General features: G+C 37.3%; 2 protein-coding genes across 2 annotated transcripts; both read left to right on the top strand.

Annotated features, from left to right (window-relative positions):
- Window positions 1–38,338: 38,338 nt before the first annotated feature.
- Window positions 38,339–38,914, top strand: LOC131147710 (agamous-like MADS-box protein AGL29). The gene has a single exon (XM_058097272.1). It carries the CDS (start codon window positions 38,339–38,341, stop codon window positions 38,912–38,914), a length of 576 nt encoding a protein of 191 aa, XP_057953255.1.
- A 9,280-nt stretch (window positions 38,915–48,194) lies between these two features.
- On the top strand, window positions 48,195–70,893 carry LOC131162401 (cytochrome c oxidase subunit 6a, mitochondrial). Its single transcript, XM_058118850.1, has 4 exons — window positions 48,195–48,442; window positions 48,937–49,043; window positions 49,293–49,335; window positions 70,667–70,893. Exons 1-4 carry the CDS (start codon window positions 48,334–48,336, stop codon window positions 70,699–70,701), a joined length of 294 nt encoding a protein of 97 aa, XP_057974833.1. The 5' UTR covers window positions 48,195–48,333; the 3' UTR covers window positions 70,702–70,893.
- Window positions 70,894–72,089: the final 1,196 nt, after the last annotated feature.

Below are 72,089 nucleotides of genomic sequence, written 5' to 3'. Positions count from 1 at the left end.
AATTCTGATATCATATAACATATGCTGAAACTGTGATACATGGAAATTTCATATCATTAATTATCAAATCAATCATATCATTTTGCATATATACGTATATCATGAAAATCATCGGCCCATACGCCAGTATTTCACATTTTACCATAACTCGGCCCATACGCCGGCAAATCATATCTATAGCTCGCCCCGTACGCCGGCAAATCATATACATAACTCAGCCCGTACGTTGGCAAATCACATCTATAGCTCGGCCCATACACCGACAAATCATATACATAGCTCAGCCCGTACGTTGACAAATCAGATACATAGCTCGGTCCGTACCCTGAAAAAACATATAAGAATCTCGGCTCGTACGTCGGTGTTCCATTATAAAAATCCATATCATTAACACATTCCCAGAAAAACAGTTTTTCATTATAATTTCTACTCATGCCACACGAACAAGTTTTTCTTATATTTAACATACCATCATTTTCAGCAGTATTTCCCAAATATAAATCATATATAAATACATTTATTTTCCTAAAATCAAATGTTATAACAATATACATATTTTCATAAAATATTAGTTTAGTTTATCCCCTTACCTGATTCCTAAAAAGACCCTAAAAAAATCTGTCTCGCACCCACAAGGTTCCCAACTCAACACCCTGGAAACAGCATTCCTCGTAACTAAAGTTCAGTATTTCTACGCGTATAACAATTCCTACAACTGCCAAATAACCAAATACTGAGCAGAAAGTCTTACCCTAGATTTGGGATGGTTTCCAACTTAACCCCACCAATGATCCACTCTGGCAGACTTGTAGAGAACTTTCCCAGGAGCGTCGTGGTGGCTTCAGATCGTCGAATCGACAAAAATCCGACCCAAAATCTTAGTGAGAAGGAGGAGAATCGTATGAGGAGAGAGAGAGAGAGAGAGATTATGTGCAGGAAAAATGACTGAAAAATCACGTTTAACCCTATTTATACTGCGGGATTCGTCAACGAGCCACGTCACCTCGTCGACGAGTCCTGTAGAAAGTTTGTCGACGGACTCCAACCCTTGTCGACCAATTTCAAGCTTCCAAAAATCCTCTCTCGATATCTTCTCGTCAACGAATCCTATCCTTGTCGACGAGCTCCTATTATACCCTCGTTGACGAGTCCCCTGTATTCGTCGACGACGAGCTGAAAAATTCCTCGAAATTATCCTTTCCAAAATGCAACGTCGTTGACAAAGTCGACCGCCTCCTTCTATTTCCAGTTTCCATTTCCTTTACTTTTATTATTTAAATACCATTATTCTTCGGGTCGTTACAGTTCTAGTATCTCCAAACAATTCACAATTCAGCATATATATATTGAAATCCCTTGGTGGCCATTCTCACCCATAAGCAAGATAGCTATAGAAATTAACCACAATTTCTGTTTTACGATACTCTTACATGTACTGATCCAGAGAATAACTTTTAGCAATACATCACATGAAGGAAAACACAAATATTTTATGATGCAAACTAAATTCCAATATCAAGAAAGTAGCAATGTCATGCCCCGAACCCGTGAGTGGGTCCCAGGTGTGAATTTAGTAACCTAACCTGTCTCTGTATCAATTAAAACATACATGATACCACATACAAAGAGGGTCCGACCCCGTGGGGTGAACGGATTCCCTATATACATACATACATATGTCCATACTCATCAAAATACGCAACGAAATATGGTCTTTTATACATAACCAGTACCATACCAAAGTATATACAAGTTAGGATATACCTTCCTATATACAAAACATACCCCAAGTGTCTACAAAAACCATCCCGACAACCTAGATACCAAAACTCGTACCTAACAGGTACTAGTAGTAGCTAAACAACACCCTTTGCTTCCGAACGCTAGGATGCTAGTTTCGGCTACCCGAAGGACCTGAAAAATATTTATATATATTCGGGGTGAGACAACTCTCAGTAAGGGAGAAAACAAGTTATATCAGTGTGTGGCATACCAGAGTTATTTTACATACTTCATAACACTATACATACGATACAGTTTGAAACAATTCGTACAGTTTCATACATTTCCATACAGTTTTAGTATTTTCACAAAAATCATTCCAGTTCATACGATACCCAAAACATACATACATACTTACATACGGTCAGTGTCGTCACACCAGTTTCGCAACTACACAAGGTCACCTCGTCTCACAGCGATTACATTGCTACTTACGCAACTACGCTACGACGATCAAGGCCCAATAGTGATTACATTACTCCATACACAACTACACAAGGTCACCTAGTCTCACAGCGATTACATTACTACACATGCAACTACGAAGATCTACGACTCAGGCCCAATAGTGATTACATTGCTGCATACACAACTACACAAGGTCACCTAGTCTCACCACGATTACATTGCCACGTGCACAACTACGCTACAATGACCTAGGCCCACAGTGATTCCATTGCTACATACGATGTAGAACACACCCTTCGGTGACCAGCCGAAACATACTAGTAATATTTCATACCCCGGATATAGAGCCGACCACTCTCGCCTATGGTAGTTAACCGATACATGGCTGTTTTACAAACTCCTAGAATCATTTTGGAACTCACGTTCCTATACATTTTAGAGTACGATAATTAGCCGCCACATAACTGTTTCACAAATATCTGGAACAAAATACATACATACAAAACATACCACACTTATTTGGTTTACGGCAAACTATATCGTTTACAAATTCAAGTATACAGTTTATGCAAATATGGATTACAGTCACCTCAATAATACACTTTTAATACAGCCAATAGTTTTCCAAACAAAGTAGAGATGATACCTGAAATCCCCAATTTTCCCTAAAACTGTAACCCGAAAACCCCGTGTTTTTACCCAATAGATTTCCCCAAATAAGTAGCCAAAAAGTACATACGATCGTAGCCTACAGGCTTACCGATCTTGATTTCGAAAATGAACTGATATAAACAGAATCCCCTTACCTTAACCCGAAATACAACTACGAACTCTACGGTCCCCAAAACTACGAATCGAGACTCCAAAACCTACAAACCATAGTACAGTACATGCTTACAATCTGTACTACTACACATATACTGAACCAAAAAGGAAAACTGAGCCTTACCTCGATTTTAACCCGAAACCCGAAATCTTTCGAAACGAGATTTCGATTCGCTAGAAACGTAAAGAATCCTTCACTAATCCTCGCAGTAACTTTGGATTTGCGATTCAGGTGACAAACGATGAAGCAATCGAAGAGAGAGAAAGAGAGAGAGAGAGAGAGAGAGAGAGAGAGAGAGAGAGAGAGAGAGAGAGAGAGAGAGAGAGGAGAGAGAGAAAGAGGAAAACCATAACTTAGACAAGAAGCAACCAAAAATATCCTTATAAAGACCTTTGACTCGAGAAGCTTCATAGATGAATTGGTGTCTTCGTCGACCAAGTCTTCAGGGATTTTGTTGACGAGACAACGATTTCGTCAACGAACTCTAATATTTAAAATTTTCCAAACCTCTCGGCTTTTCTTCGTCAACGAACCTCTGAATTTCGCCGATGAAAAGCCTTCTACCTTCGTCAACGAATTATGGCCTCGTCGACGAAGTCTGCTGAATTTCCATTTTTACCCCTCTTTTACGTAATATACCCACATCTCACAGTTCGGGTTCTTACAATCCCCCCTTCTTACCAAAATTTCGTCCTCGAAATTTGCAATCTCTTATTACAACATATTCATAGTACTACATACTTACTCATTCTAAAACGAAGTCAAACTGTCACAATACATACTCTACAAATACGGCGGCCATTTATATGTAGCTCCATCACGATACATATATACTCACTCTAGAGAATACGACGGCCATTTATACGCAGTCCCGTCACGACACATACATACATACTTTAGAGAATACGGCGGCCATTTATATGCAGCCCCGTTACAATACATACATACAATCCCTCACTTATGGTGGAGGAATATCGTGGTTACATACATACACGGTCTCAGAAGTTCACAATACTACACAATACTCCCAGAGACTAACCACCAAATACAATATGATAACAAAACATTACATACATACATACATACTCATACCACCTTGTTATCCAAATACTACTCAAAATAACTGCGGATACTTCCAGCGTATTTCTGTTTCCAGTTCCCAAGAAACTTCTTCAACCTTGTGGTTACACCATAATACCTTCACCAATGGTATTTCTTTAGTACGAAACTTCTGAACTTTATGGTCCAGAACCTAAATAGGTATCTTCTCATACGCTAAAGTATCCCCGACTTCCAACTCATCATAACTAATACTATGAGATGGATCCAACACGTACCAGCTCAACATGGATACGTGAAACACATCATAGACCCTCAAAAGTGTTGGAGGTAATGCAACTCTGTAGGCTACTGGACCCACTCGCTCAAGTACCTCGAATGGTCCAATATACCTCAGACTCAGCTTACCCTTCCTTCCGAATCTCATCACTCCCTTCATCGGAGCGATTCTAAGGAATACCTTACCCCCCCCCACCTCGAACTCCAACTCACGGCAGCGAACATCCACGTAACTCTTCTGCCGGCTCTGAGCCGATTGAATCCTCTCTCGGATCAAACCTACCTTCTCAGACGCCTGCTGCATAAGTTCAGATCCTAAAACCTAACGTTCACCGACCTCATCCCAATACAAAGGAGATTGACACTTCCGACCATACAAAGCCTCAAACGGTGCCATGCCTATACTAGCTTGGAATCCGTTGTTATAGGCAAACTCCACTAGTGGCAGAAACTGAATCCAACTACCACCGAAGACCAATACACAAGCCCACAACATATCCTTCAAGATCTGTATCATTCTCTCCGATTGTCCATCAGTCTAGGGGTGGAACGAGGTACTGAAAGTAAGCTTCGTCCCCAATGCTTCCTACAAGCTCTTCCAAAATTGAGAAGTAAACCTTGGATCCCGATCTAAAACAATGGACACCGGTACCCCGTGCATTCTCACAATCTCATGCACGTACATATTAGCTAGCCTACTTAACAGGTAGCTGACCTTCATCAGTACAAAGTGAGCAGATTTCGTCAACTTGTCCACAATCACCCAAATAGCGTTATGCCTGTGAAGCGCTGTCGGTAATCTAATAACAAAGTCCATAAAGATATGCTTCCATTTCCATACCAGAATAGGCAAAGGCTGCAACAGTCCTGCCGCCCTCTGATGTTCAGCTTTCACCCGTTGGCACGTCAGACACTACTCCAAAAATTGGGCAATATCCCTCTTCATACCACTCCACCAGAAGGACTCGCGCAAATCCCGATACATCTTCATACTACCCAGATGTATCGTATACAAAGAACGATGCACTTCCTCCAAAATCGTCCTTCTGATCTCATCGTCTTTTGGAACACACAGCCTAGTCCCAAATCTCAACACATCTCTGTCAGAGATGTTAAACTCCGCAGCCAAACTCTGCTGCACTTTCTCCACAATCTCAGCTAACTCTACATCATTAGCCTGCGCGGCTTTAATACGCTCAAACAAAGTCGGCTGGATTACCAAACTAGCAACAAAAGCCTGATGATCACCAGACACCAACTCCACGTCAAGGCTTTCCAAATCTCGTCTGTCATGATGTTGAGCTACTACTGCAGTTACTGTTGCATGCTTTGACTTCTGACTCAGCGCATCTACTACCACATTAGCCTTTCTTGGGTGATAATTGATCGTGTAATCGTAGTCCTTAATCAACTCTAGCCACCGCCTCTGCCTCATATTCAGCTCCTTTTGCATGAAAAGATACTTGAGACTTTTGTGGTCAGTGAAAATCTCACACTGAACACCGTACAGGTAGTGTCGCCAGATCTTTAAGGTATAAACTACAGCAACCAATTTCAAATCATACGTAGGGTAATTCTTCTCATACTCCTTAAGTTACTGAGAAGCATAAGCTACCACCTTACCCTGTTGCATAAGCACACAGCCCAAACCCTTCAGGGATGCGTCGCTATAGATCACAAAACTCCCATCCCCCGAAGGAATGGTCAAAACTGGAGTGGTAACTAGCCGATACTTCAACTTGAGAAAATACAACTCGCAATCACTAGTCCAGTCAAACTTCACCTCCTTCTTAGTCAATCATGTTAGGGGTCCAGACAATTTGGAGAAACCCTCCACGAACTGACGATAGTAACCCGCTAGTCCCAGAAAACTCTGAACCTCATGCACACTCTTCGGTCTAGCCCAGCCGACTACAGCTTTAATCTTGCTAGGATCAACGGAGATACCACCCCTAGACACCACATGGCCTAAGAACGCAACTTGATTCAACCAAAACTCACACTTTTTCAACTTAGCATACAATTTTTTCTCTCGTAGGATCTATAGTACCAACCTCAGATGGTACTCATGCTCTTCCGAACTCTTCGAATGTACCAGAATATCGTCAATGAACACCACTACGAACTGATCTAGGTACTCATGAAATTCCCTATTCATCAGATCCATGAACGTTGTCGACGCATTGGTTAACCCAAACGGCATAACCAAGAATTTATAATGGTCGTATCTAGTTCGGAAAGCAATCTTCGCTATATCCTCAGACCTAACCCTCACCTGATGATACCCTGACCGTAGGTCAATCTTCGAAAAGACATGCGTTCCCTACAGCTGGTCAAAGAGATCATCTATACGAGGCAAAGGGTAACGGTTCTTCACCGTCACTTTGTTGATCTCACGGTAGTTAATACACATATGCATCGACCCATCCTTCTTCTTCACAAATAATACTAGAGCTCCCTAGGGTGAAACACTTGGTCGAATAAAACCCCGATCCAGTAGTTCTTTCAACTGCTCCTTCAACTCTCGAAATTCTGCTGGAGCAATCCGGTACGGAGCTTTAGAAATCGGTGCCTTACCAGGCAGCAACTCAATCGCAAACTCCACCTCACGATCTGGAGGTAAACCGGGTAAATCATCTGAAAACACATCCAGGAACTCGCTGACTACTCGAATGTCCCCGAGTCTCAACTCATCCCGCGGCGGTTCCTGCACACAAGCTAAGTACCCTTGACATCCGTCCAAGAGTAACATCCTCACCTGCAAAGCAGATAGAATCTGTGGCGTCGAACGCATATACGATCCCACAAACTCATACTCCTGCTTCCTAGGAGGTCTAAACACTACTACATTCTTCTGACAGTCAATTACCGCATAACTGGAGAACAACCAATCCATTCCCAGTATAACGTCGAAACCCGACATGTCGTATACTACAAGATTTGCTGGTAGCAGTCTTTCCTAAATCACAACCAGGCAATTTCCTAACACCTTACTACAAATCGTTATACTCCCAGTCGGCGTAGCCACAGCCAAACATTCATCCAAAAATTGGGTTTCAACCTCACATAATTTCACAAATCTAGCAGATATGAACGAACGGGTTGCCCCCTAATCAAATAAAACAACAGCTATATTTGAAAGCAATAACATGATACCTGTCACCACATTTCCAGTGTGTTTCGCATCTGCTGGAGTAAGTGAATATACTCTCGCCGGAGCCTTGGTCGCTTGGTAATTCCCTCGAGGCACCTGATTACTCCCACGGTTCTGGTTCTGTGCAAGCATATTCCTACTATATTCTTGACAGCTCTTTGCCATGTGGCCCGACTTGCCACAGTTGTAACATACACCCCAAAATGGTCGACACTCGCCATCGTGCCATTTATGGCACTTAGCGCATGGTGCGGAGGATGGATCCCCCTAAGCATTTGGCTGCTCGGTGTTCTGCCAATAACCAAAGCTGTAGTTCTTCTTCTTCTTCCACTGACCCTGTCAAGGGCCACTTTGAGGACCAGAAGACATTGGCCTCTTTCCATGAACCTACACTACCTCATCCCCCCAAAGGTCGGTCTCAACTATGGTGGTTTTATCCACCAGAACAAAGAACTCACAGATCGACAGCATCCCCACAAGACGACGGATGTCTTTCCTCAGACCCCTCTCGAACCTCTGAGACTTCTTGTGCTCATTCAGAACCAAGTACGGCACAAATCGAGATAACTCGATATATCTGGCAGCATACCTCTGCACCGTCAAAGTTCCCTGCGTCAGGCCCGAAAACTCATCAGCCTTTGCAACCTGAGTGGAGACCGGAAAATATCTCTAGAAAAATACATCCTTGAAACGGCCCCACGTCATACTAGATGGACCAGCTCTCTGCCTCTCCAGTAGGCTCACTGCCGTCCACCATCACCCTGCCTCCCCAGTCAACGGGAAGGTAGCATACAAGACCTTCTGCTTCTTAGTGCAGTGGAGGACTTCCAAAATCCTTTCGGTCTTCTCAACCCAATTCTCTGCCACTATCGAATCAGGTCCTCCTGTACATGTCGAAGGGTGCATGCATGTGAACCTCTCGATGGTACACCTCGCATCAGTAGGAGAACTCTCGCGTCTCCTAACACTCCGCCCAATCTCTCGAATCACCTGTCTCACCAAACCACAAGACACTGAGGGAGACTCATTGCTTGTCGTATCCTTGGAGCCACTCTCCAAGTTATTATCCTTGGGCTCCATTCTGAAAACATAATAGAAATCGGTTAGAATTCCTCTATCGTACGCAGTTAACACAATCATAAACCTAATCATGTCAACTACTACTCTCACAGGTCTAAGTCTGTCCCGTCACACCGACACGAAAATCATCAATGGTCTGCCCTGCCTTTACTGGAATCATCATCTCAGGAAAAACACGGAATACCACCGACAAATCCCTATCTAGCAACAGAACAACTCTCGACCAACACTACCTATTTCCTACATCCTATAGTTTGGTATGTACACTTCAATACTCCTAACCAAGCCTACAAGACCTAACAACCTGGTTAGCTCTGATACCAAGTTGTCACGCCCTAAACCCGCAAGTGGATCCCAGGTGTGAATTTAATAAGCTAACTTGTCTTTGTATCAATTAAAACATACATGATACCACATACAAAGAGGGTCCGACCCCGTGGGGTGAACGGATGCCCTATATACATACATACATACATACGTCCATACTTATCAAAATACGCAGCGGAATACAGTCTTTTCTACATAACCAGCATCATACCAGAGTCTATACAAATTAGGATATACCTTCCCATATACAAAACATACCCTAGGTGTCTACAAAAACCATCCTGACAACCTGGATACCAAAACTCGTACTTACCAGGTACTAGTAGTAGCTAAACAACACCCCTCGCTTCCGGACGCTAGGATGCTAGTTTCGGCTTCCCGAAGGACCTGAAAAACATTTATATATATTCGGGGTGAAACACCTCTCAGTAAGGGAGAAAACAAGTTATATTAATGTGTGACATACTAATGTCATTTTACATACTTCATAATACTATACATACGATATAGTTTGAAACAATTTGTACAGTTTCATACATTTCCATACAGTTCCAGTATTTTCACAAAAACCATTCTAGTTCATACGATACCTAAAACATACATACATACAGTCAGTGTCGTCACACCAGTTTCGCAACTACACAAGGTCACCTTGTCTCACAGCGATTACATTGCTACCTACGCAACTACACTGCGACGATCAAGGTCCAATAGTGATTACATTGCTCCATACGCAACTACACAAGGTCACCTAGTCTTACAACGATTACATTACTACACATGCAACTACGAAGATCTACGACTCAGACCCAATAGTGATTACATTGCTACATACGCAACTACACAAGGTCACCTAGTCTCACCACGATTACATTGCCATGTGCACAACTACGCTACAACAACCTAGGCCCACAGTGATTCCATTGCTACATACGGTGTAGAACACACCCTTCGGTGACCAGTCAAAACATACTGGTGATATTTCACACCCCAGATATAGAGCCGACCACTCTCGCTCACGGTAGTTAACCGATACATGGCTGTTTTACAAACTCCTAGAATCATTTTAGAACTCACGTTCCTATACATTTCAGCGTACGGTAATTAGCCGCCACATAACTGTTTCACAAATATCTGGAACAAAATACATACATATAAAACATACCACACTTATTTGGTTTACGGCAAATCATATCGTTTACAAATTCAAGTATACAGTTTATGCAAATATGGATTATGGTTACCTCAATAATACAGTTTTAATACAACCAACAGTTTTCCAAACAAAGTAGAGATGATACCCGAAATCCCCAATTTTTTTGAAACTGTAACCCAAAAATTTCGTATTTTTACCCGATAGATTTCCCCAAATAAGTAGCCAAAATGTACATACGATCGTAGCCTACAGGCTTCCCAATCCTGATTTCAAAAATGAACTGATATAAACAGAATTCTCTTACCTTAACCTGAAATCCAACTACGAACTCTACGGTCCCTAAAACTACGAATCGAGACTCCAAAACCTACAAACCACTGTACAATACATGCTTAAAATCCATACTACTACACATATACTGAACCAGAAATAAAAATCGAGCCTTACCTCGATTTTAGCTCGAACCCCGAAATCTTCTGAAACGAGATTCCGATCCGCTAGAAACATAGAGAATCCTTCACTGATCCTCGCAGTAACTTTGGATTTGCGATTCAGGCGACAAACGATGAAGCAATCGAAGAAAGAGAGAGAGAGCTTCAAATCCCAGAGAGAGAGAGAGAGAGAGAGAGAGAGAGAGAGAGGAAAACCATAACTTAGCCAAGAAGCAACCAAAAATATCCTTATAAAGACTTTTGACCCAAGAGGCTTCGTCGACGAATTGGTGTCTTCGTCGATGAAGTCTTCAGGGATTTCGTCGACGAGACAGCGATTTCGTCAACAAACTTTGATATTTAAATTTTTCCAAACCTCTCGACTTTTCTTCGTCAACGAACCTCTGAATTTCGTCAATGAAAAGCCTTCTACCTTCGTCGACGAATTATGGCCTCGTCGACGAAGTCTGCTGAATTTCCATTTTTACCCATCTTTTACGTAATAAACCCATATCTCACAGTTCAAGTTCTTACAAGCAACATCACTCTTAAGAAGCTTAGAGTTTCGATCAATCACCACCCTATATTCAACCAAAAAAAAAAGAATGTTAAGAAATAATTAAGTTGACAACACAATCAATACAGTTCTAGTATCTCCCAACAATTCACAATTCAACATATGAATACAATTAAACAACCAACAGAGATAGGGAAGATGGAGCAATGATATACAGAAAGAAGGAAATGCGAGCAATTGATGTAAATTGAGTGGGTAAGGTTTTCACCTTGAGTTCTTGAGTTACAATCTGCATGATATTTTGTACCAATTAAAAACCACTCATCTTAAAAATTAAAAGCTTATTGTTACTGTTGAGGTGGTTTTCCATTAATGGAGCTAGCTCTAATGAGGTGGTTTTCCATTAATGGAGCTAGCTCTAGTGAGGTGGTTTTCCATTTATGGCACAATCTAGGCACACTCCTCCAATGGAACTTCTGATGTTCCATTTCCACTCAAAAACATTAGGCCCCAAAGCATATAAAAATATTTTAAGGTAAGACAAACAAACATTTCACACTACAAGTATAGTAAAAAAATAATTATTTATCCAATTTTGATAGTCATATGGTGGGGCATAAGTCATTGTAAAATTAATAATTCTTTTCTTGATATAATATATTAAAATACAAATTGTAAACTTTCAAAAATTAATTGTTTATCATTTTTCACTTAAACATACGTAAATTGTAATAAACTAATGTCTCAAGTTTGAATTTGTATTGATTTTTATCTATATTAACACAAATTCAAATTCTACCTTTAAATTCTAAACTTCCAAATATAAAATTAGTGTTTAGGTAGATAACGAATTATGTTCTATCCAAACTATACACTAAATCCAAATTATAAATATCGAAAGTTCAATATGATGTAAGATTGTATTTAGAAGTTAAGCTTTCAAGATTTAGATTCAAATTTAAGAGAACTTTAAAAATTGAAGTACCCAAAATTTTACATTAAAATATATATATACTTGAAAGGAACAAATATATAATATGTTTGTAACAAGAATAGGAGTTTGAACAAAAGTTCACCAAATTGTGCTCACATCCCAATATATTTCTCACCAGAAGTAAATCTCAAATAAATGGCCCACATAACATGCCAGCTCTGGTACATAGTCTGTTACTCCTTTGACTTTTAAACTCACAATCTTGAACTTAACCCTGCTCCTCTGCTCCACAAGTTTCTCATTGTTTTCTGGATTTCCTACAAACTTGAACACCGTCAATTAAGTTACAAAATCAGATGACGAAACCACCAAAAACAAAGTAATCAATGTATTTGAACCAGTTTTTTTGCATTCTTCAAAATACTGAAGAAATGAAAAAAAAAAATGTATTACCAGTAGCAATAAGACTTTCGCATGTAGCAGCTCTTCAGAGCTGTTGTTTGCCTTGTTCATCTTTAAAAAAAAAATACAAACAAACCAAAAGGGTCAAAACAAATCAAACAGGGAATGAAAATTCTTGCTGGCAAAGCAATAATCTGCAAAGAGATAAAACAAAAATTTTAGCTGAAACTATAACCGAATCGATCCAATCATCCAAAACCCCATATTGAGAAAAACAAATGAAAAAAGTAAGTTAACAAAAATATCAAGAAAACAATTGAGAACCAAAAATAGCCAAAAAAAAGAGGAACACTTGAGACGCACAGGGAAAGAAGAGCTTATTTGGAGGATCGAGACGAAGCCTGCGCTTCGCAGGAAGAAAAGATTTCGCCATGGATGAAACAAGGTTCTTGACACGAACATTCTGTCCCTCCGCAAGCTGATAAAGCTGCAGGTGACTTCGGTTCTGCGAAGAAGCAGAAAAAGATGCAACTAACAGCTCTAACAGTTCCAAAAAAAAACTTACACACAGCCCCAACAACCTAGCAAACAACTCTAACAGTTCCAAACAGCCACTAACAGAGTGCTCCAAGTGAACAATTGAAAATTTTGAATTTTTGAACAAAATAGATGACAAACAACTTGTTATTATGATGTATGGTGGTATTTAGAACATTCTGAAAAAATGAGAGATTAAGGAAAGAAATGTACCAAGGGAGAGGGGCTGGGGCTACAAGGGCCGACGACGAGGGGAGGGGATCGAGCGACGGGCGATGGCGAACCAAGCTGCAATGAAGAGAGGGTGGGGAGTGGAGGAGGGAAAAAGAAAATGGAAAGGAGGGGCGACAGCGAGGCAACGGGGCAATGGCCAACAGCGACGGGCGACCGCGAACCAATCCGCGACGGAGAGAGGATGGGGAGTGGAGGATGGAAGCAGAAATCGGAAATGAGGGAAAATGAGGGGATTTGGGGAAACCCGCCGGGTAAGTGTGAAATAAAATATATATTTTTTTAATAAAAAATCTAATAGTAAATGGCTCAACAAATCGTCACTAATATCGGTTTAATAGTGATGATTTTTAAATCTGTCACTAATAAGAAATCAATAATGACAAATTTGTATATTCGTTATTAATATTCTGAAATAAATATTTTTTATTTTTTTTTAAATAAGAAAAGTATTAGTAATAGTTTTCAAATCCATCACTAATAAAGGGCTAATAGTGACGAATATATAAATTCGTCACTAATACTTTAAAATAAATTTTTTTTATTTTTTTTAAATAATTTAAGTGTAAATGATGGTTCTCAAATCTGTCACTAATAAGAGACTAATAATGACGAATTTATATATTCGTCACTAATACTCTAAAATAAAATTTTTTTTATTTTTTTTTAAATAAGGGAAGTATTAGTGACAGTTTTAAAATCTGTCACTAATAAGAGGCCAATAGTAACGAATTTCTATATTCGTCACTAATACTTTGAAAATAAAATTTTTTTATTTTTTATTTAAATAAGGGAAGTGTTAGTGACGATTCAAAAAGGACCAATAATGACGAATTTCTATATTCGTCACTAATATTCTGAAACAAAATTTTTTTTTTTTTTTAAATAAGGGAAGTATTAGTGACGGTTCTTAAATTCGTTACTAATAAAGTGCCAACAGTGACGATTTTTTATATTCGTCACTAATACTTTGAAACAAAAATTTTTATTTTTTTAAAATAAAGAAAGTATTAGTGACAGTTCTTACATCCGTCAATAAAGAGTCAATAGTGACGAATTTGTATATTCGTCACTAATACTCTAAAACAAAATTTTTTAATTTTTATTTAAATAAGGAAAGTATTAGTGATGGTTCTCAAATCCGTCACTAATAAGGGGCTAATAATGACGAATATACAAATTCGTCACTAATATTCTAAAATAAATTTTTTTTATTTTTTTAAAATAATTTAAGTATAAGTGACGGTTCTTAAATATGTTACTAAAAATGGGCTAATAGTGACGAATTTGTATATTCGTCACTAATACTCTAAAATAAATTTTTTTAAAATAAGGGAAATATTAGTGACGGTTCTAAAATCCATCACTAATAAAAGACCAATAGTAACGAATTTCTATATTCGTCACTAATACTCTGAAAATTAAAAAAAAAATTATTTTTTTTAAATAAGGGAAAAGTGTTAATGATGATTCTAAAATCCTTCATTAAAAAGGGGTCAATAATGACGAATTTATATATTTGCCACTAATCCTCTGAAAATAAAAATTTTTTATTTTTTTTAAATAAGGGAAGTAATAGTGATGATTCTAAAATTTGTCACTAAAAAGGGGTCAATAGTGACGAATTTCTATATTGGCCACTAGTACTTTGAAAATAAAAAAATTTTATTTTTTTTAAATAAGGGAAGTAATAGTGATGATTCTAAAATCCGTTACTAAAAAGGGGTCAATAGTGACGAATTTCTATATTCATCGCTAATACTCCGAAACAAATTTTTTTTAATTTTTTTAAATAAGGGAAGTAATAGTGACGATTCTCAAATCCGTCACTAATAAGGGGTCAATAGTGACAATTTTTTATATTCGTCACTAATACTCTAAACCAAAATTTTTTTATTTTTTTAAAATAAATGAAGTATTAGTGGCGATTTTCACATCCATCACTAATAAGGGATCAATAATGACGATTTTTTGTATTCGTCACTAATACTCTAAATTAAAATTTTTTTATTTTTTTTAAATAAAGGAAGTATTAGTGGCGGTTCTCACATCCGTCACTAATAAGGGACCAATAGTGACAAGTTTGTATATTCGTCACTAATAATCTGAAATAAAAATTTTTTATTTTTATTTAAATAAGGGAAATATTAGTGACAGTTCTCAAAATCCGTCACTAATAAACTAATAAGGAGCTAATAGTGACAAATTTGTATATTCGTCGCTAATACTCTAAAACAAATTTTTTTTAAATGACGAAAGTATTAGTGACGGTTTTCAAATCCGTCACTAATAAGGGGCTAATAGTGACGAATTTGAATATTCGTCACTAATACTCTAAAACAAATTTTTTTAGTAGTGACGGTTATTTAATCATCACTAATGAATATCTTTTAGTGACGGATTTAATTCATTACTAATACCGCATAAATAGTCGCTAATATTCTCTCGGGACAATTTCTACGTGAAAAATATTTTCCCGCGATTTTTTTCGACTTATAGTAACGAAATTATTAGTGATAGATTCAATTTCGTCACTAATAGTATCATATTAGTAATAGTTACTAAAACCGTCACTGATACCCACTTTTAATGACGAAATTGAATCCGTCACTAATAATTTCGTCACTAAAAACCAACTTTTTTGTAGTGGAAGTTAACATTTTTGAGTATCTATTGAAAATGTGAGTTAGGGTTACTATTTATGTCTTAAGTGAAATGTCTACAAGTAATACCAAAGTGAAAGGTTGTTAAAAAACTAACAAAGTACAAGGCTTAGTACCAAAACAAAAGGTTAAAATTCGAATGAGATACAATGCTTAGTAAAATGCTACTTTTCTCATGGATTGTTGTTCACAAAGTTTAATGAAGTGGAAAAAAAAAAAAACCTAATTGTGTTCATTCACTGGGCTACTTGTTGTTGTATGCTTTTTGCATAGCTCCATGGCCTTCACTCATATACCTTGAAGGCACTATCCTCCCCTTTATTTGCTGCCTACCTTGTCACAAGCATGTTAGTTGGGATAAGCTTTCATGCTCTTTGTTCTTCCATGGACTTCTTGTTAAGTTGTTACTGATATGTGCCTCTTTGTGCTCTAATATTTATTCTTCTACACTTCATTACTTCAAATATTCTTTGAGACATAGCTTTTTTACTATTTTCATGTGAAGTTAACATTTTTTAGTATCTATTGAAACATGTGAGTTAGGGTTACTTTTCATGTCTTAAGTGAAATGTCTACAAAAAATATCAAAATAAAAGATTATTAAAAATCTAACAAAATACAAGGCTTAATACCAAAACAAAAGGTTGTTAAAAGTCGAATGAGATACAATGCTTAGTACAATGCTACTTTTTCTCATGGATTATTGTTCAAAAAGTTTTAAAAGGTGGAAAAAAAAAAAGAACTAAAAGTGTTCACTCACTTGGCTACTTGTTGTTGAATGCTTCTTTGCATAGCGCCATGGCCTTTGCTCATATACCTCGAAGGCACTATCATCCCCTTTATTTGCTTGATACCTTGTCACAGAGATGTTACTTGGGATAAGCTTTCATGCTTTTTTGTTCTTCCATTGCCTTCTAGTTAAGTTGTTACTGATATATGCCTCTTCATGCTCTAATATTTATTCTTCTACTCTTCATTGCAGCAAATGTTCTTTGAGACTTTTTTTTTTTTTTTTACTATTTTCTTGTGAAGTTAACATTTTTGAGTATATTTTGAAACATGTGAGTTAGGGTTACTTTTCATGTCTTAAGTGAAATGTCTATAAGCAAATCAAAATAAAAGATTGTTAAAAATCCAATGAAATACAAGCTTTACACCAAAACAAAAGGTTGCTAAAAGTTGAATGAGATACAACACTTAGTATAATGCTACTTTTCTCATGGATTGTTGTTCAAAAAGTTTAAAGAAGTGGGGAAAAAAATCAAAAGTTTTCATTCACTTGACTACTTGTTGTTGTATGCTTCTTTGCATAACTCCATGGCCTTCGCTCATATACCTCAAAGGCACTATCCTCCCCTTTATTTGCTTGCTACCTTATCATAGATATGTTACTTAGGATAATATTTCATGCTCTTTTGTTCTTCCATTAGCTTTTTGTTAAGCTGTTACTAATATGCACCTCTTCATGCTCTAATATTTATTCTTCTACTCTTCATTGCATCAAATGTTCTTTGAGACATAGTTTTTTTACTATTTTCTTGGGAAGTTAAAATTTTTGAGTATCTATTGAAACATGTGAGTTAGGGTTACTTTTCATATCTTAAGTGAAATGTCTACAAGCAATATCAAAATAAAATATTGTTAAAAATCCAATGAAATACAAGGCTTAATATCAAAACAAAAGGTTGTTAAAATTTGAATAAGATACAACACTTAGTACAATCTTACTTTTCTCATGCTTTGTTGATCACAAAGTTTTAAGAAGTGGAAAGAAAAAACGTAAAAGTGTTTATTCACTTGGCTACTTGTTGTTGTATGCTTCTTTACATAGCTCCATGACATTCACTCATATATCTCGAAGGCACTATCTTTCCCTTTATTTGCTTGCTACCTTGTTACAGAGATGTTACTTGGGATAAACTTTCATGCTCTTTTGTTCTTCCATTACCTTCTTGTTAAGTTGTTACTGATATGCGCCTCGTCGTGCTCTAATATTAATTCTTTCACTCTTGATTGCATCAAATGTTCTTTGAGACATAGTTTTTTTTTTTTTTATTACTATTTGCTTGTGAAGTTAACATTTTTGAGTATCTATTGAAACATGTGAATTAGGGTTACTTTTCATGTCTTAAGTTAAATATCTACAAGCAATATCAAAATAAAAGTTTGTTAAAAATCCGACGAAATACAAGGCTTCATACCAAAACAAAAGGTTGTTAAAAGTCAAATGAGATACAATGCTTAGTACAATGCTACTTTTCTTATGGATTGTTGTTCACAAGGTTTAAAGAAGTGGGAAAAAAAAAAACTAAAAGTGTTCATTCGCTTGGTTACTTGTTGTATGCTTCTTTGCATAGCTCCATGGCCTTTGCTCATATACCTCAAAGGCACTATCCTCCCATTTGTTTGCTTGCTACCTTGTCACGGAGATGTTACTTGGGATAAGCTTTCATGCTCTTTTGTTCTTCCATTGCCTTCTTCTTAGTTTGTTATTGATATGTGCCTCTTCATGCCCTAATATTTATTCTTGTACTCTTCATTGCATCAAATGTTCATTGAAACATAGTTTTTTTTTTTACTTTTTTTTTGTGAATTTAACATTTTTTAGTATCTATTGAAACATGTGAACTAAAGAATTTGCTATGATGACATTTGGTGCCCTTTGATGTTGGTTATACCTTCCACTTTGCTTATAAACAATTCAAAAGAAACATTAAAACATGTAATACATAAGGCATAAGGCAAGGGAAATTTACTTGGTTATGGCTTTGATGAAGTGTGTTTATTGGTGTCCTAGTTCACTTCCTCTAGTTTTGTTGTGTAGGAATTGTTCTATCTCTTTGTGAAAGTTAAAATTAAAAAATTAAAAAAAAAAAGCAATAGAACACAAAAATGTTCATTTAGTACTTCTTGGTTGCTTGCTACTCTATACTTCTTTGCTTAGCCCCATGGCTTTGGTCGATATACCTTAAAAAACTACCCTTCCCCTTACTTCTGTGCTACCTTCTCGTTGAGATGTTCCTTGAGATGGCTTTCATGTTGTTTTGTTCTTCTATTGCCTTCTTATTAAATGTCGTTTCTTGAGATGTGACTTTATGCTCCATGCTTTGTTCTTTTGCTCTTCATTGCATAAGATGTTCAAATGTTCTTTAAGACATAATTTTTTGACTACTATTCTATAGATTTAATATTTTTTACTAATGCATTACATGGATAAACTCTTAACTTTACAATACACTCACATTACGCATCCATTTTATTATGGCGACACTTGGTGCCCCTTGATGTTATGCCTTCCTCTTTGCCTATAACTAATTTATTAGAAGAAGCATGAAGATAAAATATAAAACCGAAGGCAATGGAAAATTTTCCTGGTTATGTCTCTAATGAAATGTTCTAGTGTCTTAGTCCACTTCCTTTGGTTTTGTTGTGCATTCACTGTCATGTCTCTTTGTTATTCATGACCTCATTGCTACCTTTGCTACTTTTGTTGTCCTTGCTTCTCTTTCCTCTGTTGGCTCTAATAATGAGATCTCGAGGTGTGTCCTTATCTACAAAATGTAAGCAATTTCCACTTCGTGTTTTGAATATATATATATATATATATATATATATATATATATATGTCTAATTTTTCTCCTTCTAAATCATTTTATTCCTTTTTTGCAAAGTGGGTTGAGCTGGGATTGCATTGTATTCAATGTTGTTCATTGAGCAAATGCATTTCATATTAGGTTATAAAGTAGATAGGATATCACCAAATTCTTAGAACAAAACTCAATGAGTTTTCAAAGAACAAAACAAAGAGTTTTACATACATATCCTATACTTACAACATTTTCATAAGGAACAAGTTTTAAATCATCCCAGTGTTGTAAATCTTTTATATACTTGATCCTGGTTGGATTAAAACTATTTTTATACACCTAAGCAAACACGAAAAATAAGTTTGTAAAGAAACAGGGCAAACTGTCGATGGTTTGGCCCAGGTGCATTGATGGTTTCAAGCAAAGAAATAAAATGGATTTTTGCTTGAGGAAACCATCGACGGTTTGGGGAAAACCATCAACGGTTTGCGTCGGGATTCGACACCCAACAACTATAAATGGCTATTTTTCAAAGTAAACAATTAATTTACTAGCCCAATGTGTAACAACCTTAAATTTTCATCCATTTTTTTCCTTCTATATTAATATATAATTTTAGATACCTTGCATGAGCATAACTGACATCATCACGGCCCGAAGTGGGACCGTAGTATCTTGTACATTTCAAATAATACCTAAGCAGCAGAAGTACATGCATATCCAACATATTCAAAAATACAATACCAGAGTACTATATACCTAGCTGTACACATACACACATATACATAACATTTCCCAAAAAGTTCCAAAAATATTGTGGGCTCCACAGACCAACCCAAAACTCACCTAAAAACTATGCCGACTCTACACCACCTCTATCTCTGAGCCGGCCCTACTCGTCTATCTGGATTACCTGAAATGTTTAATAATGTTGGGGTAGGCACCTCTCAGTAAGGAGAAACATGTTATTACCAGTGTGTGGCATATGAGTTAGTTGACAACATATCATTTAATTAGTATTGTATATGATATACATCAAGAAAAACATTTTTATAATAACACATGCTTATATCATATAAAATATGAAAATTTCTGAGTTATCTATTCAAAAGTACTTCTATCTATAATACATAATCTTTGCTTTCAGTGTGTACTATACATAACTATATATCTGTAAACTTCCCCCTGGATGGCTATATGTCATGACTTACCCCTTCATGATTGGGTTGTGCGGCCCATAGGCGAGGCTAAAGACTGGTTGGCCCTCCAGTGCTAGCCTAACTATATGCATATCTAGATGCCTATAGCACAAAAGGCCTGCTCCACCCGGTCTGGATGCTAGGGAGCTCACAACTCTACCTGAGGCACAATCAGCTCTACCACACTCTATTTAAGACGTATGGTTGCACTGTCTATACTGTATCACAATGGTACCGTGTTCTGTAAACTGTTGTATTCCATCAGGGTTTGATACTGTATAATAATATTTCTATATAAGTCTAACTGTTTCACCATGATTTTGTATTTCTGTAATAACCATGATTATGTATCAACTATACAGCCATAACTCTATAATAATTGTATATCTGTATATTCTGTAGCTGTAATTCTATATTCTATATGTCATGGCTTCATACTCTCTATAAACTGTATTTCTGTATATCATGGTTCTATAAAATTATATATATCATGGTTCTATAAAATTATGTATAATCATGGTTCTATAAAATTCTGTATAACCATGGTTCTGTATATTTTTGTATAATCATGGTAATAAAACACCGTATAATCAACTATGTAAAACACTGTACAATCTTGTTATGAAATATACTACGTAATCATAATTCTATAATATATTGTATAAGCATGATTATGTAAAATACTGTACATCATATAAATTGTATTCCTCCATAATTCTGTATAGCCGTAGCTTTGTATATAAAACTGTATAAGTTATGTTTCATAACTCTCTAGGCTATCTAATCATGTTTTTGTAAAATTGTATAACATATTCTATAATATTCCAGTATTTCTCATGCCACACAATTCAATAAAACTCTATAAATATGTTATGTAAAACTGTATAATTTCCATGCTCTGATCAAATATTATGTTATACTGGAAAAATGTTTAATAACACTGGCATAACATATATTCCCCTTACCTGATTATCTGGGCTCTAAATAGTATTTAATAATCTCACCCACACAGCGTTCATAATTTTCAACACCCTGAAATAACACCCATATAACCCCCAGTCACACAACTGAATTTACCATAATAATTATTACATTCATATTTTCCCCAACTCCACATATCCAACATTTCTAATGTAGTAACCGAGAAAAATAAAATTTTTTAAAAAATAATAATAAAATAAAATTAATTAATTAAATTAACAAGTAAAATGAATAGTATGATAAGGAAAATATATATATATATATATAAATATTGAAGCATGTATATATATATATATATATATATATATATATATATAGAAAGTGTGAAAGCTTCTTCAAGAAGCTTTACTTTAATTAATAATTACTATATATAAAATATAACTCAAGCTTCTTCAAGAAGCTTGCTTAGATTTTTTGGAAGTGCTCTCTCTCTCTCTCTTCTCTCTCTCTCCTACGACTCTCTCTCTCTTCTATTTCGGGCTAGTTTTATGCCGGATCGACAAACCGAAGCCACCACGACGCTCCTAGCGAAGTTCTCTACAAGTCTGCCGGAGCGGATTGTCGGGAAACGAAGTTGGATTTCATCCCAAATCCAAAGTAAGGCTTTATATTCAATATTTGGATTTTTGACAGTTGAAGAAAGTCATATACGCTTAAAAATACTAAACTTTAATACTGGAAATTTTCAGTTCCAGGGGTATTGATTGGGAACGTTGAGAATCATCCCTAAGTTGAGATAAGACTTTTTAAATCGAATTTGACTTAGTGGTAGTTATAGAAAATGTTGTACGTACGAAAATACTAAACTTTAATTGTGCGAGTTTTCATTTTCAGGGTATTGAGTTGAGAACCTTGTGGGTACAGGGAAGATTTTCTTAGGGGCTTTTCAGGAATCAGGTAAGGGGATAAACTAAGCTAGTTTTGTTTTGAGAAAATACATGTATACATATGTAGCATCTGGTTTCACGAAAAAAAAAATAAATATATTTATATATATGATTTATATTTGGAAAATACTATTTAAATGATGATATGTTACGTAGAAAATTTGTTTAGTGTGGCATGAGTCTAAAAATGTTGTGAAATACTGTTTTTTGGGAATGGGGACGATACGGATTTCTATGATGAAAAACCAGCATATGGGCCGAGATATTTATATATATATATATATATATATGTGTGTGTGTGTGTGTGTGATTTGCGGGCGTACGGGCCGTGCTATGTGGATATGTTTGTCGGCGTACGGGCCGTGTTATGTGGATGAGATTTGCCAACGTACGGGCTGTGCTACGTGATTTGCCGGCGTACGAGCCGAGTTATGTGATTTGCCAGCGTACGGGTTGTGCTATGTGATTTGCTGGCGTACGGGCTGAACTATGATAAAATGTGTAATTCCGGCGTACGGGCCGATGATTTTCATGAAATATGTATATGTGAAAAATGATATGATTGATTTGATAATTATTGATATGAGATATCCATATATCACGATTTTAGTATATGTATATGATATCATAACCTGGTTAGCTTGGTCTAGGCTAGCACTTGCACGGTACCATTGCTATGTATCCATGGTCCTCGTGATCATGATATCTGTGTTAACGCCGCTATACGAAGTGGTGTGAGATTGGATGGTCGATGTGGTTATTTTCAAGAAGTGTGCTGTTATCGCCCCTGGTGTACGAACCAGTCTGGGTAGACCCATCGAACTTACAGACTACTGTTTGACTTGGCAGTGGTCGGCCAACCATTGTCAGGTCTCGCCTTCGAGCCACACAATGTAGTCATGTGGGGGTAATACATGACAACAACTAGCTAAACTACCAGGATTGTTTTTATGTTATTATTATTATGATATGAGATGAGAAATGTTTATGAAAATACAGTATGTTCTGCCATGTTTTGATATGCATATGTTTTCCCAGATTTGATAAATAGTATTGAATATGTTATGTATGGTATATGTAGAACACAGAATACTCATGTTGCCACACACTGATATTAGTTTATTTCCCTTACTGAGAGGTGTCTCACCCCTAAATTTTATACATTTTTCAGGAGCCCCTGGTAAGAGAGCGGGAAAAGCCCCGCTGATCTAGATCAGTTGTTTGCCCTCTTAATAAGGGTAAGTTTTTGGTAGGGATAGTTAGGTTTTATGGGAATTGTCCCTAGATTTCATTTTTGAGATGTATATACTGTGAGATAGTAATTGTGGTGACTCTGGTATGTGTTATGCACATTATGATGAGATGTATATGATTTTATACTTTCTGTTGCGTAGGCTTCTGCTGTATGTTTTGTTATATCCCTGGTGCCCACGGGCCCAGGTGGATTGTGACCTTCTGAGCCGGAATGTATGATGTGATGATAATTTATTTATATATATATATATATATATATATATGTGTGTGTGTGTGTGTGAAAAAAGAGCAGGTCGTTACAATTGGTATCAGAGCCTAGGTTGCTAGGTTCTGTAGACTTTAGAGTACAGCAGGAACAATACCAGAGTTTAGGAAAGGATTTGAGGTTTTGTTCTACAGTCTAGAGGCAGGACTTCCATGGTAGTTTCTGTATTTTTCCTGAGGTGACGATTTCAGGAAAACCATAGTAAGCTATTGTCGGGTTGTGTTCCTAGAATGTAGGACTGTGGATTAGCAATGAGTTAGAAATGTTGAGATAAGTGGTGAGGATAGGTGGGTAAATTATGAGGATAAATTACTGAATTGCAATTGCTATTTTCCAGGATGGATCCAGAAGGAAATAGTGCCCATGCGAGTGGCAGTGATGGAGCAGGACCATCAGGTGCAGCTGGGACCGACTCTAATGCGGTATTACGTAGCGTGGCTCAACAGGTTATGGCTGAGATTGCTAGGAGCTCGAGGGAGCAGAGTGGTCCATCTACAGGCCATGGGTGCACTATAGAGAAATTTACGAAGGTGAATCCTCCGGCGTTCTCAAGTGGAGTTGATCCTGTAGCCACTAAGAACTGGATGCAGGAGATTGAGAAAATCTTGACTGTGCTGCAATGTACTGAGGAACAGAGGGTCCTCTTTGCCACCTATAAATTGACAAAAGAGGCTAAGAAGTGGTGGACTGCGGTGAGACTATTGGAGCAGCAGAGGGTGACTCTGATAGCTATGACATGGGACTGGTTTAAAGATCTGTTCTTTGACAGGTATTTTCCAGCTACTGTGAGGGAGGCTAAGGTAGAAGAGTTCCTGAGTCTGAAGTAGGGACAACTATCCGTCCAGCAGTATGCAGCATGTTTTATCGAGCTCTCTTGATTCGCCCCATACATTGTTCCTGATAAGGTGAGGAAGACGAGGTAGTTTGAGAGAGGCTTGAGGTGGAGTATATTTAGGCAGGTGGTGTTGCTGCAGATCCAGGACTTCGCTGAGTTGGTCGACAGGGTGGCCTTGGTAGAGATTGGTGAGCGTCTTGATGCGGATGAGCAGGGACAGAGGAAGAGATCTGCATCTACGAGCTAACAGCAGGGTCACAGGCCAGGTCAGTGGAGGAAAGGTAATCATGGTAGAGGGCGGAGACAGGAGACGGGAGGACGCAAGGTGCAGACAGGGCAGGGTCCTCCAGTTTGTCAGACTTGTGCTAGGAGGCACTAGGGAGAGTGTCGAGCTAGTGGTGTAGTGTGCTACCGCTGCGATAGATCGGGACATATAGTGCGAGATTGTCCTACCCCGCCAGATGCAGTTCCGGTGTGCTATCGCTGCGGTAAATCAGAGCACATGGTACGAGACTGACCTACTCCACCAGATGCAGTTCCAGCTCCTAGACCAGATCGGGGAGATTATCAGGCGCCACGTGGGGGCCAGCAGAGGAATACGGCTCCAGCCAGGGTGTTTACTCTGACGCCGGGTGAGGCTGAGGCGTCAGGTGACGTGGTGACAGGTATGGTCATTATGCTTTCTTTTAAAGTTATTGCATTATTTGATTTAGGAGCTACACACTCGTTTGTGTCCTTGGGGTGTATTAAATTATGTGAGGCTGAAACACAATCATTAGATGTTGAACTATTGGTATCTACACCGACTGGGTCGGTAGTGAGGTGTGGTAGGGTACTCCGCGACTACCTAGTAGAGATTTAGGGGAAAATATTGTCTGCTGATTTGATAGTATTAGACATGCATGGATTTGACGTTATATTTGGCATGGATTGGCTAGCAGCTAATTTTGCCAGCATAGATTGTCGTGCACGAGAGGTGATATTTAGACCCCCGGGGGAAGCAGAATTCAAGTTTGTAGGGTCGCATGTACAATCCCCGCCTCAGCTAGTTTCAGTTATTCAGGTCAGAAGACTACTGTTGAGTGGTTGTCAGGGGTTTGTGGCGGTTGTGAAAGAGATGTCATAGAATGAGTTGAAACTTGCTAGCACGCCTGCAGTGAAGGAGTTTGTGGATGTTTTTCCAAATGAGTTACCAAGCTTGCCACCCGACCGTGAGGTGGATTTCTCTATTGATCTACCTCCCGGTACAGCGCCGATTTCTAAAGTACCTTATCGAATGGCGCCAGTGGAGTTAGCAGAATTGAAGAATCAGTTGCAAGATCTGCTAGATATGGGCTTCATACGGCCCAGTGTATCTCCGTGGGGAGCTCCAGTTTTATTTGTGAAAAAGAAAGACGGAACTATGAGGATATGTATAGACTATAGGGAGATAAATAAAGTGACAATCAAGAATAGGTATCCTCTACCCCGTATCGATGATTTGTTTGACCAGCTCTAGGGTACACGGGTGTATTCGAAGATTGACCTTGGATCTGGCTACCATCAGGTGAAGGTGAAAGCAGAAGATGTCTCAAAGACGGCCTTCAGGACTAGGTATGGGGATTAAAAGTTTCTAGTAATGCCGTTTGGTTTGACGAATGCTCCTGTGGTATTTATGGACTTGATGAATAGAGTCTTCCACCAATACCTAGACCAGTTTGTTGTTGTTTTTATTGATGATGTACTGGTTTATTCTAGGAACTATGAGGAGCATGAGACGCACTTGAGGCAGGTTTTGCAGACACTTCGGGAAAAGAAGTTATACGCCAAGTTCAGTAAATGTGAATTTTGGCCGGAGAAGGTCGTGTTCTTGGGGCATGTTGTATCTGAAGACGGTATTTCTGTGGATCCTAACAAGATTGAGGCTGTAGTGAATTGGGCTAGACCGAGAAATGTCCAGGAGATTAAGAGTTTCTTGGGGCTAGCAGGCTATTACCGTCATTTTGTTGAGGGATTCTCAGCTTTGTCAGGGCCCTTGACACGACTGACGAGGAAGAATGTTAGATTTGAGTGGGACGATAGTTGTAAGCAGGGTTTTCAGGAGCTGAAGCAGAGACTAGTCACAGCACCAGTGTTGATCATCCCATGTGGGGGTGAAGGGTATACCATTTACAGTGATGCGTCCTTGAAGGGACTTGGCTGTGTATTAATGCAGTATGGCAGGGTAGTGGCGTATGCATCCAAACGGTTGAAAGAATATGAGAAGAACTACCCTACCCATGATCTTGAGTTGGCTGCAGTGGTACACGCACTGAAGATTTGGAGGCATTACTTGTACGGTGAGCAGTGTGAGATCTTCTTCGACCATAAAAGTTTGAAGTATTTCTTTACGCAGAAAGAACTGAATATGAGGCAGGGAAGGTGGTTGGAGCTGATTAAGGATTTTGATTGTACCATCAGTTATCACCCAGGGAAAGCAAACGTGGTAGCTTATGCGTTGAGCAGGAAATCTAGGGAGCCAGTGTTGGCGGCTATGGGGATCCAGCATCCGATCATAATGGATCTGGAGAGATTCGGCATAGAGTTGGTGGAGAGTGATCTCCCAGTATGTATTGCCAGCCTAGTGGTACAGCCTACCCTACAGGAGAGAATTAAAGCTACCCAGAAGGAAGATCCAGAGCTAGTGGAGGTGATAGATAGAGTACAGAGTGGGCAGGGGGAGGAGTTCAGTATCGCAGATGATGGAGCTTTGCGGTTCCGTTCCAGATTATGTGTTTCTACCGATACTGAGATCAGGAAGACTATTCTAGAGGAGGCTCACAGATCTTTGTATACAGTTCATCCCGGTAGTACGAAGATGTACAGAGATCTGCGAGATTCATACTGGTGGAGTGGTATAAAGAGAGAGATTGCCGAGTATGTAGCGCAATGTTTGATGTGCCAGCAGGTAAAGGCTAAGCACCAGATATCGGCAGGGCAATTGCAGCCTTTATTCATCCCGGAGTGGAAGTGGGATCACATATCGATGGACTTCGTGTCAGGACTGCCGACAACGTTACATGGTCATAATGCCATCTGGGTGATTGTTGATCGATTGACGAAGACCGCCCACTTTATTCCCATCAAGATCAGCTACTCCCTCAGCCGTTTAGCGGAGATTTACATTCAGGAGATAGTATGTTCTCATGGGGTGCCTGTATCTATTGTGTAGGATCGAGAGCCACGATTCACATCACGATTTTGGAGGAGTTTGCAGGAGGCTCTGGGGTCTCAGTTATCATTTAGTACGGCATTCCATCCTCAGTCAGACGGGCAGACTGAGAGGACGATACAGATATTAGAGGACATGCTCAGAGCGTGTGTACTAGACTTTGGGGGTAGTTGGACCCAGTTCATGCCATTAGTAGAATTTGCGTATAATAACAGTTATCAATCTAGCATTGGCATGACACCATTGGAGGCTCTATACGGTAGGAGATGTCGTTCTCCTTTGTTTTGGGATGAAGTGGGTGAGCGGCGAGTAGTGGGACCAAAGCTGGTTCAGCAGGCGTGTGATAAAGTTCGTCTTATCAGGGACAGGATCAGTGCAGTTTAGAGCCGACAAAAGAGTTATGCCGACCATCGCCGCAGGAATTTAGAATTTGACGTAGGTGATCACGTATTTTTAAAGATAGATCCGATAAAAGGGGTTATGCGATTTGGGAGGAAGCGTAAACTTAGTCTTAAGTTTATCGATCCATTTGAGATTCTAGATAAAGTGAGACCGGTAACCTACAGGCTAGCTTTGCCACCTATATTGTCCAGGATTCACGACATATTTCATGTTGCTATGTTGAGGAAATACGTCCCAGACCCTTCTCATGTCATCAGTTATGATGAGTTGGAGCTTAGTGATTCACTGAGATATAAGGAGGTACTAGTACAGATTTTGGATAGGAAAGTACATGAACTACGTAACAGGAAAATTCCTCAGGTAAAGGTTCTGTGGAGGAATCATGTAGTAGAAGAGGCTTCTTGGGAGTCCGAAGAGCAGATGAAACAGAGATATCCGCATTTATTTCAAGAGGTCTGAGTGGATAAAATGTAAGTAGTTAGGTAGTTTCTTTTGTAGGTACATGTAATGATTTGAATAGTGTAGTATTTTAGTTCTAGAAGAAGTTTCTTTTGTACATGTAATCTTCTAGGACTTGGAATGTAACCACGGTATTCATCCGTCATAAGTGAGGGTAGGTAATAAAATGAGTAGACCATTTTTCCTGATTAAAGAATGGCGAGTTACGAAAACAGTAAATTTCGAGGACGAAATTCTTTTAAGGGGGAAGGAATGTAGTAACCGGGAAAAATAAAATTTTAAAAAAATAATAAAAATAAAATAATAAAATAAAATTAATTAATTAAATTAACAAGTAAAATGAATAGTATAATAAGGAAAAAAAATATATATATATATATAAGTAAGTTATTATGATATGCATTTAATATATAGGTTAAAGGTATATATATATATATATATATATATATATATATATATATATATATATATATAGAAAGTGTGAAAGTTTCTTCAAGAAGCTTTACTTTAATTAATGATTACTATATATAAAATATAACTCAAGCTTCTTCAAGAAGCTTACTTAGATTTTTTGAAAGTGTTCTCTCTCTCTCTCTCTCTCTCTCTCTCTCTCTCTCTTCTCTCTCTCTCCTACGACTCTCTCTCTCTTCGATTTCGGGCTAGTTTTATGCCAGATCGATAAACCGAAACCACCACGATGCTCCTAGCGAAGTTCTCTACAAGTCTGCTGGAGCGGATCGTCAGGGAAACGAAGTTGGATTTCATCCCAAATCCAAGGTAAGACTTTATATTCAATATTTGGATTTTTGATAGTTGAAGAAAGTGATATACGCGTAAAAATACTAAACTTTAATACTGAAAATTTTCAGTTCCAGGGGTGTTGATTGGGAACGTTGGGAATCATCCCTAAGTTGAGATAAGACTTTTTAAGTCGAATTTGACTTAGTGGTAGTTATAGAAAATGTTGTACGTACGAAAATACTAAACTTTAATTGTGCGAGTTTTCATTTTCAGGGTATTGAGTTGAGAACCTTGTGGGTACAGGGAAGATTTTCTTAGGGGCTTTTCAGGAATCAGGTAAGGGGATAAACTAAGCTAGTTTTGTTTTGAGAAAATGCATGTATATATATGTAGCATCTGGTTTCAGGAAAAAAAAATAAATATATTTGTATATATGATTTATATTTGGAAAATACTATTTAAATGATGATATGTTGAATTCGTAGAAAATTTGTTTAGTGTGGCATGAGTCTAAAAATGTTGTGAAATACTGTTTTCTGGGAATGGGGACGATATGGATTTCTATGATGGAAAACCAGCGTATGGGCCGAGATATTTATATATATATATATATATATGTGTGATTTGCCGGCATACGGGCTGTGCTATGTGGATGAGATTTGCCAACCTACGGGCTGTGCTACGTGATTTGCCGGCGTACGGGCCAAGTTATGTGATTTGCCAGCGTACGGGCTGTGCTATGTGATTTGCTGACGTACAGGCCGAGCTATGATAAAATGTGTAATTCCGGCGTACGGGCCGATGATTTTCATGAAATATGTATATGTGAAAAATGATATGATTGATTTGATAATTATTGATATGAGATATCCATGTATCACGATTTTAGTATATGTATATGATATCAGAACCTGGTTGGCTTGGTCTAGGCTAGCACTTGCACGGTACCGTTGCTATGTATCCATGGTCCTCGTGATCATGATATCTGTGTTAATGCCGCTGTACGGAGTGGTGTGAGATTGGATGATTGATGTGGTTATTTTCAAAAAGTGTGCTGTTATCGCCCCTGGTGTATGAACCAGTCTGGGTAGACCCATCGAACCTACAGACTACTGTTTGACTTGGCAGTTTTCGGCCAACCATTGTCAGGTCTCGCCTTCGGGCCACACAACCCAGTCATGTGGGGGTAATACATGACAACAGCCAGCTAACCTACCAGGATTGTTTTTATGTTATTATTATTATGATATGAGATGAGAAATGTTTATGAAAATGCAGTATGTTCTGCCATGTTTTGATATGCATATGTTTTCCCAGATTTGATAAATAGTATTGAATATGTTATGTATGGTATATGTAGAACACAGAATACTCATGTTGCCACACACTGGTATTAGTTTATTTCCCTTACTGAGAGGTGTCTCACCCCTAAATCTTATACATTTTTCAGGAGCCCCTGGTAGGAGAGCGGGAAAAGCCCCGCTGATCTAGATCAATTGTTTGCCCTCTTAATAAGGGTAAGTTTTTGGTAGGGACAGTTAGGTTTTATGGGAATTGTCCCTAGATTTCATTTTTGAGATGTATATACTGTGAGATAGTAATGTGGTGACTCTGGTATGTATTATGCACATTATGATGAGATGTATATGATTTTATACTTTCTGCTGCGTAGGCTTCTGCTGTATGTTTTGTTATATCCCTAGTGCCCACGGGCTCAGGTGGATTGTGACCTGTTGAGTTGGAATGTATGATGTGATGATAATTTATTTAAAAAATATATATATGTGAAAAAGGAGCAAGTCGTTACATCTAAACTATAATTTACTTGAGCTCCTGGAAATAAACCCGCTAGGATCGTCAACCCATATCTACAAGGTCCGCAAAACACCATAATCCTAAAAACATAATACCTTAGTTTTAGTCCACAAAACACCAATATATTCCCACACAACACGGAATCTAAACTCAAATAAGTCTGGTAATACTGGAAATATCCAATTAATCAAATTAACCTGATTTTGGGATGGTGCCCAAGTTAGACTAACCAACAATCTACTCTAGCAAACTTGAAGAGAATCTTTCCAGGAGTAGCGTGGAGGCTTCCGATCGTCGAACAGGAGAAGAACGAAGTTGGAATCATAGAAAGAAGGAGAGGGGAACGAATTTTAGAAAGAGAGAGAGGGAGCCTGCATGAAATCTTTGCAGAAAATGTGATTTTTGGCCTTATATAAAATGCTTGTACACATGGCCTCGTTGACGAGTCACGTCTTCTCATCAACAAGTCCAAGAAGGGGGTTTTTTGACGAGCACCTAACTCTCATCGACGAGTTTCGGGCCCTGAAATTAGCCCTCTCGGTAAGTTCTCATCGACGAGCACAAGAAGGTTTCCCATCATCGAGCGCTCTACCTTCATCGACGAGACCCTACTGAGTCCCTTTTGAAATTTTCCTTTTTCTCTCTTTTCTTTTATTATTTAATTACTATAATTCTTCAGGTCTCTACATTCTCCCCTCTTTATAAAATTTCGTCCTTGAAATTTGCTATTCGTATTGAACACCATCCATTAAGGAAAACGTGCTACTCATTTTATTAATTACCCTCACTTATAGCAGAGGAATACCGTGGTTACATAAGCAATTCTGGGAGATTACAATTATACCCATAAAATAAAAATTCTCCTAAAACCAAAATATTATCTATCCTATAATCTAAAATACAATTATACATTTATCATTCTGTACTGAATAAAATAAAACTGTCATTATCTGAACAATACTGACTATTAATGTATCTCACTAAATAGGTGTGGGTATTTCTGTCTGATTTCCTCCTCAAGCTCCCACGAAGCTTCCTCTATGGCATGATTCTTCCATAGGACTTTTACTAACTGAATTTTCTTGGTGCGCAATTCCTGTTCCTTCCTATCTAGGATCTGTACTAGTACTTCCTCATTTGACAGTGAATCTCTAAACTCTATCTCCGTATAACTTATCACATGGGAAGGGTCTGGAACGTATTTCCTCAATATGAAAACATGAAATACATCGTAAATTCTAGATAGAGCTGGTGGTAGAGCTATCTTGTAGGCAACTAACCTCACTTTTTCAAGTATCTCAAATGGGCCAATGTACCTAAGGCTTAGCTTACCATTCTTCCTAAATCTCATAACTCCTCTCAGTGGAGCTACCTTCAAAAATACCCGAACTTCCACGTCAAACTTGAATTCCCGGTAGTGAGTATCTACATAACTTTTCTACCGACTCTGAGCCGCACTGATTCTATCTTTAATAAGCCGGACTTTATCGTATGTCTACTACACCAACTCTGGTCCCAATACTCGTTTTTCTCCCACTTCATCCCAATGCTGGCCTGATAACTGTTAGTGTACGCAAAATCAACAACGGCAAATGCTGGGTCCAACTACCCCGAAATCCAGCACGCACGCTCGTAGCATATCCTCAAGTATTTGGATCGTCCTCTCTGTCTGCCTATCTATCTGAGGATGAAAAGTGATGCTAAATACTAACTGTAACCCCATTGCCTCCTCAAAGCTCCTCCAAAATAAGTAACATTATTTACATAAATCTAGTGATATGCATAAAAGACACTCCCTGGGATTAAACACCATTTACCTCCCCCATGGTACGGGTTGTGTGACACGATGGCTGGGCTTAGCCCTTAGGGATCAACCCAGACTAAGTCAAATCATCCATCTGCTAACTACGTATACAGACATCCACAACCCAGTTGTGGGTCCGATTGCCTTACCTACACTTTTTCTAGAACAATGTGAGTGCACATGGCCAAATACTGAATCCCTAGCAACGGTATCATGCTCATAATACAACTGATCCTCATGGTTCCTAAAGCATATCATGCAATTTAAGTAATAAAAACTATGGTTCAAACTCATGTCATATAAAACCTGTCATATTATAAAACCTGGCCCCCTACCTTCATATACATTTCGGCTCATTACCGCTAATCATAATCTCGGCCCCTGGCCGTCAAATAAAACCCAGCCCCCAGCCATCATATACATCTCGGCTCACAGCCACTAAACATAATCCCGGCCCCCAGCTATCAAATAAAACTCGGCCTTTGGCTGTCAAATAGAACTCGGCCCCCAGCCATCAAATAAAACTCAGCATACAGTCGTCATATCAAATCCTTGTATTTTTCACAAACAGTTCTAGTATTTCACAAACATTCACAAACTCGGTTATACAATATCTCCCAAAATAATATCTACCTGCCACACAATTTAAGTATTTTGAACATAGCCCGTATGAAACCAAGAAACACAGTATATTTAGTTTATAAGGTCAAACCAAACTTTCCACCGTTCATTTTTACTGAAAATATCATGTCATATATCCTAAGTTTAAAAAAGGTCCATTTTGGATGGTCGGTTTTCGAATTAACAACTGAAAACATAAATATACTTACACCAAATACATTTCAATTAGTTCAAACTCGTTAAAAAGCTGACTTAACTTAATCCCCTTACCTGTTTACTAAGAGAGTTCCTACAACGCTCCTATAGCCTACCCTACGACGATACGGAGCTTAAAAACTCTGAAAACACATTTCCCCTAGTTTAATCAACTCAAAACTCAAATTAGCTACCATTAAACGTCCCTAAACCCATACACCCCATTTAACTAATTACATGCTAGACATATAGCCCATTTCTACCCTTACCTCAATTTTAGAGTGATGCCTGGAAAGACCCAGTTCAAAAATCCACTCTGCTAGACTTGTAGAGAAACGCCCCTAGATCCTCGTGGTAACTCTCGATCATCGATTCGAGTGACAAACAACAAGAAATCGTAGAGAGAAGGGATGGGGGCGCAGTTTAGAGAGAGAGAGAGAGAGAGAGAGAAATATATGATTTCTTAATGAAGAAGTAACTTAAAAATCTATTTATATGTCGTTAACTCGGCCAACTTCGTTGACGAAATGAAGCCTTTGTCAACAAGTTGCAAAAGGACATTCGTTGAAGAAAGAAAGGGTTCGCCGATGAACCTTAAGCCTAAAATTTCCCGTCGTTCGGGATTCCTTCGTTGAAGACACTTGAACTTCATCGACGAGACACAGAAAGCCACTCTTCAACGAAAACAGGGGATTCGTCGACGAGTCCTACTGCTTGCCCTTTTAAAATTTTCCTTCATTCTTTTCTTATTTAATTTTATTTATTTTCTGGATTCGGGTTTCTACAAGTTATCTACACCATGTTTGATCAAATTTTCTTACAAATAATTTTAAAATCGTTGGAGTGATTTCCCCATGTCATTCGTAAGTGGTAGCATTCTCATTTGAAATCATACACACTCTTGTCAACCTAAGTTATGAAAATTGATTTGTTACCAATGAATGATATTATGGTTAATGTAACCATTTTACAATGTCATTGTAGTGACCCAATATTAACAAGTAAATAACTTGGTAAAGAGATTTTATCAAATGTATTCCCCAAGGTGATTTAGGTAGCTTTCAATGGATTATATGACCGATGCTCTATGATTTTTGTTGGTTCTAAAATTCATACTTTGAGATGGGAGATATAATTAGGTCGTCGTCAATGATAATCTAATATGACCTTGCATTTACTTAACCTCCAAATATAGTAAGCGAACTTTGTTACATGACATCTAAAATATTTCATTACAGCTCATCTATCCATATATATTTCATGCAAATTAAGATTTCTTCTAACACGCAAAAAAGTTGACTTAGCTAGCATCTAGGGTGTCAAGATGCAAATTTGCGATATGGGCTTTATTAAACAATATTTGAATTTTTTTATTGGCTGAAAGAAGACAATATTTTGGTTGCTTTGGTCTATTTGTGTTGTTACTATGGACCATGTCAAAACGTACAAGGTAGTGGCAAGTAAAGTATAATTAGGTTGTATTGGAGCTAAGACTTAATGGAATGCATTGCTATGAAGAATAATAATCATTTTTAAATAGATTTTATTAATCAATATTTGATAATATTTTTTGGGAAAATTAGAATATACTTTCAATAATGTGACATTACTTGTTTTGCTGTCATGGACTGAATTGAAAGTTGAAGCGAATAATTGGTGGCCAAAACGATGGTTGTACCATATTGGATATCAATACTCTAAATACTACATTGGTATAGGTCAAAGACTTCAAAAATATGTTCTGCACTAAATTAACATGAACTAATCTGTCTAAATGTGCTCATCACACGTCCCATACCTATATGTGTATGTCCATGGCTTGAACTCTATGCCTCCAAATGTAGAGCAGAAATGGTTCATGCTAACCTAAAGAAGAAACTTCAATCAAATGTGATTCTCACACTGGTTACTAAATGGACAGAGCATAGGTTTTAGTGAAAAACTTGAGTATGTGGTTGTTTGGCACCTTGTGTACAAGGTGTGACTCTTTACCAATTCGCAAGCGAGATCTCTCCTTTTTTTCTTGACCATAATCAAATTATTATACTATTGTTTTTCACATGCACATTTCAACATGTCCATGCACATATGTGTATTTAAGCCTCATTTCTTTTTTTGTGGCAAACTCTTGATTGATGGTATTTTATTTCCTATCTTTTGAGAAAGAGATTATGACTTATTTGATTGATATATATTGGGTGTTCTTTTACGAAATTGATTATCAGCATAACACAAAAATGAGATGAGGAAGGATGAAAAAACTTCCATTTGGTGATAAAAGTTTTACAAGAAAATGCCACAGTATTAATAGATAAAGTTGCACTTTTAAAACGAGTTAAGATTGAATTTTTTTTTAATCTTAACTCCATTTTGAATGCTATAATGCATTTCAAAATTGTAAAATAATTAATCTTAGGTGTACTACCATGCCGTGTCGCATACATAGTGGCGAACATGTCATGTACTATGATGTTAATAAAGTCAATTTATAAAGTGGAAAGTAGACTAGTAGCATTAAATAACTTGCGAAATATACAATGAGTTTAAAGCACCCTGATTTTAGTATTAAATAACAGATGTAAACAGTGTTGCATTATGCATTAGTTTTGACATTGAACTATGTATAAACATTTTAAAACTAAATTCAATATTTCTAGTAATAGTAATGTAAGTATATATTCATTCGTGCTCCATTTAGTAGAGCCTCAACAATAGCAATATGAAGGTTGGAATTTAAGCTAACATTATTTTTCTAATCACCAAATTAAAATTTCCTAATACTTAGGTTGCCCTTCATATTGGTAGCATCCATCATATATTGAGGTTGATAAACTATATGAAAAACAATTAAAAGAAATTAAGTTTAGTGTAGTGAAAAAAAAAATGAAAATGAGAATTATTTATATAAGACGAACATACTCGTGGGAAGTCACTACGTTTTTTCTTGAGGGGGGAGGGTGAGATTCTTTTAGTTTATATTGATAATGCCCACTACGCTTTTGAATTATTAAACTGAGATTTAGACATGATCGATAGAGAATTAGTGTAAGCCCTTTAAAACTAATATAGACCTCTAGCTTGGCTAAATACAAAAATTTCTCTTAAATAAACTTGTAGTCAAGAAGGTCAAAATTGAAATAGAAGCATCCTCTCCAAAAGTGGATGAGGTTGTTTATATCCAGTTCATCCTAGATTTCCTATAGAGCATGGTGTGTTATGCAAAGATGTTATGCTCAGAAGTTTTACTTTTATCAAGTGCAAAAGATTTTCCAGCATGATACTCTGTGTTTTATAGTTGATGAATTGATATAGACTAAAAATATAGCTAAAAAAGTAAGTTATTTATGTTTATCTCCATTATTGGTTTTTAAAGGAGTGTATTAATTTATTTTATTCCTTTGTTATTTTGAATTATTTATGTTTATTTTGATTATTGGTTTTTAAAGGAATTTATTAATTTGTTCTATTCTTTTTTATTTTCTTTTGGTTGCTTAGAATAATAGTTTCAATCGTAACCCTTGGTTTCAAACTACAATTAAATCGTAACCCTTGGTTTTAAACTACAACCTGTATCTACTCCTCCATAGAAGGAAAGTTTTTGAAAAAGGGAAGTCATTTATTGTTTTGAGAAAAAAAAAAAAAGGTTTTGGCCATTTTGGGGCCTCGAAAACTATGTCTGGGCACTTCTTGATTGAGACATCAACTTGCCTCTCATTTCAACAATTGACATCAATGATATTTCTGATTGTTTAGGTTGCTTGTCAAATATTTGAAAATCTTTACATAATAAATGCGGCAAGAAATGATTATTTATTTTCTCTGGGTTATTAAAATCTTACCTATTATGACTTAAATTAAGTATTTGTATTCGTTAAGGATTTCCTCTCGTCTATGTGCTCATACAAAAAGTATGGTGCATTAAAACATTATGTAAAACTATTTCCCATTAGACTTTGGACCCTTTAAGCTAATTTAAAGGAGTTAACATTAGCATGATTCACAATTTTCTAACTATGTTGCTTTATAAATTATAAGTGATGCCATACTAAACTACACTTTTAGCTCCTCTTTCCCATCCCAATTACTAACAATCAATTGGTCTAAATATGCCATGTAAGAAAGTAGTTAGCCATATGTTCAAACTTTGGACTCTAAGTTGACAATAGGTCTCTTAAGTTTCCTGAACTGGCAGCTTGCCATATGGAAAGTAATAATGACCAACCCAAGGAGGAGGCTTTATAAGGCCTTGATCTACCTCATATTTCTCAATCCAAGGAAATTTTTTTTTTCTTATTTTTCCTTTCTAGTAATTTTGCAATGGAAAGAAAGGTGAATTTAGGTCGTAGAAAGATCAAAATGAATATGATCCCAGAGGCTGATGCTCGACAAGTTGCCTTCTCAAGGCGACGATCTGGCCTCTTCAAAAAGGCAAGTGAGCTTTGTACTTTATGTGATGCAGAGGCTGCACTAATTGTCTTCTCCCCAAGTGGCAAAGCTTTCTCGTTTGGCCACCCTTTTGTTAATTCAGTGATAAAAAAGTTTCTCACTCAATACCCTATACCAAATGTTGGTGAGCAACAGAGTGCACAAGCTCAGTTTGAGTCCTCTGTGCGTAACCTAAACAAACAATATAATGATTTGCTTGACCAGTTGGCAGCTGAGAAGAAGCGAGGAGATATGCTAAAGCAGATGTTGAGGAATCAAAAGGCTTGTTGGTGGGAGGCACCAATTGATGAGCTCAGCTTGAACGAGTTGTTGACGTTTAAAGTGTTATTGGAAGAAGTTCAGAAGAATGTTGCTGAACAAGGTGTTGGGCACTTAATAAATGCTTCCCAAACATTTCTTTTGGGTAGAAAATCTGTTGAATCTAATGAGCATTCTGTCAAAGAGTGATGCATCTATTGTTCCATTGTTGTGATGGTGCATATTGTTGGTTTTGATTTTATTAGTGAGGGAGGTTTTGGATTGATTAGCTTTCCTTATAGTCCTTTTTTGGTCTATGATATGGTTTGTTATTTTTATTTTTATTTTTTTGTGTTGATGAGTCCATGATTATGAATAATGACATGGGTTTCTTACCATGTGATATGGTGAGCTATCTTTGTGTGTGTGTGTGTGTACGCTTGTATGTGTGGGATTCATCTCCATGCTCATGACTGTGGCCATTGACATGGACTTCTTAGAATCAGTTGTATTGTTTGGTGAATTATTGTATTGTAAGTTTTTATATGAAATAGTCTCTCTCTCTCTCTCTCTCTCTCTCTCTCTCTCTCTCACACACACACACACACACATACACACATAGAAACAAACACATATACTATTATATTTGATTAAGAAAAAAATGCAAAGTTAGTTTACTACAAACCAATTATTGATTTGGGAATTTGTTCAAGCTAGTTATGTAGTGGGTGCTTTTGTACCACAATTGCCAAAGATTGATCTTTAAGATCTACTTTTTAGACAAGCAAAATGTAAAGTATTTAAAAAAAAAAAAATTTGAATTAAGAAATTACAATTCATGCTTGATCATCAATTTATTGACCTACCATATTTCAAGATCAGCCTCTAAATATGCCATTTAAAAAACGCTTGAAAAAAAATGACAAATTTAAAAAGGTTTTAGAATCGTGTTCTAATTTTTATCATTAGGGTTAGGGTCATAGTTAGTGTTTCAACCTTCAAATAAAGAAAAAAATTGCATTTTTATTTTCAAACATACCCTATTTCTATTAAAAATTACTTAAATCAAATTGAGTGATTTTAGCTAAATTTATTTTAGATTCAACCATCCAATGTTTCAGTTTTTTTTCCAATTTTTTAAAAATATTTTTAAATTAGCAATAACATTGAAAAAATTTTAAATGGATAATTTAGAAATGACTATTTTCAGCTGGTTATTTAATAATTAAAATTTTCATTATATATGTCTCATTTGCATTATCTTATCTCTCTTCAAATTGTTCTTCTATTAGTTTTAACATCTTTTTCCTACCGCTAGGGGTGTACACGGTTCGGTTCGGTTCGGTTTTTTTCAAAACCGCCAACCGAACCGAACTCCTCGGTTTTCAAAATGATTGAACCGAAACCAAACCGTAGACCGTCGGTTTATGAACAAACCAAACCGTGAACTTTGCGGTTCGGTTCGGTTACTTTCGGTTTTACCGAATTTTGAACTATCCAAACAGCTATAACATTACTTGAGCGGGCCCAAGTTGTGCTGCATGAATAGGCCACAGCCCATTATATAACAATTGGGCCAAGGCTTTATTTGCAAAGCCGAAAACATGAGACGAGGTGAAAGTAGGATCCAAATAAAATATATAAGATGGGATACTTGTTTTCATCCCATTTCCAACCGATGTGGGACGCAGGGACGACTAGCATCTTGTGGTCTTCTCTCTGGTTTTCTGCATGAGAAGGTCGCTGCCCACTGGGAAAGGCTGCAGGCTAGATTGTTCGGCGAGGCTATCTCGCCGGAGTTCATGGATTTGGAGTCGTCGAACATGTCGGCGGCAGATTTGAAGGCCCAAATGGCGTCAAGCTTGGAAAGAAAAATCTAGTGTTGAATGCTGATTACCCAGATCTGAGGATGCAAATAGCTTCGGGACTGGTTAGAGTCCATTCCAGATCAAAGATGGAGATTGACGATTCCGACTTTGGTGAAGAGGAAGATGGAGATTGACGATAGCATAAGCACTTGAAGATGAAGACGAAGAGACCACACTTTAACTGTTCCGACTTTGGTAGCCATGGTGGATTCGGAGGTGGTTTCTCGCCGGCGACTGGCGATCCAACAAGGCAACAAGCAGCATCTACAATTATTATTTATTAATTCGGTTTTCAGTTTTTTCGGTTCGGTTTTGGTCCAAAACCGAAACCGAAATCGAAACCGAAAAATTTTTATATTTCAAACCGAAACCGAAACCGCAAACCGAAAAACCGAACCGAAATGTGTTTCGGTTCGGTTTCGGTCCGGTTATCCGTTTTTTGGTAATTTTTGTACAGCCCTACCTACCGCCATTCGCTCTCTGTTCCTAAAGTCCTTTTTTTTTTTTTTTTTTGCTAATGGATTATTTCTATGTTGAAATTAAGAATCACTATTAATTTATTGTAGCAATTCACAATTAATATGTTGAATCTGTTATTATTTTGTTGGAAAAAATCATTGCAAGTAAATTAAGTTATTTGGACTAAATAATTTTCAACCATTGATTTTTTAAAATTTTTTCATATTTTTTCCTTTAAAAAAATAGATTAAATTTGCAAATTTAGTGATTAAATTATAACTATTTGTCCACCTGGTCCACACAGGACTAATCAAACCACACAGGTTACAAATCAAACACTTTGTTCATGGTAAATAGGTAAACAACCTCTTCATACCACTGTCAATGTTTACCTCCCAATATAAACGTTCATATAACGACATCTTCATACCACCATCAACGTTATATGACGGTTATACAAGGTACAATATAACGATCCCCTTATACCACCGCCAACGTTATACCATAATTCACATGAACCACAATACAAGTCAACAGCAACCAATCATTCAACACATCCACAATATACACAACATTTGTATCCATAATCAACCAGTATATTCAATTAGACAGATTTCATAATCAAACAATATTCGCAGTCTCAATGATTCATCATTCCATATTACTCACAATCATTTAATTATCAAAGATGGTTTCAACCACACAATTCTTCCCAATATAATATATCTATCTAAAAACAACATTTTCAATACCAATATGGTTTAGAAAAATTATACTTGGATATGTAGAAATTTATACCTGAAATTAGTCGTTTAAAATTATTAAAAAGCTATTATAAAATATTTCCTCTTATCTGCTCCTTGGAATTTAGCCTAATATTAACAAAACGAGACCCTGCGTTCCAAAAATCTCAACTTCCTCAAATCTCAGAAAAACACTCATATAATACTTCATAGGCTCCAAATAACAATATTTGTTAAGAAAATTCCAAAATAACACACTTACCCTGGTTTTGGGAAGTTTCACAAACTTCTCAAATCGAAGATCGCTCTGTCTATATTGCAAAGAATCTTCTCAAGAGTCTTGTGGTAATTTTCGATCGCCAAACCGAGCCAAATTCGGCCCGAAATCGAAGAGAGAAGGTAGTAGGGCCGAAATTCTAGAGAGAGAGAGGATACATGCGGAAAAATTCACACTGAAATGAAAGAACTCGCTATTTATAGGCAGGGGTTCGTCGACGAGACACGTAGACTCGTCGACGAGTCCTAGTACACAATTCGGTGACGAAACAACAAACTCATTGATGAATTTACTCATATGAAAACCCCTTTCGGTAATTCCTCATTGACGAGACATGTGCCCTCGTCGACGAGCCAAGACAGAATGCTCGTCGACGAGACCAGTTGATTCATCAACAATTGCTCATTGTCACCTTTTAGAAATTTCTTTTTCCTTCCCTTATATTCTTCTTATTATTCTAAATAGTTTAAAATTTTTCCATGTCGTTACATTACATTCTCCCCTCCTTAAAAGAATTTCGTCCTCGAAATTCGTTAATCACCCATTTCCACAATCAAAAAGTTAACTACACACATTCATAAATTTCAACCAATCCAAACATGTACAATACCAAATCATGCATAGCTAAACAAAATTAACATTCATATTAACATAAATATATACTTGGTCTTTAGTGTTGCCCTCCTCAGGTGTACCCAAAATATAGACACGCGCTGGGGCATCGCTGCCGCGAGGCACTGGGTTGTTCCTCTGGTTCTAGTTCGAAGCTGGTGCATTATTCGGTGATTCTCGGCATTGTTAAGCTATGTGACCTTGTTTGCCGCATCCATAGCATATGACACTCCTACTTCGGCATTCTCCCCAGTGCCGCTGATTACATCTAGGGCAATTGGAATGTGACGAATCACCTTGTTGTCCCTGATCATTTCTTTCCGACGCCTAGCTCGCTGCACCTTTGTCTCCCCTCCATGACCCTTGTCTGACATTCGTTTGGGAACATGGAGACGCAGGCATTTTCTTTCGTTCTGATGCCTCTATACCCCTCTGTAGAATCAACTTTGCCACAGTAGCTTTCTCCACCAGCTCCGTGAAATCCTGCATCTACAAGCATGCCATATGCTCATGAATCCTATAATTCAGGCCCCTTTCAAACCACCTCACCTTCTGATATTCATCTGGAACCATAGAAGGTGCAAAACGAGATAGTTCTAGAAATTTAGCAGCATACTGCTGAATAGTGAGGCGTCCCTGAGTCAAGCTAAAAAATTCCTCCGCCTTTGCATTTCTAGAGGTGGTGGGAAAATATTAATCGTAGAAGACCTGCTTGAAGTAACCCAAGGTCATCGCTATAGGTACTGCTCACTGTTCCTCCAACAGCTTCATTGCATGCCACCACCGTTCAGCTTCTCTAGCCAGTTTGAAAGTGGCGAAAAGAACCTTCTGCTCCTCAGTGCAGTTCAATACTGCCAGTATCTTTTCCATTTCTTGCATCCATATCTCAGCCTTAATTGGATCAATACCACACTCAAAAGACAAGGGTTTCAGGCGAGTAAATTGGTTAATGGTGCAACCCTGGTGCATTGGTGGATAGCTTGTTCCCCTGAAATCCCTCCTCATTTCTTCCCTAACCTAACAAGCTATTCCTCGTAACAGTCAAAAGGTGTCAATCTCATCCCCGCTGGAAGCTCCCATTTCGCTTTCTCCTCTTTCATCCATGTCTTTTCCCCTTAGATCCATCCCTGAATATAAATGTACAACAGAGGTAATTTAGAATCTCCACATCTTTATATATTTGACATAATCACAAAACATGAAACCAAATTAATATTCATATCCTCAATTAAAAATCCAACATCCATTTATCCACAATCATCTTAACTTTTAAATTCAAATTCCAAATTTCAGTCTCATAACTCAGAAACATCATCGTCGATGGATTTACCATGGTTTTCTGAAACCGTCGAATGATTTAGAAAATCACAGAAGTCCGTCAAGAGATTTTTGCCTCCAAGCTAAGAAACAAACTTTACTCTTGTCAACACCCTAGTCTACCCATTCATATCTTCATTCAACTCAAACCTATACTCTGGTATTAATCCTCCTAAAGTCCGTAGGACCGTTATGCTTTGATACCAACTGTAATGCCCCGGACCCGCCATGTGGGGCTCAGAGTGTTATGAGACTGACATGTGTCTTTAATACCATTCACGCTGCAGAAAATAATAAAATAACCTTGAACATAAAATACCAGAGTTCTATATTTATACATCAACAAACTCATATCATACAACCATATTCTCCATATTACAAAACTTGGATGAAATATATTAAACATAAAAACTAAAAACATAAATGTTCTGGTACCACTCACAAAACTACCCAACCCTAGAGCTATCTAAGCTCGATCACTTGGATAACCTGAAAAGATTTAACCAACAACGGGGTGAGACACCTCTCAGTAAGGAAGAAATAGTTTATAACAGTGTGTGGTTGAAGTTTTTAATATATAATTAAAATATCCATCCAAATGTGCTCACGATCCACAAGCATCCAAAATATCATATTCATAATCACAACATGATCAACGTTTTTGTCATCTAATCACATGCCCACAATCATAAATATTTTACTGATAATTCCCGAGAATAAGGAAGTCTACCCGCCCATACAAGTAGATTTCCTCTACTATAGTGCTAACACTAGGGCACTCACATTTCTCAGTAAGCCCTCGGGTTATGTATACAAGTAAAGTCACCGAGAATAGGGAAGGTCACCCGCCCATACAAGTGGCTTCCCTCTACTCTGGTATCCACATATAATTACCATAATACTCACCTTCCTCATCAAGCCCTCTCATGGAGTAATCTACTTTATCATAAATACTTAATTAATTAAAGTCACACATAGCCAACCATATTCGTTTCACAGAACTCCACACATATACGCACATCACAATCAATCCACACAGGATAATCATACAGTCTTTAATCATACCCACACAAGGTCTAGATCCACATATCATGTAATCGTCCATACAGGACTCTAACACACACATTATACATGTTCACACAGGACTGATCCACACAGGACTAACCAATCACACAGATTACACGGTCCACACAGGACAAACCAATCACACAACATATATGTCCACACAAGACTAACCAAGCCATAGCATATATGTCCACATAGGACTGGTCCACACAGGACTAATCAAACCACACAAGTTACAAATCAAATACTCCATTCATGGTAAATAGGTAAACAACCTCCTTATACCACTGCCAACGTTATATGACGGTTATACCAGGTATGATATAACAACCTCCTCATACCACTACCAACGTTATATCTTAATTTACATGAACCACAACACAAGTCAACAACAACCAATCATTCAACACATCCATAGTATACACAATATTTGTATCCACAATCAACTAGTATATTCAACCAAGCAGATTTCATAGTCAAACAATATTCGTAGTCTCAATAATTCATCATTCCATATTACTCACAATCATTTAATTATCAAAAATGGTCTCAACCATAAGATTCTTCCCAATATAATATATCTATCTAAAAGCAACATTTTCAATACCAGCATGGTTTAGAAAAATTATACTTGGATATGTAGAAATTTATACCCGAAATTAGTCATTTAAAGTTATTAAAAAGTTCTTATAAAATATTTCCCCTTACCCGCTCCTCAGAATTTGGCCTAATATTAGCAAAATGAGACCCTGCATTCCAAAAATCTCAACCTCCTCAAATCTTAGAAAAATGCTCATATGATACTTCCTAGGCTTCAAATAACAATATTTGCTAAGAAAATTCCAAAATAACACACTTACCCTGGTTTTGGGATGTTTCCCAAACTTCTCAAATCGAAGATCCGCTCTGCCTATATTGTAGAGAATCTTCCTAGGAGTCTCGTGGTAGCTTCCGATTGTTGAACCGAACTAAATCTGACTCGGAATAGAAGAGAGAAGGTAGTAGGACCAAAATTCTAGAGAGAGGGAGGATACATGCGAAAAAATTCATGCTGAAATGAAAGAACTCCCTATTTATAGATAGGGGTTCGTCGACGAGACACGTGGACTCGTTGACGAGTCCTAGTACACAGTTCGGCGATGAACAACAAACTCGTTGATGAATTTTAGTCATGTGAAAACCCCTTTCGATAATTCCTCATTGACGAGACATGTGCCCTAATTGACGAGCCAAGACAGAATGCTCGTCGACGAGACCAATTGGTTCGTCCATGATTGTTCACTGTCACCTTTTAGAAATTTCTTTTTCCTTCCCTTCTATTCTTCTTATTATTTTAAATAGTTTAAAATTTTTCCGAGTTGTTACATACTTAATATGAATAATACTGAAAAATTATACTATACCATAATCATTGATTTATTGAATCGCATTTATCTTATGTAAGATTTTAAATTTTTATAATTTTTCAAAAATTACATGTTTTTGCACTTTTTTCTTATAAATTTTTTATTTTATGCTTTAAAATATTCTTAAATTAAATTATTCAAAATATAAATAGACTGAGGAGAGATGTTTCCCTTAATTCCCTCTTATTTGCCTAAAATATATTTTTTCTAACTCATTATTTATAATATATACAAGGGTCCGAGCATGACATCATTAATAGGTCAAAGCCTCTTTATTGATGATCAAACATGTAGAAAAGATAAGTGTAAGTGTAAATAATATCAAGTTCAGAGGTAAGCACATCTTAGAAAAGTTTCAGCAATGTGCCAATGTTGAAAAACCTTAAGCTAGTTTTGTTGAGAAGGGTATTTATGTTCTAGTTTTTTAAAAATTTTGTTGGGAATTATCATTAGAACTATCAAAAATTTATGTTTATGTTTGTTTTATCACGTTTTAATAGATACAATCAAAATTACAACTACTGTCACAATTCTTTATACCAATATTAGTCGTAGTTAGAGGATTACAAAATAAAAACAACAATACTATTGAATTAATGATAAAGTAGATGGTATAATTTTTTTTAATATATGTTTAGATAAACAGTTTGGTTGAACCTAAATTATATAGAAAAGTAGTTTATAAAAAACCTTCAAGTTACATATATTTTATTTGAAAAGTGAAACATGGAATAAAAACATGTGTTTGGTAGCGTTTATCTTATAGATTAAGACGTCATAATACGAAATGGTCATGTGGTCACGACTCTGTTAGGCCAATATTGCATTTTTAGTCGGACAAATCAGTACTATGTAATATATATGTTGTGTGTTGAAACGTTTCTAATATTTGGTAGGGCTTATCTTATAGATTAAGATGTCATAATACGAAATGGTCATGTGGTCACGACTCTGTTAGGCCAATTTTGCATTTTTAGTCGGACAAATCAGTAGTATGTAATATATATGTTGTGTGTTGAAACGTTTCTAATAGTAATAGGAACAATGATGAACATAACAAGAAAAATAATACTGTTAGTATCCAATAATGTCTTAATGATAAAGTTTAATATTTTCTAACTTTGCAATATTTTCTTGCTTGATATTAGCAATGATTAATGACAACAATAATTAAAAAAAAGTATATGCATATTTTTATACCTTTAATAACAGTACAAACAACAACAACAAAATTGATTATACTAACTATAACAGCAAGTTGCTTTAAACTTTCATGTTAGATGCTTGAATTTTGAATCTTATAACAAAAAGAAAAGAGAATGTATGATGATAATTGACTATCTTCCTTTTGTGTAGCTAAGCACTGTAGGTTTTAATTGACCAATAACATTAACAAAAAAAAAATTACTTATCATAATCATTACAATTAAATAACTCTAATATTCTATAATAATGAAAGCATAAACTATAATAGTACTTAGTATTTAGTAAGGATACAAAAAACAAAAACTAAATTTGAATAAGTATGCTTTGGAGAATGGAAGAGGGTAGGGGGACAATGAAAATCAGCGGTAGAAAGGATAAGTAGAAGATTTATTAAAATTAAAAATTATAAAATATATTTGAGAACATACATTTTAAAGAATTGAATTTGAGTGGAAATTGAGCAAAATTTAATATAATTTTATATCATTTTTTTTTAAATTTACATAAATTCAAATTGAGAATAGATATAAACATATTATTAGTGTTTTTAGAATGTCTAAAAAAAAAAAGTACTTCTATTAAGGACTCATCTCAATGGTCCTACTTAAAGAATCCGAGACCGAAACGCAGCAAATCTCCGCTCGTGCCTGGGGCTCATCAGTTAGAGAAGGAAGAAATGGCAATGGCTATGGCGAGATCTGCTCTTCGAACAACGCTTCACGGAGGCACAGGCAAGGTGGTTCCCAGGAGGAACTTTGCTTCCTCTGCCCTCCACGATGATGCCCGTATGTCGTAGACCCTACCGTTTTCTGTATTGAACTTTATTCCGTGGGTTGTTCAGATACCTTCTTTTGTGTTTCGACTACAATTTATTGCTTATAATATGATTTTGATACGAGGAATGTTTTAATTTCTCATCGTCAGGAGGATCGGATCAGAGTTTTTTTTTATTTATTTTTTTATTTTCGGATACGTGTATATTTCCGTTATGGTCAAAGTTAGGGTTTAAAATATGTCAGTGTATTGATTTCTAGGGTTTGGTGTTGTTGAATTTGGGATTCCAATATGCAGATTTGATCTCTCTCACTTCGTATGCTGTTTGGCTGTTATAAAATGCCGAGAGAGAGCTATTGATTGCTCTAGATTGTTGTTTTTTGAGTTGACAAATACTTATTTATTTGTTTATTTATTTGTTTTCATTGTTGTTCATTTTCCATTTTTTTGTTTTGGGGATTCTATTTTATGCGATTGATTGACGTTTTGCTCTTTTTTCCCCCAGATGAGGCGGTAAAATGGGAAAAGATAACGTATCTGGGCATTGCTACATGCACTGTATTAGCAATATACAACCTATCAAAGGGTCATCAACACTTTGATGAGTCTCCTGTGAGCTCTTGCCTACCAGTTTAAATCTATTTTGTGTGCATAATTTTCTACAATGATGCCCACATCACTTTTTCTCCGTGAACTAAATTCATGCGTGGAAAAGTTGGATATTGGTCCTTTATTTGTTAGTTTTTTGTTTTTCTATTAATGTTATTGCCTTTTCTTAGAAATTGTTTTTTGAAACTTATTGTTCTTTCATCCATTTTTATCTTATTGAATTTTATTTCCATGTCGTTATTGTGAATGCAGCCATACCCATATTTGCACATTCGCAACAAGGAGTTTCCATGGGGTATGTGTGTTTATTGGTTCTTCAAATTGAACTTTTAAATTTTGCCCCGTGATATTAACTATGTTATTTTTGGGTTGCTGTATCAAGGTCGGCAACTTATTAAGAGTAGTTTGCACCAAATGCTCCTTGTCAGTTGGTTTGCTGTTTTGATTGTTATTTATTTTCTTATTAAACAAAGTTTTTAATAGAACAACTATTTTACAGGACACTGGGACAGTAAGTGAAAGCTGGTGTTCTTATAACTGCCTTAAAACACTTAGTAATGATTTCTTAAAAATTTTTTTTAGGAAAAAGGTGGGGACTTGTTTAAAATATAATATAATCAGCAATTGTGTTGGTTTTGTAAACCTTGAGTGTAAGAGCACATGCAGGGCGTAATATGATTGTAGTTGATTTTGCCATGATCTCTTGGGGAAGTCAGTATACAGTTGAGGTGGTAAAATAATGGCTATATGGTTTATGGAATTTTTGGCAATTGGATGCTGTGTAGGATTCGTGTAGTCAAATCTCATTTAGCTGGGATAAGGCCTTGGTTTTGACTTAATGGTGGAAGATGATTGTGCAAAATGATTGAGTCAGAAAAGATCCTAATCTAGGGTGAAGAAAGTGGAGCTTGATATAATTACCCTTTTCTTTTGACTAATATTTAAGTGTTCAGCTTTGTATTTTTTTTTTTTTTGACAGCTTAATCCTTTATTATACATTGAACAAACACTTTTCATCATGATATACTAACTTGGAGACCAACTGAAACATTAAGATATACTAATTTGGAAACAATATCTTTTTGAAATAATTTAAGAACTTTTGAATTTCTGATGGAAATATAATTTAGTTTAATCTGTGTACAAAAATTTTGTGCGATGAAAAGGTGAAAAAAATTTAATTGTATAGGCATAGGATTTGTATGTACTAATAGTTAAAGCCCATGTACAGGATTTGTAATTATTAGTACTCAAATGTATGCTCGTTTATTGAAAAAAGGCTTATGACATGGTTGATTGGTCTGTTTTGAAAAAACCTATGACATGGTTATTGGGGTTTCCCAAAGGTTGTCAGAATCGGGATCCTAAGTGGGTTGATTGGAGGTGTTTGTAGGATCAGATTGTAGAATCCGGTTGAGAATCGTTACTTTCAATGTAAAATAAATATTAAAAATTATTTGTGTGGAACTTTATGACAATTCTTAAGACTGAAAACTTGTTCCGTTACGTTGTAAGTGCAAGAAGTTAAAAATACAATAAAAAGCTCAGAAAATAAGAAAAAAGGAAAAAGAAATGCAAGAAAAGAAGGAGAAAAAAAACTCATTGTTGAGTCTTTCTTAAAGCTTTTCAAGAAGCAGATATGTTTTTAAGCATAACTTTGCAGCTTTGTGCCATAGATGGAACCGAATAAGGTGGAGAAGACTAGAGGGGAGTCTGAGCTGACTGAGGTGCTCAGATGGAACCGAATAAGGTGGAGAAGACCAAAAGGGCTTGGGCAGAAGGCTCCGAGCAGACTGAGGAGCTCGGATGGGACGACTCTTCGCAGAGGGGCTCGGAAGGAAGGCTTCGAGCAGATTGAGGGGCTCGGACAAGACGACTTTTCACAAGGGAGCTCGAACGGAAGGCTCCAAGCAGACTGAGGGGCTCGGACGGGAGGGCTCTTTGCAGGTCGGGCTCTTCGCAGGCCGGGCGTGTGGGCTGGAGCTCAGTGAGCCGGAACTCCTTGTCGCGTGGAGATTGGGCTGAAGCAGAGTGGGTCGGGACCATGACCATGAGGAAGTGGGTGGGGCGTTGGGCCAAAGCCCATTTGAGTCTTTGTTACCAGTTAGTTTCTTTACTGTTGTTTTTGTTATAGGTTGTTAGGTATTAAGGGGGTGGCCAGTAGAAATAGGGGGTCAGCTAGACATTTGGAATCTCTTCTGTTAATTTGGAGAGTGGCTCTCTTGAACTAGCCAACCTGTTCTTCCTTATTTCAATTTCTTTTGTATGCATTGCACTAGTGAATTTGGTCCATCTCATTTTCCTGCAAGCAATTCATTCCATTATCCACCATCAATCTGTTGTATCCATTACAATTACATTGAGTTTAGTACAATTACGAGGGTGTTCATTACAATTGGTATCAGAGCCAACTACTGCGACCATGGGAGAGGGAACTTGCATGAACCAAATGCTGGAGTCCATTGTTGCCCTGAAAAAAGCACAAGAAGAACATCAGAGAGTTCAAGCTGATACACAACAAGTTCAAGCAGATCAGTAGAAGTTACTTGTCAATCTTACTCAACAATTGGGAGCACTTTCGGAGAGTGTGAAACTTCTTGGCAAGCAGAAGCTTGATCAAGAAGGCCTAGGGGAAACATCTAACAATGAGTTTATGCATCACCACTATGAGAGCTACCATAGGGAGCAACACAATGCAAATAGAGCAGGTATTCAAACTAAAACTATACGAGTTGATTTCCCTAAATTTAATGGGGCTGATCCAGCAGGTTGGCTCTTTAGGGTCAATTATTTCTTCCTATTTCATGAAACCCCACCCCATCTGAGAGTTCTGTTGGCATCCTTCCATATGGAGGATAAGGCCTTAATTTGGTTTCAAGACTTGGAGAGATCTGGTTTATTAACAAGTTGGGAGGCATTTGAAAGAGCCTTGCACACCCGATTTGGGGTCAATCTGTATGATGATCCATTGGAGCAATTATCCAACCTAAAACAAACTTCTATTGTAACCGTGTTCAAGGAGTAGTTTGAAGAACTGTCCAATAGAGTCAGGAACTTAGATGAGAACCATCGACTCAGTTTGTTCATGGGGGGATTGAAGGAAGAGATAAGGTGGGCAGTGAAACTCCTGAACCCAATCAATGTGCATACGACTTATGGCAAGGCTCGAGTACAAGAGGAAAACCTTCTAGCAACTAAGAGGTATATCCTACCCAACACCCAGGCCCACAAATATTCACCTGAACAGATAAGAGAAAAGAAAAGCTAGGGGTTATGTTTTAATTGTGATGCCAAATGGCACCCCGGTCATAAATGTGGGGCTGCCAAGCTTTTCTTGTCAGAAGGAAGCAAGCTAAACTGTTTCAACGAAAAGGAGGAGCCACCCGGGGTGCTATGGCATGATTGCCCTGAGGGAGAAGGGTTTGAGCAGCAGCAAGGAGAGGGAGAGGATAGGGTGGAAATCACCCTACATGCACTAACGGGGTCTCTCCACTCTAGAACAATGAGAGTGGTCGGTTCTTTTAGTGGACAAATTTTTGTGATATTGGTTGACTCCGGCAGCACTCATAATTTCATTGATCCGACTCTGGTTAAGAGACGTAAGCTGGCCACGAATAGTGAAGAGAAGGTGAAGGTGGCTAATGGAGAGGAAATATGGTGTGAAGGAAGGTGTCCAGCAGTGAGTTTTGTGGTGCAAGGGACTATATTTGAAGCTAATATGTAGTCTCTGATTTTGGGTGGCTGTGATATTGTACTCGGAATTCAGTTGCTTAGCATGCTTGGTGAAATCATGTGGGACTTTGTTAAACTCACTGTGAAATTCCATCACTGGGGCAAGGCTCTTTGCTTTCAAGGACTCACTTCCCAAGGATTGATGGAAGAGGAACTGGTGGGAAAGTTATCCTAATTGGAGAGGAAGGGAATTCTGTTACAACCATTGGAAGAAATAGAAGGAAGGGCAGCGGACAACACTCTCCCAGTCCTAACATCCTTGCTGGATGAGTTTCAAAAGGTATTTGAAGAACCTAAGGAATTACCACCCATTAGGTCATGCGACCACGGCATAACGCTTAAGGAGGGGACCTCTCCAATCAGTGTAAGACCCTACAGATACCCTTATTTTCAAAAAGAGGAAATAGAAAGGATTGTCTCGGAGTTATTGGAGCTAGGAACTATAAGACCAAGCCATAGTCCTTACTCCTCTTCCGTTTTGTTGGTAAGGAAAGCAGATGACACGTGGAGGATGTGTGTCAACTATCGAGCCCTAAACCAGGTCACTGTAAAGGATAAATTCCCTATGCCTGTGATTGAGGAGTTGTTAGATGAACTACATGGGGCTGAGATCTTTTCAAAACTGGATCTGAGATCCGGGTACCATCAAATTAGGGTAAAGGTAGAGGACATACCTAAGGCAGTTTTTTGGACACGCGAAGGACACTAAGAGTTCCTCGTGATTCCCTTTGGGCTGACAAATGCACCATCGACTTTCCAAGGCTTGATGAATGAGGTATTCCGACCCCATCTTAGAAAATTCATTCTAGTTTTCTTTGATGACATTCTGGTACAACAAATCTATGGAAGAACACCTCAAAACACCTAAGAATGGCCCTACAAATTCTACTCGATCAACAACTGTTTGCTAAAAGAAGTAAATGCAAATTTGGTTGTCGAGAGGTGGAGTATCTAGGGCATTTGGTATTGGGAAAGGGGGTGAGGGCAGACCCCACCAAGTTACAAGCTATGATTGATTGGCCTTTACCTAAGGCTCTCAAAGCTCTAAGAGGGTTCCTAGGTCTCATAGGGTATTACAGAAGTTTTATTAAGGGGTATGGAGCCATAGCCGCACCCCTGACCAATTTACTTAAGAAGAACGGGTTCCACTGCAATGAGGAGGCTGAGAAGGCTTTTAGGGAACTAAAGGAGGCAATGTCTACTCCCCCTGTTCTAGCCCTACCAATCTTCACGAAGAAATTCACAATTGAATGTGATGCATCAAGTAAGGGGATTGGGGCAGTACTCATGCAATAAGGGCAACCAATGGCATACTTCAGTTAAGCATCGAAGGGCAAAACCCTTCTCATGTCAATCTATGAGAAAGAATTGGTAGCTTTAATAACATGAGTTAAGAAGTGGAGACCCTATGTCTCAGGGCAGTCATTCATTATCAAAGCAAATCAATAGAGTCTAAAATTCATGTTGGAACAAAGAATGGGCACTCCGGTGCAATAGAAGTGGATCACCAAACTATTGGGATCATGGTTCGAAATCGCGTCGCAGGTGTCACGGGTCGCGGGAGACGCGGGTGTTACGTAATGGGAAGCAGGCGTAACGGTTGTGAATTTTTTTCACGCATGCACAACCATGCCAAAATCGAAAATAAGCATGAAATCCATTAATACATGATTTTTAATGAATTTTGAAGGCTTTCATTCAACCTACAAATGCTTTTTAATAGACATTATGATTTTTATATTAATTTTAGTGTGTTGTTTACAAAAAAAACATATTTTTTTTATAGTTTACATTACTTTAATGAGTAAAAAGATGTAGAAATGTTAGAATCAATTAATTAAAGTCATGAAGTTATTAAAAATGAATCAATTGACTCAATACTCAATATACACATTACACATACATGAATTTAAAAAGTGATTAATATCAAATATCAATAAATAGTTGAAAATACATGAATACAATATTACAAATTTATAACATAGCACATGTCATTGTCACCACCAAAAAGAATGACGTGGAAGGTCTTCATAATTTACATCTGTATCTTGAGATTGAGATTGGAAATTATCTCCTCATCCTTGTGGAAATACATAGCTGAATAAACTCAAGTTTGCGTCATTTCATTGTTGCTCTTGAAAATGTACTGGTGGTGAAAATCCAACTGATATAGGGGGTGCATAATCTCCTCTTTGATCATATCCTGAATAATGTCCATAAGTTGGGGTTAGGGCTGGCTCTGGGTAGTGTGTAGAAGAAGACTCACTAGATCCCGAGATTCCTGATCCACTAGGATAAAAGTGTGAGTCACGAGATGCATAATGTGGATATGCTGGATGAGATCCATATGATTGTGATGATGAACCATCTAAACCAAAGTCGCCAAAATTACGAACCACACCATATGAATCTTGAGCAGAATCATTAGGGTTATCACGAGCACTCCTTCTCTTGGGTTGTGAAGATTGGTTCCCTAGAGGAATACCCAAGTCATAATTTTCAGGTATGTCATGTAGTCCATAAGGATTAGAAGAATGTATATCCCTTACAAATGATGCTCCTGTGTCATATCCATAATTATATTCTACACCACCGCCTCCACCACCACCACTACCACCCCCTCAACCTCAACTCCAGCACCACTATTACCATCGTCATCACTTGGTGGGCTCAAACCAAGATTGTTATCACTTTGTGTACGTTCAAGGCTTGAACTTGAATCATCATGCACGTTTATTGGTGGTTGATCACCTCCTTCCGTAATACTACCAACTTCTTCATTCAACCAATTTGAATTGTCCTAACCGTCGAGTAGTGGTGTCTCTCTCTCCTCTAACCATTGACTTAAAGGATCATCTTCTTCAAAAATGTAATCCAAATTGATAGGATTGAAACCCTCTTCAATTTCTCATTGGTTTCTTTTCATTGTACGTCTTAACTTTAATCTCATGTTGTAATGTACGAAAATAAGTTTTTGTAGTCTCATGTCTTTTAATCTATTTCTTGTTTTCGTATGGATGAGGCTAAAGGTGCTCCAATTACGCTCACAATTCGAAGCCGATGTGGTTTTACTAAGAACTCTGATTGCTATTCTTTGGAGCTCAGGAGCACACAAGTCATAATGAATCCACCATTCGGCTGCATGAATAATTAAAAAGAGTTTTATGTCAGTATAGTGTCCGTATATTTCAAAAGTCAAATTTGAACATAAAGAGAGAAAATAGAGCCATTCATTCATTATTTAGCTATATAACCTATATCTACCAGGATTTGTTTGTTTCACTGTCCTTTGAGCCAACGGGGTTCCAAAATTCTCTTGCCTATCTCGATATAGCAACAACTAAAAAAGAATGATTGTGAAATATAATTAATTATTTAGATGTATTAATAATTATTCTTGAAAGTATTATAAAATATTAGAACAATTCATTATTCAATTTAATGGAACCAATACTTACTTGATTAATAGCCCGGATTTGAGTATCTATATCGGGTATCAACTTGGTTTTCACTTTTTTAACCCCATCCATGACTTCTCTAGCAACTTCAGGAGAGGGTGGGACACCATAAAGAAATTATGGGTTAAAAAAATGTTCTATAATTAAATTTAGAAACATATTAATCAATAGTTTTGTAATGCAACTATGCGTAATTTAAAAGTTAAAACAATAAGAAATTGTATTTGATTTACACTTACTAGCAGCGTGCAAATCTTGGTGCAACTGAAAACTCCACCGGTTGTCAATAATTTTCCAATAGTCTTTGTAAAACCGGCAATCTTTTTGAATGACCAACTTCACCCTATCAATTGTCTCGTATATGAAGCCCATGGTTGGTTTTTCATCACCATCAATCAACTTAAGAACTTTCACTAAGGGTTCTTACACTTTAATTATATCAGAGGCCTTTTGCCAAAACTCTTTACCTAAGATAATTTTCTTCGAATCGTATGTTGGGCTTGATTTTGCCATCCTAAACCTTGAGTTTTTCTAAGCATCAGATGTAAACATTTCCCTTAATGCTTGTTTATGCTTGACAATAGTCTCCAAAGCAATGAAGTTTGTGGCAAATCGAGTGATGGCAGGGGGAAGTAACTCTCTGTTATTTGTGAATTTCTTCATGAAATTCTTCACTGTCCATGTGTGGTTGTAAATAAATGAGGTTATTGTTCTTGCATCTTCTAAGACCTTCTTCACGTTACTTTTCTTACCAATATCTTCAAGAATAAGGTCTATGCAATGAGATGCATATGCTGTCCAATAGAGATTAGGCCTCTTCTGCATTAATAATTTTTCTCCTGCCTTCACTGCAGCTTCATTATCAGTCACTACTTGGACAACATTCTCCTCTCCAATTTATATAACCACCTCGTCCATTAATCTGAAATGAAATTATAGATTTAATAATTACTACTATTTAATTAAAATTATGCAAGTCCATAATACTATTTGCATATACAATTAAAATTAGAAAATTACCTGAAATAATATTCAGCTGTTTTTCTTGGCACATCAGAGGCATCAACTGATTTATGAAACACGGTGCCTCTATTGCAATAAACTAAAAAGTTTATAATGTATTTTCTAGTTGGTCCTGACCAACCATCACACATAAGGGTTACACTTCTCTCATTCCAAATTCCAGCAAAAAAAGCTATATAATTTTCATTTCTTGATACTCTTGCTCCAAATAAATTTCAGATATCTCATAAGGTGATGGACCCTTCATCCCCTTTTCAACCTCTGCACCAATATCAAGCATAGGCTGCATAAATGGAGAGTCAACTACATTCGCTGGAATCCGATTATAAATTAGAAATTTTACAATTGCTTTTCCTAATTTACTTTTTAAACCTTTCAGTAACTTAGTGTTGATTTTTGGTTGTTTCGCACTCTTGCTTCTTTCTAAAATAGGATCCATTGCCTTTAGTCTAGCTTTAGGGGCATCAGGATTTATCCATTGTCGTCCACTACCTTCAACTTCTCGACCACTATAAGATTGAACTCCTGCTCTATTGAAACCACTAGTAGCACCACTGCTAGAGCTATCCCCCTCTTCATAAATATTACCCCCTAGTCTCCCTCTAGTTGTTCTTGCTCGAAATCTTTGTCTTTCTTCCCATTGTTGCTGTGATCGTATGCTTTCTTGTCGATCAAATCTCATACTTTCTTCTTCCAAATCTTCTTCATCACTTAAATTCTCAAAATCTCCTCTAATTTGGGCTTTTGCTTTTCTTGCCTTTTTTGTTTATCTATTTTCTTCTCAGCATACTGTTGTAGGTGTTTCATCATTTGTTCTCTTACTTGTGTGGTCACATTTGAGTATCCAACTACTTGACCCTTTTTATGTGCCCAGTGTTGTTTCAAGCATGTAATGCTCCCTTTAATTATCTTCCCACATAACTTACATATAATAACATGTTTATTACCGTCTACCGCAGTACCAAAATGCCATCCAATATCCTCACTAGGTAAGTTCTCATTTCCTCTATCACGTGACATATTGATAGACTTAATTTGATGATCTCTACACAAAGCATAGAGAAAATACAAAGTTACGATCTTTCTAAAAAAATGACAGGAATGATATAATTATTAATTTAGTAAATATTAAATAATAAGTACTAAATAGTCCTTCTAATTTTAAATACTTATTACATAAAAATAAAATATAATATTTGATTAAAAATAATATGTAAATTTTAATTTATTTTTACATTTAAATAAAAAAATTATAAAAATATTAGATATTTTATTACAAAAAAATATATTCCTTTATCTTTAAAAAAATATTTTCATTATTTTTTATAACTTGATTTTATTTTCATTTATAACTATAAGAAATTAACATTGTAATTTTAAAGGTGGAAAAGACTTTTGCTCTACTTTCATATACATCACAACATCACTAATAGAGATCCATACAATACAAATTGACTATTTAACTTTTTAAGCATTTTCTCAGTATATGGATTAAAATAAAATTTTTCTACAAATTCCAGTAGTAATTAGTAAAAATCTGAATTATTAATATATTAACTATTAGGTTAATTTTTTTTTTAATTAAGTTATCAATTTTTACTTTATTTGATAGCTAAAAATAAAAAATAGATCATGTAAAGATTTATTTTACCTAATTTTAAATTCAAGGTCAAAATGATGTTTTAAAACTTAAAAAATATTTATAAACAGGAAATATATGATGGAACTAGATTTTCATAATTACCTTTCAAAAAATATAAGACAATTAAAATATTTATAAATTAAGAAAATTTTATTTTACATAATTATTATTGTTTTCTAATTTTTTGCTCTATTAAATTACTCTTTCTTTTAATTCAATTTAACAAACATAATTTACAACAAATTATAATTTAAAAAAAAAAAACATAATAAGAAGTTTGAGATGTGGGTGTTGAGTGCGGATTGAAATTTTAAAGCTTATCTCATACGCTGAGATGAGCAGAGAGTCTGAGTGAGACCGAGAGAGGGGAGGGGACTCAGAGGAGCCTCGAAGCTCCATGCGACGACTAGCGGAGGGTTGGCTGGTGGCGGCGAGTGCGACGACTGGAAGAGTAAGCTGCCGAAGGGCTATTGATGACTCCAAGCTCCGATCGACGATTGGCAGAGGGCTGCCTGGTGGCAGCGAGTGCGACGACTGGCGGAGGAAGCTGCCGAAGGGCTATCAGCCACTCTCAGGCTTCGAAGAACTTAGTTAGGATTAGGAAGGCTAGACGAAGGTTACGAAGATGAGTAGATTTGCTCACTCTTAGGCTTTGAAGAAGTGAAGCCTTCTTATTGCTATGGCCAACAAAATTTCAAGGTAAGTTTTTTACTTTCCAGTTTGCTCTTTGAATGTTAGATTTAGTTAGATTGAATGGTAGATGGGTGGTTGGGAGAGGGGGAAAGCAGCGCTGCAGCAGAAAGGCGATTTAGATTTCTACAAGCTGTCAGCATGTAATGGTCCGTAATGGACCGTTATGAAGTGTAATGTTGGGGTAACGGCCGTTATGGGCCATTACGGCTGTGAATTTTTTCTGAAACGCATTATCGGCCCGTATCGGTTTCATAGCCTTTGATTTATGTTACGTATCGGCCATTACGCTACGTAACGGCCATTATTTAAAATCATGATTGGGATATGATTTTATTGTACAATACAAAAGGGGGCAAGAGAATCAAGTAGCAGATGCTCTGTCCTGAAAAGATTCAGAAGGTGACACTCTCAACCCAGCAGACGATCATGCAACAAACAATGAGGCAAGTATAATGGTTATTTCCTTCCCCACTGTTGGGTGGATCGAAGATTTAAAAGCCTCGTTTGTAGATGACAGTGACATACAAAATATCATGTATCAAATTCAATCGGGCACACCAGTCGAAGGGTTCACTCTAAGGGATGGGTTATTATTTTACAAAGGCAAGCTGTTTATAGGCAGGAACGAACAGATCAAGCAACAAGTATTACAAATATCATGGCAATGCAGTAGCAAGACATGAGGGATATGAAAAAACAATACAGAGAGCCAAAAGAGATTTTTATTGGCGCGGCATGAAGAAAGAAGTTAAGCAGTTCATCAAGGAATGCCCCATTTGTCAGCAGATGAAAGGGGAAAATACTTACCCCGCCGGCTACTATAGCCACTTCCCATCCCAGGAAAGGTGTGGACAGATCTAAGCATGGATTTCATAAAATGTTTACCCCATTCACATGGGAAAAACATCATTTTAGTGGTGGTGATGAAAGGGGAAAATACTTACCCTGCCGGCTACTATAGCCACTTCCCATCCCAGGAAAGGTGAGGACAGATCTAAGCATGGATTTCATAAAAGGTTTACCCCATTCACATGGGAAAAACATCATTTTAGTGGTGGTGGACCGTCTCTCTAAATATGCTCATTTCCTACCCCCCCTAAGTCATCCATTCACGGCAAGTCAAGTAGCACAAAGTTTCATGCATAACTTTTTCAATTACATGGCATGCCAAGATCGATTGTCTCAGACAGGGGGACCACATTTTTAAGTAAATTCTGGCAAGAACTCTTTAATCTACAAGGAGTCCAACTGAAATTCAGTACGACTTACCATCCGCAGACCGACGGTCAAACAGAGGTGGTGAACAAGTGCTTGGAAGGAGGATACCTTAGGTGTTTTGTGGATGACACGCAGAAAAATTGTGTGAAGCACTTGCCATTAGCTGAATATTGGTACAATACATTTTACCACACCTCGGCGAAAACTACCCCCTTTCAGATTGTGTATGGTGTACCACCACCGCACCTCCTGAGCTATATTCCAAGGACCACCAGGGTGGCGATGGTAGACGAACGCCTTAGAGACCGGGAGGTAGCACTGGATCTCCTTAAGCATAACCTGCAACAAGCGCAAGATCGAATGAAAAAGTATGTTGACCTAAAGAGAAAGGAGCGAAGATTTTCAGTGGGCGATTGGGTTTGCCTGCGACTCCAACCTTGCCAACAAACAACCGTGGTAGTCCGGCGGATCCTGAAGTTGTCACCAAGGTTCTACGGACCCTTTCGGGTGTTACAAAAAATCGGAGAAGTAGTGTATCGACTCGACCTTCCAGAGGAAACTCAGATTCATCTGGTTTTTGATGTATCTCAACTCAAGCCCCACCTTGGAGCGTCAGTTCGAGTGAATAAATGAATTCCCCCCACAAATTCCTAGGGAATCCTTAGCCTAGAACCTGAAGAGATTTTGGAGAGGCGTATGAAGAAAAGGGGGAACTTTTCGGCAACAGAGATACTGGTTCGGTGGGAGGGGCAAGAAAAGGAAGAGGCGAAGTGGGAGTCCAGGCAGACATAGATGGAACCAAATAAGGTAGAGAAGACTAGAGGGGAGTCCAAGCAGACTGAGGGGCTCGGACGGAACCGAATAAGGTGGAGAAGACCAAAGGGGCTCGGGCGGAAGGCTTCGAGCAGACCGAGGAGCTTGGATGGGACGACTCTTCGCAGAGGGGCTTGAACGGAAGGCTCCGAGTAGACTGAGGGGCTTGGACAGGACGACTCTTAGCAAGGGAGCTGGGACGGGAGGCTCTGTTCTTCCTTATTTCAATTTCTTTTGTATGCATTGCACTAGTGAATTCAGTTCATCTCATTTTCCTACAAGCAATTCAATCCATTATCCACTATCAATCTGTTGTATCCATTACAATTGCATTGAGTTTAGTACAATTACGAGGGGTTTCATTACAATAAGAACAAAAGGAAAAAGAAGTGCCAGGAAAGAAGGAGAAAAAAGCTCACTGTCGAGTCTTTCTTAAAGCTTTTCAAGAAGCAGATCTGTTTTAAGCATAACTTTGCAGCTCTGCGAGGCCTGCGCTTGGCTCTTTTATTGGCTGCTGCTGATCGAACAACAAGAATTCTTTGTGGAACACCAAGTAAAGAAGAGGACTGGGGATTGAGTTCTTGTTGAACACCAAGAACTCTTGTTGTCGAACACCAAAGAACTGCTGATCGAACACCAAGATTGCTGGTTGCTGTTGATCTAACACCAGTCACCAGCTGGATGGCTCTCTGGTTGTCGAACAGGAGAGAAATTCTGGTGCTGGGCTGCTGAACTTCAAAGAGTAGAGGACTGAGGTGTCAAACTGCAGGGAGGCCAGGTGAAGATTCTGCTGAATCTGTTCTTCAGGAGGCTGGGAACATTTTGCCCCAATTTTTGAGGACTTTGGGCTAAACATAAACTTTTTTTTGGGGCCTTTGGGCCAAAACATGTATAGATCCTATTATTAAAGCTCCAAAAGAGAAAAAAAAAAAAAAACCAATCCAAGTAACAAAGTAGGATTGGTATGATTCTACTTACGAGTCTACCAATTCTTTTACGATTCTATTATGATTCTACTTGATCCGATTTTGTTGCGACTTGGATCTTTTGGTTGAATATGGATTGTAGAATTGTACGATTCTTCAATACACAACAATTTAAGAACCATGGGTTTCCTTGGATAAAACTCCTACTGAAAAAGGGGTTTGGGAATCTTTGCTTGCAGTGGATAAGTGGGTACTTTAGTTCAACTAATTTATTTGTGATTGTTTTTTATTAGCCTAGGATTGGTTGATTGTCTTGTGGGGGTAAAAGACAAGTGGTCCCTTCTTTTGTTTGCCTTGGTAGTGAATGTTTTTAGTAGGATAATTTCTTGTGCTCAATATTTGGGGATAAGAGCGGTTTTTTGATAGAAAGGTAGGAGGTGGGAAGTGCCTTCAGTTTGCGGATGATGTTTTTTTTTTTCCTCTTGAGAATAATGTTGTGAAATTTTGTCAAGTTCTAACTTTGCTATGGTTTTTTGAGAAAATTTTGAGTTTGATGACAAATTTGCTCTAGAGTGGTTTAGTGGCTATCAACTTATGTAAAAGTGAGTCTGAGGTTTTTTGATCTTTAGTAGGTTGTGAGTCTCTGGCTTGGTCTTTCTTGTACCTTACTACCTTGGTCTCCTTTGGGAGGGTTATCATTTGTCAAACGTGTTCTGGGATTAGATGTTCAAGAGAGTAGGGAAAATATTGGACTGGTGGAAGAAGGCTTGCCTCTTATTAGGGGGTAGAATCACTATCTCTCTTATTAGTTGTTCCCTTCTAACATCCTCATTTACTTTTTGTCCATTTCCAAAATACCTTCTAGGGTGGTAGGGAAGTTGGAGAAGATTATGAGAGATTTCTTGTGGTTGGGTACAAGGGAGGATAGAAGGGGCCACATAGTTATTTGGAAGTTGTTAAGAGGCTTAAGTTTGAGGGGCTTGGAAATGTGGTTTCCAAGAACAGCTCCTTAGTTGTGGAATGGTTATGGAGGTTTTCATTAGAATCTTAATGCCATATGGCGTCATGTAATTAAGAGTAAATAATGATTGCACAAGAATGGGTGCGATTCTAGGGGGAGTGGCAATGTTTCTCATGCGAGCAAAGTTTGTTTCCTAGATATGGCTTGTCTTCCTTTCCTCTCACATGTTTCAAAGTGGGAACTAGGGATAAAATTTGTTTCTGGGAGGATATTTGAGTTGGTGAGAGACTTTGTTGGAGTTGTTGTGCCATCCTTTTCTAGGCTTTTTCTTTTTTGCTCATAATGCACCAATTTTTGTTTTTTTAATTTCTCGTAGGGGTGCTCTTTTTCTTGAGATTTCCATCTTTTAGGAGTCTCAATGAAAGAGAGGTTGACGAGTTTACTTGTTTACTAGGTGTACTGGATTCTTGCCAACTTCGTGGAGGAGGGGTGGTGGTGGGGGTGGGTGGGGATACAAGGCTTTGGATTGGGGACGATGTGGGATCTTTCTCTTCAAAATCTTCCTTTTCTAATCTTACAAAATTGACAAATGCTAGCCCCTTCCGACTGAACAAAGTTGTGTAGAAAGCAAAGATTCCATTTAAAATTTGGGCTTTCATCCGGACATAACGGTCAACAAGATCAATACATTTATATTAGGAGGCCTTACAAAGCCCCAAGTCCAAATGTTTGCATGCTATGCCACGAGGCAAACGAGACTACTTGCCATCCCTTCATTGCTAAGAAGCGAGGTATATGTGGAACAAGCTGTTTTTCATGTTTTGGTGAGTAGGTGACTTTGAAAACTATTCATGATTTTGTGGGGTGAAGTTTTGTAGTTTGGGAAGAATTGTATAGGCAAGATTTTTTGGATTTGTGTTGTATATATAATTTTGTAGCTTTGGTTTGAAGGGAATACTAGAATCTTCAAAGATAAGAAGGCTTCTCCAAACTTTCTTTGGGAGGAGGCTGCTTTCTTTTGGGGCACATTGATATCCAAAGGGATTGGAAGGCAGATACTACACTATTTTTAGCATTCTTCTCTGGAAAATTTCTTATCCTCCTTACATTCTAATTATTTCGTCTCATTAATAGATATTGTATAAGAAAAGCATGTCTATTATGAGATCTTAACATAGAGCTGAACCATGGGTCTCATGGAATTTTCAACCCAAGCTTATTATAGGGGCTGCATTATTCCAATTGGGTGCATTGTTTTAGTTGCATCAAGTAAAGCTTCTTAAGCTGTAGTCTCAAATAAACCATTTTCTTGGTAGTTGACTTGTGTGATGACATTTAAATTCTTTGTTATTTATATTTAGCATTATTTGGAAGAAATGGTGGTTACAATAAATAGATTTTGGCACGGTTACATAAGAGCTGCTAGGGATGTTCAATTGGTGGTGAGCATTTGTTACTATTGAATAATTGAATAAAATGAAAGACCTAACCTCAATGATAGATTTCTCCCTCTATTTATAATATATATGTCAAATACAATAATTGACTAAAATGAAAGACCTAACCTCAATGATAGGTTTCTCCCTCTATTTATAATATATATGTCAAATACAATACCAATGACCATTATTCCCTTATGAACTCTCGCATACTAACATAATTCTAACGCATACTAATGCTAAATGACCAAATAACCATTAACACTCCCCCTCAAGTATATATATATATACATCATATGCTCCTAGATTGTTACAAATGAATTTCAAGTGAGCACCTCCCAAAGCTTTATTGAATAAATCAGCAAGTTGAAAGTTAGACTTCACATGACTGGTTGTAATGAGCTTGTATAAAAGTTTCTCTCAAATAAAGTGACAATCGACATCAATGTGCTTTGTCTTCTCATAGAAGATCGGGTTGAAGGCAATATGGATAGCAACTTGATTATCACACATCAATTCCATAAGTTGAGAGAGTGGAAACCCCAGTTCTTCCAACATGTTCTTCAATCAAACAAGTTCAGATGTAGTGTGAGCCATAGTAGTTAAAAGCGCGCCTAGGCGCGACGCGCAGCGGGGCGACCAAGCTAGCGCCTCATCCTTCTTCAGGTGAGGCGACCTTCAAAAGGCGCAGGTTAGGCGCACTGATTCTTCAGGTGCAGTGAGTCGCGCCTTGAAATTTTTGAGGTTGTAAGAAATAAAATATAGCTAGAACCAGCCCTAGCCCTAGCTCTTTGTCTTCGACCCTTCGAAGCAGCACGAAACCAGCAGGAGAAGCTCGGCTTCGACTAATCGATCCTTCGAAGCAGTACGAAATCAGCAGGAGCCCTTCGTATTCGATCCTTCAAAGTTCAAACCAGCATGAGGCTTTCTTCTTTGACCCTTCGAACCAGCAGGAGCTCTTCGTTTTCAAGCCTTCAAACCAGCAGGAGCCCTTCGTCATCAATGTTCAAGCCTTTGTGAGTCATCAAGCTGCTTCGATTTTCAAACTAGTAAGTCGCTCTTCTTCTCTTTTTCTGTTCTTCTTCTGCTTCTTCTTCTTCAGTTCTTCTTCTTCCTCTTCAGTTCTTGTTTTGCTTCCTCTTCTTCTTCTTCAGTTCTTCTTCTGCTGCTGCTTCTTTTTCAGTTCTGCTGCCTCCTGCTGGCTGCTTCTTCTTATAAGATTGACTTGCATTAAGCCTCTAAGTCAATATTATGTAATGTGTAATTAATTATGTAGTTTAATGCAAATTTATACTTTATATTTAGTATATAACATTTTTTACTGAATTTTGCTGCTGTTTTGTAATTTGATTGGAAATGCAGTGTACAAACTATACATTTTTCTGAAATATAATATATAACATTTTTTTACTGAATTTAGCTATTGTTTTATTGCACTCTCTTCTTTTGATATTGAAGATGCTTTGGGGCCTTCAGCCTAGCAATTTTATTTCATTTGTAATTTGAAGCTTGAAATCTTGCATGCGTAATTACTTATGTTGAACTATGTTTGTTTCACATGGAACTTGGTTGTCATAATTACTATTGAATATTTCAATATTTTAAATTCTAATATAACTATTGACGTGTTTTTATATCAATTACCCACCAAATAGGCATTGTACACAATTTTAATAATTCTTGAGGCACGTGCTTTCGCCTCGCGCCTCTGCTCCAAGTACCCTCTGCACCTCGGTGCGCCTTGCGCCTTTGACTGCTATGGGTGTGAGCCATAACCCTGTATGCTCAGACTCAGCACTTGACTTGGTCACTGCAGTTTGCTTCTTTCTCTTCCTAGAAATCAAATATCACCAACAAAGATATGACTCAATTGTGTATTTTCAATTGGAAGGCGATCTAACCCAATCTGCATCTATATATCCCTGAATATGAGAGTGACATTGATCCTCATATAAGAGACTTCTTCCTAATGCTTCTTTGAGATATCTCAAGATGTGAACTATTGCATCCCAGTGACTTGTTCTCAGAGAATCGAGAAACTGACTCACAACACTTGTTGCGAAAGATATATTTGGTTGAGTGATTGTAAGATAATTCAACTTTCCAACAAGTCTCCAGTACCGTATTGGGTTAGGCAACAAATCATCCATATCTTACACTAACTTATTGTTAGGATCCATGGGTGTGTCAATAGGTTTGAATCCCAATAGCCCAGTCTCATCTAAAAGATCAAGAACATATTGTATCTATGATAAGACCATTCCCATAAGAGATCTCGCTCAAGAAGTACTTCAATGGTCCCAAATCCTTGGTTTGAAATTTAGTCTTTAGGAAAAGCTTTAGATCTCGGATGCCTTGATCATTGTATTCAGTAAGCACAATATCATCCACATACACAATAAGCAAAATCCTGTTAGATTTAGTACGACAATAAAATTTAGAGCGATCCACTATACACCGTTGGAGGCTAAATTCAAGTATGACCTGCACTTAATTGACCAAACCATGCTTTTGGAAACTGTTTAAAACCTTATAATGATTTCTTGAGCCAACACACTAAGCCTAACTCTTGCTGAGCAACAAACCTAGGTGGTTGTTCCATATGAACCTCCAAGATTAAAATGTAGGAAAACATTCTTCACGTTTAATTGATGTAGATGCCAATGACAAGTAGTGGTTTAGGAGATAAACAAATGTACTGGAGCAAGTTTAGCGACTGAAGAGAATGTGTGTGAATAATCCAAACCATACACTTGATTATATTCCTTAGCAATAAGGAGGGCCTTCAATTGTGCCATGGAACCATCTGGATTGACATTTTCAGCATACACCCAACGACAACCAACCACAGACTTATTACGAGGTACCAACTCTCAACAACAACAACAACGACAAAACCAAGCCTTAAGTATCACTAGGTGGGATTTGCTATATAAATCCTTTTCCATCAATTTATGTGATCACGAGGTTCTAGCTTTCAAATATCACTATATTGTAGTGTATGCATCTCTTCAATCATTGCATTCCTCCACTTAGAACGGGGAAGGGCTTCAAAAATAGATTTTGGGAGAGTAATTGATGATAAAGTACTAACAACACAATAATACGAGGGTGAAAAGAAATCTTAACAAACAAAATTAGAGACTATATGTTGGGTACAACTACATTTACCTTTTCAAACAACAATTGGAGGACCAAAATCTTGGGAAATATGATCATCTAATGAGGGAACTAAAGTTGTAGAAGTTGAAGCTAGAGGAGGCTCTCCTCCCTTGAGTCATCATGCATATACTTAAAAATTGGGATGATTCAAGCAATGAGAAGGACTTAAAATGGATGAAGATGTAGGAGGATTGGGCACAAATATTATGTTAGGATATGGAAGGCAAAGTAGAGGCAGGGACTCATTATGGTCAACATAATTGAAGGAATCAAAGTATTATGGTGTATACTAAAAAAAGTTGACATCAACAGAGACAAAGAATCGATGTAAGGTAGAGCTATAACATCCATTTCCCTTTTGAGTATTGGATTACCCTAGAAAAATTCATTTGATAGTGCAAAGATCCAACTTATCCATTCCTGAAGTTAACTGATGGACAAAAGACAACCAAATATATGAGGAAAGGAGAACAAAGGAGCCTTCGAGAAGACAACTGAATATGGGATTTTATTACGAAGGATAGAAGATGACATTTTATTAAAATGAGAGAGCAACTAGTGAGCATGACCTCAGTCTAGAATACTTTGAGGACATTCATATTCATTTAATACAATAGGGTATTAGTGACTTTAAGGGTATGCTTGTCTTTCCATTTTGCAAATCCATATTGTTTTGTAGCGTGCGCACAAGATGACTAATGGATCATACCAGAATTAGTCATATAGGTTCTGAATTTGGTAGCGGAGAACTCAGCATTATCACTACAAAGTATCTTAACTGGCATGTCAACTAAGTCTTTATTCGAGAATAGAAGGAACAAAAGATATTAAACAACTCAGTATGATCTTTTATTAAATAGTACGAAGTCATCCAAGAGTAGTCATCGACAAAAGCAACAAAGTACCGAAACCCCAATTTTGACATGACATGAGTAGGACCCAAACATCATAATGGATGAGCATGAAAGAAATATCTGCCTACTTATTGACTCGGGAAGCATGGGAACACGATGATGTTTTGCCAATTGACAAGTCTCACACTCAAGACTAGACACATAACTCAAGGTAGGAACTAGCTATTTCAATTTATTTATGGATGAATGGCCAAGGCGACAATGGATTTGAAGCAGTGTAGCAGTGACTGTTCAGGAAATGGGAGAAGAGAGTGACTCAAAGTAGTTGAGTCCACGAGCCTCACGTTCTATGCCAATTGTCTTCCTCATCTTTAGATCTTCGAATAACCATAGAATCATGAAAGAAGGTTAAAAACAATTTAGTGCCTTTTAAGCTTACTAACTAACATAAGATTGAAAGGAGACTTGGGAATGTATAAAATAGAAGAAAGAGAGGTGGAGGGAGTAGGGTTTATTGTTCCTAACCCTTTAATTGTAGTTGTGGACCCGTCAGCAAGGGTAACTTGAGGACTGAGGTAGACTTTTAGGATACTGGAGGGTAGAAAAGAAGTTGGTTGCATTTGTCATATGGTGAGCTACAGCAGAGTCAATAATCCAAGGACTAGTGGGAGAGATACTAGGTGACATACAAACTGTAGGATTACCGTTCTGAGCAAAAGATGCAATGTGATGAGATGCTTGATGCTATAGGAACTTTGAATACTCTTCCTCTGAGATAGTTATAGTACGCTTTTCACCTGAACAAATGCCTGATGATGGAAACATGCTTTTGGGATTTGAGGATGCCATCCCAACACACACAACCTCAATACATCGGTGAACTACATACATGTATATTCAAATTATGATGTTGAGTATGTAATCATTTAGTTTAATTTAAAATGGAAGTGTAGTCAACTTGCCATTATCCTGCATTTGAGTCTTTCTAAGATTTGAGTTATAAAGTCAATCTGATTGACTCCGTGGGTTTCTGGCTTGAGGATATTGTCTCGTTGGCTAATAGTTTCTCTTCTTGGAACTGGACTATGTGTTTCGTATGTCCTGGGAAGGTAATTCCGTGGCTGTTGGCAAGATGGCTTTTAAGCTATGGAGATTGGATGATGGCTGGAGGGAAGGCCACAAAACAAGGCTTATTAGCTGTTCAGGTTGAATCCCCTCCACTAGTTTGTTTCTTATTTTGTTTTCCATGACAAAAAGGTGAAAAACCAGTGATTGATTGAGAGTAATTAGTTGGTGGCTTCTGTGGAGCTGCTTTTCAACAAACTGCAAAGCAGGTAATTGAGCAGGAAAATTTTAATACAAACTGTATACTGTTTCTGCATGGTAAACTGCTTTTCCCACCTATTGCTGAGTTTGGTTTGGATAAGAAAGCCCCTGCTAGTTTACAATTGTAACTTTTTATTGTGGTCCTTGCCCCTTGTTTTGTAATTTGGATTTATATGGATATGAATAAAATGCATATAAAATTATATTGAATTTTTTCTAAATCTGCACAAATCAAATCTAATGCCTGAAATTCATGCTTTCATACATGTGAGGATAAATTAATTCTGCGCCTTATTTTCTTGGTTAAATTTTTATTTTATTGTGATGCAAACACCCTCTTGGCATGCACTGATGTTTGTGGATCTTTGGTATCCCACAGGTCCTGATGGCCTGTTTGAGGCGAAGAAACACTGATCGTTCAAGGCGATTTGCATGGCATTATGATTGTCTAGCAAATTTCTGTGTCCTGAGAACAATATTTTAAAGACCAACTTTGAAATTTCATCGGATGTTGATTTTACCCTACTTGGACCTGTAGATTGCAGGTTTTCTTTCAATTTTTCTAAACTTTGCTTGCAGAGAAATAAGATTTTGATGAGTAGTTTAGATTGTTCTTGTCATATTGCTGGACCAACTTTTTGTTTTTTCTGTATCGGGCTTTTGCTGCTCTGTTTGAGGTTGGCTTCGTGAGTATTTAGCTGTAGTTTGTGAGCATATTACAGGGGACATTTATAATATGATTAAAATATTATTAAAGCAGGATAGTAAGTGAAAAAATAGAGAAAAATGCAGTATAAATGGTGCAGAAATTACAGAAAATGCAAAAATTGATCAAAGGCCTAAGTTGTGTTATTTAAAAAATGATAAAGCTCTGTGCTTAGCTGTTCCAAAAAATAAAAATAAAAATAAAAAATGGTATAAGAGCGCCGCTCTGATGATATTCAATGGGTGGTGGGAATGGTTTGGGAGGTTGAGGCCTTTCTCTGTAATTCTTATCTTTATGTAATGGTATTACAAAATGGAGTGTTAAATTTGATTATATATTTTTGATTCGATTTTATTTTATATGCTACATGTATAGTTAATTTTTATTTACAATGAGAATAGACATTACTTAATAATTAGGTTTGAATGCTCACTCTCTGGATTGGACATTTCAGGGTATGGACAATCTCACTTAATAGCTCGTTCAAATGAAAAAAGTTGAACATGAATTAGTGGAGTGGGAATACCATATTATTGGATTCTCGGTTTCTTACATGGTGCTAGGGTATTGCCTGCTTTCCTTTTCAAATTCTCAATATGGCATCCTGTTTTGCTTGGCATGCCTAATGACCCTGTTATTCCAAACTATTGGATTTGGATCAGATGTAATATAAAATTATATTAAAATTTATTCAAAATTCATGCTCCCAAATGCAGCGTTTGTGCATTCCATTTTGGGTTGAACTCTACATTTCATTGGACCTTGTGTTCCAGAAAACCCTTTGGGCTTGCATTGCATTATAAAAGGATTGTGCATTTCATTTAAATAAGGACTATGGAGGAGGTAGAGCAGGAAGAAAAAGAAAAGAATATAAAGAGGATATATGAATTCAATTTGAAGGGAATTTCATATTAACTAGAAAAACTTAGTACAATTATTTGAGAAGAAGATTAGTAGTTAGAGAAGGGGAAATAGAAGTAATGAATGCTCCAAAAAAAAAAGAAACTGAAGCCTGCTTGCATTACCTATCATATCTTTTTTAAAGAATATCTATCAAAAGAGGACCCCAATTTGATTTCAACCAAAAAAGGTGTGT

The sequence above is a fragment of the Malania oleifera genome, chromosome 1, assembly GCF_029873635.1.
Source record: "Malania oleifera isolate guangnan ecotype guangnan chromosome 1, ASM2987363v1, whole genome shotgun sequence".
In the NCBI taxonomy this organism is placed as follows: Eukaryota; Viridiplantae; Streptophyta; class Magnoliopsida; order Santalales; family Ximeniaceae; genus Malania; species Malania oleifera.
Note: the sequence above shows the minus strand (reverse complement) of the source record. Positions and strands in the feature narration are given on the sequence as shown.

Excerpts from the sequence above, each read along its gene's own strand:
- LOC131147710 (XM_058097272.1), top strand. The coding sequence starts at position 38,339 with ATGGAAAGAAAGGTGAATTTAGGTCGTAGAAAGATCAAAATGAATATG.
- LOC131162401 (XM_058118850.1), top strand. The coding sequence starts at position 48,334 with ATGGCAATGGCTATGGCGAGATCTGCTCTTCGAACAACGCTTCACGGA. Across the intron at positions 48,443-48,936 it reads TGCCCTCCACGATGATGCCC|ATGAGGCGGTAAAATGGGAA; the intron begins GTATGTCGTAGA and ends TTTTTCCCCCAG. Across the intron at positions 49,044-49,292 it reads AACACTTTGATGAGTCTCCT|CCATACCCATATTTGCACAT; the intron begins GTGAGCTCTTGC and ends TTGTGAATGCAG.